The 65,511-nt window shown below is 44.9% G+C and overlaps 1 protein-coding gene and 1 long non-coding RNA gene across 2 annotated transcripts; one reads left to right on the forward strand and one right to left on the reverse strand.

The window, feature by feature from the left end:
• Positions 1–28,020: 28,020 nt before the first annotated feature.
• On the forward strand, positions 28,021–45,978 carry LOC124663582 (probable LRR receptor-like serine/threonine-protein kinase At1g67720). Its single transcript, XM_047201269.1, has 10 exons — positions 28,021–28,099; positions 34,992–35,526; positions 37,187–37,674; positions 37,776–37,943; positions 37,983–38,182; positions 38,262–38,388; positions 44,953–45,021; positions 45,109–45,295; positions 45,447–45,585; positions 45,676–45,978. Exons 1-10 carry the CDS (start codon positions 28,021–28,023, stop codon positions 45,976–45,978), a joined length of 2,295 nt encoding a protein of 764 aa, XP_047057225.1.
• Positions 39,171–40,373, reverse strand: LOC124666823. Its single transcript, XR_006991060.1, has 2 exons — positions 39,458–40,373; positions 39,171–39,380 (listed from the first exon to the last, which is right to left on the reverse strand). It is a non-coding gene; the product is annotated as an uncharacterized LOC124666823 (long non-coding RNA).
• Positions 45,979–65,511: the final 19,533 nt, after the last annotated feature.

A 65,511-nucleotide genomic window follows, 5' to 3' on the forward strand; every position in this document is an offset into this window, starting at 1 on the left:
TGGATATTAAAGTACTCCTTTTAATAAAATGGAGCAAAGCATTAACACTCAGTGAAAACATGTGTCCCTCACATCACACGCCAATCCCCTCCGGCATAATGTATCATCCATCGGATCCCGACAAACACAACACCGATTACATCGGATGGAATCTCAATCATGTAAGGCAGCTCATGAGATCATTACGCTGATACATAGGGGAACTACTCACGGAGCATGATGGAGGCGGTCGGCGTTTGATGGAGATGGCTTCCAGGGGCACCCGTCCGGCGAAGTGCGGGACGAGAGACTTGTCCCCGGAGTGGGTTCCCGCGATGGTGGCGGCGCCCCTGGAGTCTTTACGGAGTTTCGTCCGGTGGTACGGTGTTTTTAGGTCGAAAAGGGATTTTATGGCGGCGGCGCGGGGAGAGCCGCTCTGGAGGCGCCACACCACCCGAGCGCGCGCGGGCCCAGAGCCGAGGCGCGCCGCCTTATGGGTGTGGTGGCCCTCTGGCCCTCTGCAGGCTCTGCTTCGGGTGTTATGCGGACGCTTCCGGAAGGGAAAAATAGGAGGTTTGGTTAGTGAAGTGAGAAGCAAGTTTGTCGCACTCTCGAAACCCTAACCCCGTAAGGTGTCGAGAGAGAAACTTGTCCCCCTTCAATGCGAGTTTTTGTTAAAAAGCGCGAAATTTCCCGTAATTTACTATGCAATGCACATCCCTTTCTAAAATCTACCCCTCGATCGTCTCTAAACCCGGGACATTACGGTCTTTATAGAGCCCCTCTTTCTCTCCCTCGACGCACGTTCTCACCGGCTCACCGCAACCGCCTCTCCTCGTCCCATCATCTTCTCCACAACCGAAGAAAAACCCCGAAGAAAACCGCCGGCGATGGAGAAGAATGAGATGCCCATTGTCGGCACATCGCGCCGCCCCCGTCCGAGGCCCCCGTCGCTCGCTTCCATCGTAGCGGCCGGCGCATCGGCCGCCGCCCCGTCCGGGCCCCTGTCGCCGCTTCCAACGTAGCAGCCGGCGCATCGGCCGCCGCCCCGTCCGAGCCCCCGTCGGCTGCTTCCAACGTAGCGGCCGGCGCATCGGCCGCCGCCACCGTCCGGTCCCCGTCGATTGGGACCCGTACGAACCGGTGCGGTACGACGCGCCGGAGAACCCCTACGACACCACCATCGTCGACAACGAGCCGGAGGTAACCCTTTGTTCCCTTGTTCTTATCTCATTTCAATCATTTTGTGTTAGATCTACCATTATTACGGTTCGTCTGTTCCTAGTTCAATCCTTTTTTGTTAGATCTTGCGTTATTACTTGTTCGTCTGTTCCTAGTTCGATCCTTTTGTGTTAGATCTTGCGTTATTAGTGTTTGTGATTTGCTTTTGTTTAAGATTTGTGCCGATGATGATGAATATTTGGGCATAAATTGATTCGGGGTTTGGTCGGTAAACAATTGGTGTGTACAAATTTGTTGTGCATGATCTTTGGTTTGCCGACTCAAATCCTGGATATAAGTGTGTCCAATGTAACCGAGGCTACCTCTTTTTTTCGAGCCCATATTATCATGCATGATTTTTTGTTCACTCTCTGTTCCATCATCGTTGCAATTGACTCCGTGTTTTTTGCACGATCTTTGGTGCTACGTGACGAAGTGCGGAGCGGCGACGTCGACGCGGCGACGACGAGTCCTTCCACACCAAGACTCGTCACGTCCTCGGGAGGCTGCAGTCCGGCCATTACGATGGCCCTTTTGCTCGAGGCATTTACAAGTGCCCCTTCCGCAACACGAAGCTCCGCGCCACCGACTTCAACTCCCCGGTGAACCATGCTGAATCCATTGGCGGATGTGGCGCTAGAGTTGGAAGGACCGTGAACGTGCATGCGTACATGGCCAAACACAAAGCACTTGGGATTCACTGCGCAACCTCCAAGCGAGTCACACGCGCTACCCGGAGGCATTGAACGTGCCTCTCTGCACTCTCGTATGTGATCTGCTCTATCCGTAGAGCAGCTTAATTTCATGTAAAATGTAGCTTATGTTGGATCTATCGGTACTACTTTTGGATCTGTCCTGAATATATCTATGCTATGTTGGTTGTCGTATGCGGCTTATCCTATATTTTTTCTCCGGATTTGTGCCATAGATTTCCTACCGATTGGGTAAAAACGAAGGCATAAAGAAATGAATGGCGTTAAAAAACAGAAGGAGAAGCTGCTCTAGATTTGCTACCAATTTGGGCTATCAAATATGAATGAGATCGAGCGATAGAGAGGAAAAAGGTACATTGAAAGCTGCTAATCCGGGCGAAAGAGACGAAACCACTCGTGCCCCCGTCCCGGACCCACACGGCTCCACACGCTACGGCCCCACACGCTACGGCCACACAAACACGGCCTCGTCCTGTCCCACGCGGTCCCTTCCTACCAGCCCCACACGACGCGGTCCCACACGACGCGACCCCACAAACGACACGACCCCACTCGTCGGCACGGAACGGTCAACTTAACGGATTCCTTCCGTCCGAGCTCCTTCTGCGGTTCAGACAAGGGCTTGGGGAAAACTGAGGAAAAACTAAGGAGCTGGGGAAAACTGAGTACAACTAAGGACCTGAGGGCACGAAAATAGAAATCCCTAAATAATAAAGGTTGAAAATAAGTGAATTTTTATTTTGACAAACATTTTTATATTATATTTTTTATTTGATAGGGTTTATTTTTGTGAGCATTCTGATATCTTATTAGTATTTCTCTGAGTTAAAATGAATTTTACAAATTTTGGCGAAGTTTGATTTTACTGGATTTTGAAATAACTGGTAAATTTTAAATGTACCGGTTCATACCCTAACTAAAGAGACTGACCAGTGGATGCAAACCACGTCAGCTGCCACGTTGGCCGCTGATCGAGTCAAAATCCAATACGTGGCAATGAAGCTCTCCGCCGGCGACCTAGTCGTCGACGGCGGCGACGCTGTGGTGGTTCCCCAGACGAGCGGATAGGTTAGTTCCAATCCTTTCATCACCCTGAGTCGAACGGTACCATCGGCACCACCAAATGGTCACCGGAGCTAGCTCCGGCGAGCATCACTGCGGTGGTGCACTCCGGCGAGAATCCAATCAAAGGCTACGAGATGCGAAACTAGGAACCAGTAGGTGCAGGAGATGCGCATGCTCACCTTGGTGTCAAGAGACTACTCGATGGCGCTGATCGTTGACTGTGGTTCTTGATTGATCAAGAATTCCGAGGAGCGCCGGTGAAAGGGAACGAGTCAATGGCATTGATTGGGGGCTCCATCCTCCGATTCCTTGCTCGAGGATGATCAGCATGACTAGGCGCCTCTCCTCGACCAGAAATCATATGCCTGGGTGGCTCCAATTGAAGGTTCATTGATCAACTCCGGCGAGGTACTGCGGAGGATTGCGATTGATTGAGAGGAATGGAGAGGAAATAGATGGGCGGTTTCCAGGGGATGCTCCAGGCCTATTTATGGAGCTCGAGGTGGTCGGAATCATCGTTCTACCGGCGGTAGCATCTGAAATGCGATGGTGACGACGACGCATAGTTTCAGCACGAATCTTGGCGTGGAGAGATAAGACGGACGCGAGGAAGGTTGGGCGAGGCTCTAAGTTCGTCTGTGGCGTCCAAGGCATCCTTATCGCCGTCGAGGAGGTGGCAGGGGAGTGGCGTCGCGTTGTCGACCTGAGAGAGGAAGACGACGACTCCATCCCTCCTCTTTGTTTTATGCCAGCGATGAAACGGTAAGTGGCCAGGGTGGGCTGGTGCTAGGCTGTGTCCTTGGGCCATGGCTGGGCTCGGTTACTGGGCTGCGGTTCTGGGCTGCCACTGCCCAACAGGTAAGTCTCTTCCTTTTATTTTTCTATTTTTCTGTTATTGTTTTGTATTTTATTTCAATTTAGATTTTTAAGTGTTCTAGGTTTTACAGGTTTTGAAACAGTTAAATTCCACTAACTATCTCAAGTAATTATAATATTTTGGTGGCTTATTTAAGATACCTTGTTTGAATATTTATACTTAGTTATTAATATTATTGACAAGAAAATACCTTACATAGATATTATTTAATATTTAAATTTTAAAGTGTTCACATTATTTTTCAGAGGTTCCTTCATTTACCAAGTTATAGAATTGGTCCCATTGGTTTTTCCTGTTCAAAGAATTAATTTACCATGCTAATATTAATAGTTGGTTTCTTATTTAAGAATAGGATCTTATGAGCATGATTTCATGTGCTTATTTTTCTAAGGGCTTGGAATTTAGTTTAGGTTTATTCTAAGGTTATTAATATGGTTTTCTTAATACATTGATTTGAGACCCCTAATCAAATCATTTGATTCTCATAGGTCCCGCATTTTCCAAAATAAATACTTGAGTTAAGTAATACTTAAAAAATTCGGCCACTAAGATGGAAGTGTAGGGTTTAATATTAGTTTTACACTAATCACTAAATGGCATTCAGGCTTTAGGTATATATGGCTTGGTTTATACTTGTGATTCACAAGTTAGGGTGAGGCATAGGTTCTATGTGGGTAAGGTCTAGGGTTTTTCCTTATGCTTCTCAATTGATGCAATAAGGAAATAGGAATGTGGTCTAGGGTTTTAGTTGTGATCACCCAAGTGATTCATAAACTAGGATTGGATTATGGGCACAAGCTATGGATACCTTTTATTGGCTAGGGTTACTCTTTCTCACTTTGTTAGGATTCTTTTATCAAGACAAAACTAGGGTTGTCTCCAATGTTTGGTCAAGCAAGGTTTATGTTAATGCCATTACTCCTCCACTCAAGATATGATGAATAATATAGGGTTGACTACTAATGATCTACCTATCATTTCATGTGATGGATGGTATCTAATGATCACATAGGTTTTACTTATCATCTAAATCTACAAAGCATGGTCATGCATTGGACATGATCAACTTATTCCTTAATAATCTCTCTTTATTATTCCTATCATCACACTCATATTGATTCTTAGGGTATATGATCATTACCCAATTTGTAATGATCAAGGTATTATTTGAAAGCGCGAAAATTCCCTGGATTTTCTATGCATGAATGCAATGCACACTCTGGTGTTCTCTCATTTTGTAGCCTCTAAACCTGGGATACTACAAAACATATCTTTCCACTCGATACGTCTAGTCCTTTGTGTTCAACAAACCGGTGAGATTGACAATCTCACTGCAAGTTGGGGCAAAGTACTTTGGTTGTGTTGTGTGCAGGTTCCGCGTTGTTGCTAACGTCGGTAGTGCGCCCTGCCACTAGTCAGCTAACAACACCTTCAGAAGTCATGCCTTTCTCCTACTAGCGATTAAATCTTGGTTTCGTACTGAGGGAAAACTTGCTGTTGTGCTCATCACACCTTCCTCTTGGGGTTTCCCAACCGCTTCCACAACAACGCTCAACAAGATTGTCTAGCGCCATCACCGGAGCACGATCAGCCATGCCTGAACGAGATAGGTCCAGGGGTCTTGCTACGGTTGCCATGTCGAGGGTGTAGGGACCGATGATGGAGGCGCCGATGGTGCATCAGGTGGAGGCAATGCAGCATGACGAGGCTGCTAGGGCTGATACACCGGATTCTTGCCCCGATAACTGCGGCTCAGGCGCCAACCTGGAGGGAACATTGGTGGAGGCGTTGGTACAACACAGTGGATGCAGTGCAGGAAGCCTGGTGGTGGTGTGAAACACCTGAGGCGGGCCAGTGGCTTTGCGCGCTAGGTTCTGGGCCTCGAGTTGAAGAATTGAGCAGACCTCGACGAAGGAGGGTAGGGCCGCAAAATGAGGATGAAGGCCATTGATACGTCTCAAACGTATCTATAATTTCTGATGTTCCATGCTAGTTTTATGACAATACCTACATGTTTTGCTCACACTTTATAATGATTTTATGCATTTTCCGGAACTAACCTATTAACAAGATGCCGAAGTGCCGCTTCTCGTTTTTCGTTGTTTTTGGTTCCGGAAAGGCCGTTCGGGCAATATTCTCGGAATTCGACGAAACAAAGACCAAACATCTTATTTCACCGGGAAGGTTCCAGAAGTCCGAAGGGGAGACGAAGATGGGCCAGGGGGGCCCCACACCACACCTGGGCGCAGGCCCAGGCCTGGCCGCGCCACCAGGTGGGGAGGGCGCCCTGGCGCCCTTCCGACTCCGCCTCTTCACCTATTTAACCCCTCGTGACCTAAAAACTCTACACCAATTGACGAAACTCCAGAAAGACTCCAGGGACATCGCCGCCATCGCGAAACTCCGTTTCGGGGGACAGAAGTCTCTGTTCCGGCACGCCGCCGGGACGGGGAATTGCCCCCGGAGTCATCTCCATCGATACCACCGCCATCTTCATCGCCGTTGCTGACTCCCATGATGAGGAGGGAGTAGTTCTCCCCGAGGCTGAGGGCTCTACCGGTAGCTATGTGGTTCATCTCTCTCTCCCATGGTGTGATCTTTATGTGATCATGAGCTTTGTATCACTATTAATCTATGTGCTACTCTAGTGATGTTATTAAAGTAGTCTATTCCTCCTCCATGATGTAATGTTGACAAGTGTGTGCATCATGTAGTACTTGGTGTAGGTTATGATTGTAATCTCTTGTAGATTATGAAGTTAACTATTACTATGATAGTATTGATGCGATATATTCCCCCTTTCATAGCTATTGTTGATAGTGTGTATGCTATGTTAGTACTCGGTCTAAATTGCAACGGTCTATTATGCACTCTAGAGGTTACTTTAATATGAACTCCGGATGTTGTGGAGCTTGTTTACTCCGGCTTGAGGTGTGCTTTTGTAGCCCTACACAATGAATGGTATTTGTTATCCAACAAGAGAGTCTAGAAAGTAGCATTTATTTTTTCAGTTATGTGATCAATGTTGAGAGTGTCCACTAGTGAAAGTATGATCCCTAGGCCTTGTTTCTAAGCATTGAAACACCGTTTCCAACAAGTTCTGTTACATGTTTGCTTGTTGCCATCTTTATTTCAGATTGCAATTACTACTTACAATCATCCATATTACTTGTATTTCACTATCTCTTCGCTGAACTAGTGCACCTATACATCTGACAAGTGTATTAGGTGTGTTGGGGGCACAAGAGACTTCTTGTATCGTAATTGCAGTGGTTGCTTGAGAGGGATATCTTTGACCTCTACCTCCCCGAGTTTGATAAACCTTGGGTGATTCACTTAAGGGAAACTTGCTGCTGTTCTACAAACCTCTGCTCTTGGAGGCCCAACACTCTCTACAGGAATAGGAGCGTGCGTAGACATCAAGCTATTTTCTGGCGCCGTTGCCGGGGAGGTAAGGTAAAAGGTATTCACATCCTCCGACTACTAAGCTATTTCCTAGCGCTGTTGCCGGTGTGTGAGTGCTCGAAGTTATTTCCTTTAGATCCTGCAATTGCATCTTTTTGTTTCTTGTTTTTATTTCACTAGTTAGGCTTAATGGAAAACAACAAAAAAATAGAGATCTTTATGAAATTTATCTTGAGTTAGGACATGAGGTGTTTGAAGAGAAAATTAAAAAACCTATGGAACTTTATATGCATGCTAATGGCAATGTTATTAGTATGAACGCTTTGAACACCATTGTTGCTAATGCTATGGAAAATTCTAAGCTTGGGGAAGCTGGTTTTGATGAGCATGATATTTTTAGTCCCCCAAGCATGGAGGAGAAAATTTACTTTGATGATACTTTGCCTCCCATTTATGATGATTATAATGATAGTGGTATTTTGGTGCCACCTACTATGGAGGATAAAGTTTATTATGATTATACTATGCCTCCTATATTTGATGATTATGGTGATGAGAATAATAATGATAGCTACTTTGTTGAATTTGCTCCCACTACAATTAATAAGAATGACTATGCTTATGTTGGGAGTAGTAATTATTTTATGCATGAGACTCATGATAAGAATGCTTCATCTGATAGTTATATTGTTGAGTTTGTTCCTGATGCTAATGAAAGTTATTATGAGAGAGGGAAACATGGTTATATGCATCTTAATAATATTAAGTTTCCCCTCTTTATGTTGAGAATCTTGAAGTTGCGCTTGTGTTGCCTTTCTATGCTTATTACATTATGCTTACATGACTTGTTTATTTACAAGATTCCTTTTCATAGGAAGTGGGTTAGGCTTAAATTTGTTTCATACTTGCTTTTTGATGCTCTCTTTGCTTCAACTCTCATCCTTATGTGAGCATCATTAAAATTGCCTGAGCCCATCTTAATGGCTATAAAGAAAGCACTTCTTGGGAGATAACCCATGTTTTTATTTTGCTACTGTTTTGTTGTGTCTTGGAAGTTGTTACTACTGTAGAAACCTCTCCTTATCTTTATTTTATTGCATTGTTGTGCCAAGTAAAGTCTTTTATAGTAAGGTTGATACTAGATTTGGATTACTACGCAGAAACAGATTTCTCGCTGTCACGAAATTGAGCAGCCCCGTCTGTATGTAACTCAGAAAAATCTTCCAATTTACGTGCGTGATCCTCAGATATGTACGCAACTTTCATTCAATTTGAACTTTTTCATCTGAGCAAGTTAAGTGCCCCTGAAAAATTCGTCTTTACGGACTGTTCTGTTTTGGCAGATTCTGCCTTTTATTTTGCATTGCATGTTTTGCTATGTTGGATGGATTTCTTTGTCCCATTAACTTTCAGTAGCTTTGTGCAATGTCCAGAAGTGTTAAGAATGATTATGTCACCTCTAAATATGTGAATTTTTGATTATGCACTAATCCTCTAATGAGTTTGTTTTGAGTTTGGTGTGGAGGAAGTTTTCAAGGGTCAAGAGAGGAGGGTGATACAATATGATCAAGAAGAGTGAAAAGTCTAAGCTTGGGGATGCCCCCGTGGTTCATCCCTGCATATCTCAAGAAGACTCAATCATCTAAGCTTGGGGATGCCCAAGGCATCCCCTTCTTCATCGACAACTTATCAGATCACCTCTAGTGAAACTATATTTTTATTCCATCACATCTTATGTGCTTTACTTGGAGCGTCTGTGTGCTTTTATTTTCGTTTTGTTATTTTCATTGTCTGAATAAATTCATGCTTGTGTGGGAGAGAGACACGCTCCGCTTTTTCAAATGAACACTAGTGTTCTTCGCTTTTACTTTTAATGTTCATGGTGAAAGTTAAAAGCTGCTGCATTTATTGCTATTTGGTTGGAAACAGAAAATGCTTCATGTGGTAATTGGTATATGGTCTTGAATAATTTGATACTTGGCAATTGTTTTGCTCAAATAGATCATGTTTAAGCTCTTGCATCATGTACTTTGCACTTATTAATGAAGAACTACCATAGAGCTTGTTGAAATTTGGTTTGCATGATTGGTCTCTCTAAAGTCTAGATATTTTCTGGTAAAGTGTTTGAAAAACAAAGAAGACAGTGTAGAGTCTTATAATACTTGCAATATGTTCTTATGTAAGTTTTGATGTACCGGTTCATACTTGTGTTTGCTTCAAACAACCTTGCTATCCAAAGCCTTGTACTAAGAGGGAATTCTTCTCGTGCATCCAAATCCTTGAGCCAAAACTATGACATTTGTGTCCACCATACCTACCTACTACATGGTATTTCTCTGACATTCCAAAGTAAATTACTTGAGTGCTACCTTTAAAATTTCATTCCTTGTCTTTGCAATATATAGCTCATGGGAAAATAGCTTTAAAAACTATTGTGGTATTGAATATGTAGCTTATGTATCTTATTTCTTATAAGTTGCTTGTTGAGCGGTAACCATGTTTCTGGGGACGCCATCAACTATTACACCTTTGTTGAATATCATGTGAGTTGCTATGCATATTCGTCTTGTCTGAAGTAAGGGTGATTTATCATGATCAAATGGTTTGAGTATGCATATTGTTAGAGAAGAACATTGGGCTGCTAACTAAAGCCATGTATCATGGTGGAAGTTTCAGTTTGGACATTAATCCTCAATCTCTTATGAGAATATTATCTGTTGTTGAATGCTTATGCATTAAAGAGGAGTCCATTATCTGTTTTCTATGTTGTCCCGGTATGGATGTCCTTAGTTGAGATCTATCAAAAACGAGAAATCAAATGGGATCTATCTCCTTGGACCTTTGTACAGGCGGCATAGAGGTACCCCTTTGTGACACTTGGTTGAAACATATGTAATGCAATGATAATCCATGGAAATCCGAGCTAATTAGGACAAGGTGCGAGCACTATTGGTATTCGATGCATGAGGCTTCCTTTGTGTTGCTTTAAAACTTTCTACTAAGAATTTATTGCTTTATGAGTTAACTCCTATGCAAGTCTTATTGATGCTTGTCTTGAAAGTACTATTCATGAAAAGTCTTTGCTATATGATTCAGTTGTTTAGTCATTGTCTTTACCATTACTTTGAATCACTTCATTCATCTCGTATGCTTTACAATAATATTGATTAAGATTATGATAGTAGCATGTCACTTCAGAAATTATCCTTGTTATCATTTACCTACTCGAGGGCGAGTAGGAACTATGCTTGGGGATGCTTGATACGTCTCAAACGTATCTATAATTTCTGATGTTCCATGCTAGTTTTATGACAATACCTACATGTTTTGCTCACACTTTATAATGATTTTTTTGTATTTTCCGGAACTAACCTATTAACAAGATGCCGAAGTGCCAGTTCCTGTTTTATGTTGTTTTTGGTTCCAGAAAGGCTGTTCGGGCAATATTCTCGGAATTCGACGAAACAAAGACCAAACATCTTATTTCACCGGGAAGGTTCCAGAAGTCCGAAGGGGAGACGAAGATGGGCCAGGGGGCCCCACACCACACCTGGGCGCGGGCCCAGGCCTGGCCGCGCCACCAGGTGGGGAGGGCGCCCTGGTGCCCTTCCGACTCCGCCTCTTCGCCTATTTAACCCCTCGTGACCTAAAAACTCTACACCAATTGACGAAACTCCAGAAAGACTCCAGGGACGCCGCCGCCATCGCAAAACTCCGTTTCGGGGACAGAAGTCTCCGTTCGGCACGCCGCCGGACGGGAATTGCCCCCGGAGTCATCTCCATCGACACCACCGCCATCTTCATCGCCGTTGCTGACTCCCATGACGAGGAGGGAGTAGTTCTCCGCCGAGGCTGAGGGCTCTACCGGTAGCTATGTGGTTTATCTCTCTCTCCCATGGTGTGATCTTTATGTGATCATGAGCTTTGTATCACTATTAATCAATGTGCTACTCTAGTGATGTTATTAAAGTAGTCTATTCCTCCTCCATGATGTAATGTTGACAGTGTGTGCATCATGTAGTACTTGGTGTAGGTTATGATTGTAATCTCTTGTAGATTATGAAGTTAACTATTACTATGATAGTATTGATGCGATCTATTCCCCCTTTCATAGCTATTGTTGACAGTGTGTATGCTATGTTAGTACTCGTTCTAAATTGCAACGGTCTATTATGCAATCTAGAGGTTACTTTAATATGAACTCCGGATGTTGTGGAGCTTGTTTACTCCGGCTTGAGGTGTGCTTTTGTAGCCCTACACAATGAATGGTGTTTGTTATCCAACAAGAGAGTGTAGAAATTAGCATTTATTTATTCAGTTATGTGATCAATGTTGAGAGTGTCCACTAGTGAAAGTATGATCCCTAGGCCTTGTTTCTAAGCATTGAAACACCGTTTCCAACAAATTCTGTTACATGTTTGATTGCTGCCATCTTTATTTCAGATTGCAATTACTACTTACAATCATCCATATTACTTGTATTTCACTATCTCTTCGCCGAACTAGTGCACCTATACATCTGATAAGTGTATTAGGTGTGTTGGTGACATAGGCATCCCAAATGGGCCTGCCGAAGATAGTACCCGGGGTTTAATGAAGGCCCACTACCCGAAGAATAAAAAGATTCGGGAGCCCAAGATATATTAAGGAAAGTAGAGTTGTAATAGGAAGTGTTGTTTGTAATCTGGCGGGATGAGTTAGAAACCGTCCGGACTACGTAACTTGTACAAAACGAAACCCTCGGCTCCGCCTCTTATATAAAGGGGGAGTCGAGGACGAAGAGATCATCGAATCATTGTTCACAAACCCTAGTTTCCATAATCGTCGAGTACTTTTCGGCTGAAACCTTCGAGATCTACTTACCCTCTACTTCTAACTAAACCCTAGCCTATAACCGTAGGCATTGACAAGTTAATCCCTTGTCAATTGGCGCCGTCTGTGGGAATTAGAGGCGTAAGGATCCGATCTCGATGGCACGTTCAAGATCTTCGACATCGTCAACCGGAAGCAACACAATGGATCGAGGTAAACAGATCGCTGCTGGTCTTGTCGATTTTGTTCCTCACCCACCCTCCCGTTTGGATGCATATGCGTATCGGCGGAGCCCATGGAGATGACGTTCGGAAGGTTTCACTTTCGCGTCGAGAAGGAAGGATCGTATCGTGTCGAAATTCCGAACTCGTCGGGATCGTCGGCGGTCGATTCCGATTTTTCAAGCTATACATCATCAACTGAGTCAGGAGAGGAAGAAACTTCGGAAACACGCTACGTCAGCACCAGAGCAAGAGAGAAACTCGCCAAGATCTTCGGCGACGTATCGTTCGAGTCATCCGCGGACTCATATATAAGCGATGACTCAAGCAATCTCGACAGTTACAACTTCATCAACAAATCTATCACAGTGGGCAAGGTCTTCATCAATCTCAACAATGATGTCACCAAACCCAACATAGATCTGAGTACAAAATATCATCAGATTTATGCTATTGAAAATCAAGAGGAAACATCAGAGGCTTTCGACGATTTGGGTAATCCCTATGTCGATCCCTCAGATCTAAGGAGAGGTATGGGCACTAAATATGTCGGGCCCACACCAGGTGTCAGAGTTCAACTTCCACAAGCAGCACAGGATAGAGCTGCAAAAGCTTTAGATGGTTCGGAGCCAATGACGACAATGGCTACGGCTCAAGAACTGCAAGCTTATCAATATAGGCTCGCACGAGCCGCCAGAGAAATAGAAAAACAGACAGCTGAGTTGAACAGGAGAAAGGAGGCAGCTTCTGCATCCAGCAGGAGAAGGGCAGATCTAAGTCGACGATCTAGAGTTTCGGGTGATAGCCATAGGGAGGCTCGGAACGAGAGGAAGATCAAGGTTACAACACATACCCGACGGAAAGAGAGCACTTAGTTCAAAACCTCGACATGTCCTTTATGTCGATAGATACAAGAGGAAACATTATCCCTAAGACACCGGAAGTCTGGGTATATGGCGACACAAGCTTATATCCTCGCATCTAGGCCACCCCTGGGTGATCCAAGGGAAACATTATACAATATGGCGTTAGCGAGGGTTGGAGCTATGGGGACAGCGTTTGTATCAACGCCTCCCGAAGGAGCGGCAAGGCAAAATAGTCCACGACCTGCAGGCGGCAACGGCGGCGGTTCCTGAAGGACCAAGTGGAGCAAGAGACACAGGAGCACAAGCAAGGGTCGATAGAGCAAGGCAAAGCAGAAGGGATCATCGGCAATCACCGGAGCTTGACGACGAGGATATGTGCGGCTTACCATGCTTCATGAGGAGAGTCCGAAAAACTCGAGTCCCCTCAGGATTCAAGCTACCCGATCATTTCAAAAAATTCGACGGTCTGCAAGATCCAGAAGATTGGCTAGTTGATTACCTCGAGACGGTGAAGTTAACTGGAGGAACTAGGGCAACAGCCATGCAAAGTATTCAGGTGCACCTAAGTGGAGCCGCACGATCTTGGATCAAAAGCTTCCGCCGGGATCTATCGACAGCTGGGAAAGTTTCGAGGATGTATTCGTCAAGAACTTCAGGTCCACGTGCAAAAACCCGCATCGTTAGAAGAGCTGAGAGCATGTCGACAAAAGCCGAGATGAGTCAATGAGAAAATACATCCAAAGGTGGAACATCATAAAAAACTCGACAGAAAATATATCTGACGAGAGAGCAATAGATGCGTTTGTCGCAGGAATCAGGCGTGGAGATTTTGTCGAGGACTTGGGAAGGACCAATCCAAAAACAGTATCCGCGTTAATGGAGATAGCAAATAGATGGGCAGATGGAGAGGATGCTGTCCACAACAAACGGCACAGGTCACCAGAGGAGGACCGTGGTCGAAATTACCAATCGAGGCGACGATTTCCCGGCGTATCCGAATTATGACGCCCAGGGCAGATTTCGGCGAGGCTTTCGGGCAAACACAGGGGAAACAATAGAGATGATTATCGAGAAGCAAGCGAGCAGCGAGGCGAAAACGGGGATGACTCTCGCAACAGGCAAAATAGCGGGCCTAGGTTCCCAAGGCCTTTCGTGTCACCCGAAGAAATGATGAACGGACCGTGCCGGATGCATTTTTTCATCGACGACAACGGAAAAAGATAGTCGGGGCACCTGCGAAAAGACATCAAAATTTTCAGGCAATGTTACGATATGCAGAGAACGCTCATGCTCGAGCAGCACAGAGAAATCCTCGGGAGCCCAGGAGTGAAGTTCACCTGCCACCACCTCCCGCGATTACGGACGACAACCGACACCAGCTCAGAATAGCGGCAGCACCTCCACCACCACCTTATGTCGATCCTAACTCAAACGGAGCGGTGTCGATGATTCGAAGGGAAGGCCGTCCAACAGAACTCAAAAAGTGATCTCGAGACAGGTGTTCATGGCGGAGAAAATGCCTCCACCAACGAGTTGAGTACCTCAATTGGTCGGGGCAAGACATCGGCTTCACCATAGCGGATCATCCGCAGCAAGTTCCTCGACCAGGGCGGTCGGCACTTATTCGCCGGCAGTTATTGCGGGATTTGATGTTTCTCGAGTATTCATAGATGGTGGCAGCAGCTTAAACCTTATGTACGCAGATACATTGAGGAAGATGAACATATCCTTAGCAAACCTGAAGCCAACGGACACAAGGTTCCACGGAATCACACCGGAGAAACCAAGTTATCCATTGGGGAAGATAAATCTCGACGTTCAATTTGGAACTCGAGAGAATTATAGAATCGAGAAGTTGGAATTTGAAGTCGTGGATTTTCCGTCGCAATACCATGCTTTGTTGGGACGACCAGCATACGCTAGGTTTATGGCAGTACCACACTATACATATCTGTTGTGGAGATTGCCTGGACCAAAGGGACCAATCACAGTTAAAGGAAGCTTCGCCTTAGCCGACAAGTGCGACAAGGATTTTCATCGGTTATCAGAAACTTTCGGGATGCAAGCTGAGTATTTGGCATCCAAAAGTATGACTGATTACGACGTATTGCCAGACGTTGGAAGGCCAAATAAAGAATCAACTTTCAATACCGAGAAAAATTCAAAGGAGGTGCAGATTCACCCGACAGACCCGAAAAAGACGACATCTATCGCAAACAACATGGATATCGCATAGGAAAGCGCGCTCGTCGAGTTCCTCCGTGAGAGCTGGAAAATCTTCGCATGGTGTCCAGCTGACATGCCGGGAGTACCCGGGAACTTGCCGAGCACCACCTAAATTTGGATCCATTAGCGAGACCAATCAAACAACCTTTGCGGCATTTTTCGGAGTCAAACCGCAAAGCTATGCTGTCAGAAATCAATCGACTACAAGAAGCTGGTTTTATCAAAGAAATATTCACAGAAGCCACATGGGTAGCAAATCCTGTGATGGTGCCAAAGAAAAACACTACAGTCCTTCGCATGTGCGTCGACTTTACGTGTCTCAATAAACATTGTCCAAAGGATCACTTTCCCCTCCGAGGATCGATCAAATTATCGACTCCACGGCTGGATGCGAACGTCTTTCCTTCCTGGACGCGTATTCGGTTATAACCAGATCAGATTGAAAGAAGAAGATGAAGTAAAGACCGCGTTCATTACACCTTACGGCGTGTTTTGCTATAGAACAATGCCCTTTGGTCTAAAAAATGCGGGAGCAACATACCGAAGGATGATGCGAAGTGTTTGGCGACACGGATTGGAAAAAACGTGCAAGTATATATCGACGATGTCGTCATAACATCAAAAAAGGGGACAACACTGATCGAGGATCTCAAGGAAACTTTCGACAACCTTAACAAATTCTGCCTGAAGTTGAACCCAACGAAGTGTTCCTTTTGTGTCCCAGCAGGAGAACTCTTGGGATTTCTAGTCTCAGCGAGAGGGATTGAAGCAAATCCCGATAAAATACAAGCTATCGTAACAATGAGAAAGCTAACAAAGTTGAAAGAGATACAACAGCTAACTGGGCGAGTCGCAGCTTTGAGCAGATTCGTCGCCAGGCTGAGAGAAAAAGCGTTACCATTTTACGCTCTGATAAAGCAAGGAGACAAATTCCAGTGGAACGAGGAGGCCGACAGAGCTTTCGAAGATTTGAAGCGCAAAATCTCGACACCACCAATTTTGGTGGCGCCGAAGGACAAGGAACCTCTCCTGCTATATATCGCAGCCACGCCCCAAGTGGTGAGCACGGTGCTAGTTGTCGAAAGAGAAGAAGAAGGAAAACTCCACGGAGTACAGAGGCCAGTATACTTCGTCAGCGAAGTTTTATCGCCATCAAAACAAAGATACCCTCAGTACCAAAAGCTAGCATACGGAGTGTTCACAACAGCACGAAAATTGCGCCACTATTTTTCGGCACACCCGATCATAGTGGTCAATGTAGCTCCTTTGTCAAATATACTAAACAATCCAGAAGCTACGGGTCGTGTCTCCCTTTGGGGAATAGAACTTTCCCCTCGGGACATCACGTATGAAAAAAGAAAAGCAATCAAGTCGCAAGTTCAGCCGGACTTCATCGCAGAGTGGATGGAGCTGCAAAACACAGGACCCCCAGACTTGTCGAGAACCTGGACCATGAATTTCGACGGGTCCAAGAGAGTAGAAGGAGCTGGCGCAGGAGTAGTACTTATATCACCTGAAGGCGACAAATTGAAGTATATCCTTCGGATGACGTTCCCTAACGCATCTAACAACGAAGCAGAATACGAAGCCCTCATACACGGGATGAAGATGGCGAAAGCTTGCGGTGCAACTCGATTAAAAATCTTTGGCGACTCACAATTGGTAGCTCAGCAAGTTATGAACCAATGTGACGCGATCAATGATAGCATGGTAGCATACAAGGAGGTGTACAATGAACTCGAGAAGCTATTTGATGGATGCGAGGTAAATCACATCAGTAGATTAAGCAACGATGAAGTCGACGTCCTTGCAAATATCGGGTCGCGAGTGCCTCCCAATCCCGCCGGGAGTATTTTGGGAAGAAATAGCGGAAAGATCTACGAAGCCAAAACAGAGGGCAGAAAAAGCAAAAGAGAAAACTTCGACATCCCTCACGAAACCACGGAGGAGGAGGAGGAACAAGAGCTTGTGATGATGGTACAAGTTCCTTGGATGCAAGCATATGTATCATACATCCTCAGGAAAGAAACACCCGATGATCCGAGTTGAGGCAAGGCGAGTAATTCGACGCTCCAAAGCTTTCACGGTGATCAAAGGAGAATTGTACAAACGGAGTATTTCAGGCGTCCTGCAAAGGTGTGTCACACCCGAAGAAGGAAGAATAATTCTGAAGGATGTACACGAAGGAATATGCGGCCACCACGCGAGTAGTCGAGCCATCGCAGCCAAGGTTTTTCGGGCAGGATTCTACTGGTTGACAGCAATCGAAGACGCCAAAGAAATAGTAAGGACTTGCGATGCGTGTCAAAGGTTTGCCGCAAAACCTCACTCTCCGGCAGCAAAACTAACACCAATACCATTGTCGTGGCCCTTCGCACAATGGGGACTCGATATGGTGGCCAAATTACACAAATCGTGGCCAGGAGGAAAGGAATACATGCTAGTGGCTGTCGACAAATTTACAAAGTGGATAGAAGCGAAGCCGATAAATTCGCCAGACGGAGCATCCGCAGTAAAATTCATAAAAGGCCTCGTCTTCAGATTTGGAGTGCCCCACAGCATCGTCACGGACAATGGCAGTAACTTTACATCCCACGAATTCAAAGATTATTGCAAGGAAGTGGGTATCAAGTTGCACTTTGCGTCAGTTGCACATCCTCAAACCAATGGGCAAGTCGAGAAAGCCAATGGCATCATCTGCAATGGCATCAAGAAACGCATGTTGGGACCACTAGAAAAAGCTCGGCATACCTGGCCCGAAGAACTACCAAGTGTGTTGTGGAGCATCCGAACAACACCAAATACAGCGACACAGGAAACCCCGTTCTTTCTGGTCCATGGAGCAGAGGCAGTACTACCAATAGAGATAGAGCACGACTCCCCCAGAGTCACAGAGTATAATGAAGAAACTTCCAGGATAGCATTGGAAGACGACGTAGACGCACTCGACGAAGCTCGAGACGAAGTATTATCAAGGGTAACCAAGTACCAGCAGGACTTGAAGAATTACCACAGTCGACGTTTGCGGCCAAGATCTTTTCAGGTGGGAGACCTAGTTCTTCGGCTCACGCAAAAAAGTCATGAAAAACTCGAGTCACCATGGCTTGGCCCTTACATTGTCACGGAAGTAATCGGAGGAGGAGCATACAGGATAAAGGACAAGAAGACAGGGGTGGAGGAGCAAAACCCCTGGAATGTGGCGCAGCTCAGGCGGTTCTACGCCTAGAAGTCGAAATATAGTTCTTCTCTGCAAAAATACAATGTACTGAAACGCCCGCGAGTTTTCAGACGCACTCTTTTCCTTTTCGGGGCACCGAGTGGGGCCGGAAAGGTTTTTAATGAGGCGGGCTCGCGGTGCGGCAATATAATAAAGATAGTGGAGATATACTTCTTATTTTTCGACACACTCGGGGGCTCAACGCTTAAGTCTCAAAATACATACAATATAGATTCACTGAAATATTTCGCCTTGGTACATTAATACCTCGCCAGATATAAAAATCGGAAGCCAGCAATCATAAATATAGTGTACACGTCAAAATCTCAAGTGCTCTGGTCTAAGAACCTCGCAATAAAAATATAGAACGTCGACATCAAAGATACTCGAAGATTGGCAATCCATCAAGGGAAAAACAAGGATGTCTTATTACAACAGAAAGATAAACCTTCAAGGTGGAAAAAATAGTACAACCTTTGCCCAGTTAGGCTCGGGGCTTCAACAATATAGAGGACTTCGGCAATATACAATAAATTTCTTTGGAAATACAAAAAGAAATCAAAAAAGAGTGAGATACAAGGTTTCCAATATAGTACAAATCGGTTAAATCCCAAGATACTATCTACGGACAAGCCTCTCGGTTGTTTTATGTTCAGCATAAGAACCCTTGATAAAGAACTCGAGTCCATCCGAAGAAGCTCATCTATCATTGATTCGGCCACGGGAGCTACCATATCATCGATTGAGTCAATATCATTTTTCCGTCGCGTTTTCTTGGCCGGACAATCGGCAACAATCTTCGTCGGGTCTAACTTTGGATGACAGATGTTTATCATAATCATGGCGAATCTCGCTCCAGCAGAGAGTTGAGCACGCACAAAGTTATGAATGCGGGGAGCATCTCTGAATACCTCTAATAATTCAGGAAGAGTTTTGGGAACCTCATTTCGAGGAAATAAATTCCTATAGACAAGGGTTAATGTCGTCGTGCAAAAACTGAGAAATTCGCGCACTTGGCAAGCACGGTCTTGGAACCTAACAATTTGTTGGGTTCGTTCAGGAGTGGCCCAGAACAAACAGCCATGGTTAAGGGAGAGATTGACAAGAAGATTTGTTCTCTCGTTCACTCTTTGATCTTCGGCAGCAGCATCAAGAACCGAGCCTATTAAGCACCAAGGCAAAAAATTTGAAGAAAGGCACAGCAAAATAAAGAGAAGGCATCATGAGATCGCAAAAACGTACCTAACATATCTGTGCTAGCTTCCAGCATCAGCTCAAGCATACTATTTTCTCGGGTCGTGGCTCCCTTCGCTTCTAATACAGCGAGCATCCTTGGCAGCCATAGCTTCTTTGGTTTGTTGGAGAGCAAGTTTTTCTTGCTCAGATGCTTTCCGAGATTGTTCCATCATTGCCGTAGTTTGTTTCTTCATAGATTGAAGTTGTTGTCGAAGTTCTTGCAAATCTTCCGACAAATGTCTGCTTGACGAACCTTCGAGGGGATTATGGTCGACTAGTACTTTCTTCGAGAAGGAAGATGCAGGTGAAGCAGCGGCGAAGTAGGAGGGGTCGAGTAATTATCAAATATTAAGCTGGAAAAGAGAGTCCCAGGATCAATGATAAGAACGAAGAGGAATTTCATTACTTTCTAGAAAATTTACACGGACATTACAAAAGAAGTTCTACGGAGGGACTAACGAGTAAGCGTCGCCAAGGCTAAAATGGCGACAAGAGCAAAAGAAACAGAGAAAGAAAAAACAAGGAGGCATGCAACTAGACCTCCGGCCTCGATGAGCTAGGAGTCGAAGCTGGCTTGATCCCGAGATACGCCAAGATTTTCTTTGTGTTGGGTTTGGCTGCCTTAATCAGCGACCTCCATCTCGATCGCTCTATCTGCTCGGTGTCGCCAACTTTCGCCCGATCGATAGTTTGCTGGCTATCGGCAACCAAGGCAACAGTGTTTTCAACGGCGACCTTCATATTCTCATGACGCACCCTCAGACCAAGATCTTCTGATGGATTAAAGCACTTGGCCAAGTTAAGGAAAGTCACGGGTTCCTCCTTCTTTGGGAAGAAATAGGGAAAGAGCAGCGACAGCCCTGCTTTGGCATGATCAATGCCTTCGCGTGCCTCTGACCCATGAAACTCGAGGAATGAAAGGGCGTCAAGAAGGGCATCATTTTCGGGTTCTTCAAGTTCAAACTCTTGAGCTGTTCTATCTGTCAAGAAAGAAACTTATTGAGCAACAAATGAATGCAGAGAAGAAAATACAAAGGATATGAAGTGGTTCAGATACTTACTGAGGAAGCGGCGACTTTGCGTCCTTATACGCTTAAGGATCGCTTCCTCGCGAGCAGATTGTGCAGCTATGTGCTCGCTCAGCGAATTCTCGGCAGCGTGAAGTCTCTTTCTAAGATCTTCGACACCCAGCAGCTTCAGTCTTGGCCTTATCAGCCTCTGCTCTAGCTTGAACAGCGTCCAACTCGGCCTTCTTACGAGCCTCTTCACTTTGCTCTAATTTTTGAGCTAGTGCATTGGAACGCTCGTTGATAGCCGCCAATTTCTCTGCCAAGAAAGATAGAATTTTGTTAAAATATCGACAACAAAGGAGTAACAGAGTAATGGTAAAAAGAAAGCGACAAGGCATCACCTTTCAGTTTGGTGAGCATATTCACGATACCCAATGAATTGAGCACCGATGCGAATAAGCTCTTTGATCATGGGCTGTTAAGGAAAGAAAAAGACAAAGCAAGAAAAATTTCGGTATGAGAAAAATATAATGGCATTTAGAAGCAAACAGAGGAAGTACAGACAGTGACAAGAGTATGGAGAACTTACATCATCCAAGAGAGGGTTCGAAGAGCTACTCAATTGGAGACTTGGCTCCGGGATTGCTTCAGTCCTTGCCCTTTTCGGCGAAGGGACAAGGGGGCTCGAAGGAGGAGTAGATGTGCCGACATTTTGTTGAGGAGGCGACGATTCTTCTCCTTCAACGGGCTTCTCCGAAATAACTAAAGTATGTGACGTACTCGTTCGAGCAGCCACATCCAAAGTTGGTGTTTCTTCATCCTCATCACTGTGGAAAAAGGTGGCAGCATAAAAAGCAGTGCCAGTAAAATTCTTCGAATAGAAAAATAAAAAGAAACAAGGAAACTTACGAGCTGATGAGACTCTCGATATATGGATCATAAGCTGCCTTTCGCGGTGAAGGGGCAGCTTCTTCGGGTTTGGAAGTCCCGGAATCTTCGACATTGCTCCTTTTCCTTTTGTTCTTTGGAGAAACAGCAGGAGGAGGAGATTGTGCTGATGTAGTACCTTCAGAGGCAGCATCCTTTTCAATAGATCCCGCAGATTTTCGGGAATCTGCGGGTTCATTCACAAAAGAGGGGCTTCTTGGTTGTCATCGGCGACAACGGCCCTTTCCTCGACATCTCCACCCTCAGGAAGAGGAGGAAGAGAATCCATAGTAGGATGGTTCTGCAGAAAAATAACGACAAAAGAAAAAATTAGAGAGATATCAATGAGATGCAGGAAAAATTCGGAACAAGATAAAAACTCGAGAAGACAAAATACCTTGGGGAGAGGATTGGTGGAGCTGTATGGTTCCACGCGGCAAGAGGAAGGAATAGGATCCCTCTTGCTCGCGAGGAAATTCTTCGAATAAGCTTTTCCAAGTCCTTCACGGAAAGATCATTGGAGAGCCTATTGGCGTCATTGACACCAGACATATGTCCAAAGGGGATTTTTGCGAGCCTCGAAGAGGCTGCACTCTAATCCTAAGAAAGTAGGCAGTGATTTGGACACCAGACAGCTCTTTGCCTCGAGTATTTTGAAGCTGATGAATACGAGACATAAGTGCTTCTGTCGCCTTTTTCTCTTCTTCGGAAGCTTCAGCATCCCAGGAACGGCGGCGTTGAATTTTGGCACTTCCGTCAAAAGGGACTATGTTGTGCTCTACAGAGTTGGCACTTTCTTCGTGTATATAGAGCCACCTTTTGCGCCATCCTTGGACAGAATCAGGAAATTTGACGTCGAAATAATCAACGTCAGTTCGGACACAGATAACAACACCACCTATGTTATAAGTGGCGTTGTGGGAGCCATTGCGGCGGAGGCGAGAAAATGCGTTTCCAAAGAACCCAATTAGGAGTGATTCCAAGGAAGCATTCGCACGGTGTGATGAAAATAGAAATATGAAGGATGGAATTAGGGTCAGCTGGTGCAGCTGAATCCCATAGACAAAGAGAAGGCCGCGGAGGAAATCGTGAATTGGGGTAGAAAGGCCGCGGATGAGATGATCAACGAAACTAACCCGGTACTCCATTGGAGGGTTGGGGTAGCTTTCTTCGCTAGGAAAGCGGATGGCGTCTTCTTTCTTCATCAAGCCAAGCCTCTTCAGCATGTTGACATCTTGATTGGAGATTTTAGATCTCTCCCACTCAAGATCTTCAGCAGCCATCTTGGATTCTGGAGTACTGTGGCGAGTGAGTCGTGTGCGCGGTGGCATCAAAGGCACTCGGAAAAAGTAATGCTTGTGCGTGCGGAAGATCAAACAGAGTTGGGCGCAAGGGAAGATTTTGCAGAGGGGAACAATGCGCGGCGCAAGCGAAGGAGTAAACCGAGGTTGAAGAAAGGTTTATATAGGATTCGGGCGAAGCAGTGCACCGTTGGATGAAGAAATCCTGTGGTGAAAAAAGGATCTTGTAGATACAAGGGTTTTACTGCGATGGAATGGAACAGGCGTTACCGTACGTGCGCCAGGAAAAGCGGAGGACGTGTGTCCCCCACTTGCACGACGTGTCAACGAGGTGGAAATAATGGACCCACAAGGCAGCAAAGTCCTGACTATTAATAGAGATGAAGTGAATTTGACAAAGGAAAGTATGTCGACAAGAAAAAATAAAAGAAGAATGGCGACAGGAGAAGTTATTTGAATACTTCGGGAGCCTTTGGTCAAATACAAGTTTTTGCCCAAATGCTCGGGGGCTACTTCGATAAAAGTAAAATTTCGACTATGGCAATATAGAAATTGCGGGAGCCTACAACCAAGCACAAGTTCGTGGTTGTAGCCTCGGGGGCTACTCCCATCAGGAGCGCTGTTCGCGCACCCGAGGGATATATATAAAAATAAAATAAAAAAAAAGAGAGAGAGAATATAGCGACAAGGTGGATTAAAATGTTGAGCCTACAACCAAGCACAAGTTCTTGGCTGTAACCTCGGGGGCTACTCCCATCGGGAACGCTGTTCGCGTGCCCGATGAAATTAAAAAAGGAAAAGGAAGAAAGATAGAAAAGCAAGAGAGTATATTTCGAGTTATAATTAACTCTACATATACTCCCATCGGGAGATTAATATAAGTCATATTTGACTCGATAAAATGTGCCATTCCAACAGCCGGAAAAGCACTCGACAATATATTCTCAGAACGCCAAAGTTGCGATCAATTTCTGAATGCCGCAAATTTGCGAAGGTAAGACCCCAGATCCGTTCTGTTGGGCGTGGCATCGCCTAAGACTGCGCTCTGCTACTTTTATCCGTATCAACAGGTACGAAGAAAAATCCTAACGGACGCGTTAGGTACTCGATAAATTTGACTGGGACTCGACAGAATGGTAAGACCTTAAGCGGCACCTGTCGGAGTTTGTACCAGTATCCCGAGATCATGTCCAGGGACGTGATCTTGAAGTAGGTTTTTGCGGATTGCCACTAGAGCAGTTAACTAGTACCTGATCCGTCAGATGAACTAGCCCCAACTACCAGTATCCCTGTACAATATAGAAATTTATATGAAGAAATATAGAAAAGTTTAAGTTGTCAAATAAAAATAAACAGTGGAGATTTTCCCTGACTCTACGATTCAAGCAAAATCTCGGGGGCTACTGACATAGGCATCCCAAATGGGCCTGCCGAAGATAGTACCCGGGGTTTAATGAAGGCCCACTACCCGAAGAATAAAAAGATTCGGGAGCCCAAGATATATTAAGGAAAGTAGAGTTGTAATAGGAAGTGTTGTTTGTAATCTGGCGGGATGAGTTAGAAACCGTCCCGGACTCTGTAACTTGTACAAAACGAAACCCTCGGCTCCGCCTCTTATATAAAGGGGGAGTCGAGGGACGAAGAGATCATCGAATCATTGTTCACAAACCCTAGTTTCCATAATCGTCGAGTACTTTTCGGCTGAAACCTTCGAGATCTACTTACCCTCTACTTCTAACTAAACCCTAGCCTATAACCCGTAGGCATTGACAAGTTAATCCCTTGTCAGTTGGGGACACAAGAGACTTCTTGTATCGTAATTGCAGGGTTGCTTGAGAGGGATATCTTTGACCTCTAACTCCCTGAGTTCGATAAACCTTGGGTGATTCACTTAAGGGAAACTTGCCGCTGTTCTACAAACCTCTGCTCTTGGAGGCCCAACACTGTCTACAGGAATAGAAGCGTGCGTAGACATCAGCTATATGCTTCTCGAACTTCTCACCAAGTCCAAGAGAAGAGAGTTGATGAGAGCGCGATCTTCGACATGATCACCGAGCTCCCGGAGTTCGTCGCCGATCGCCTTGATGCGTTGACATAAAACGGTGATCGGAGAATTGTCTTGTCTGCTAGTGCGTAGCTCGATGTGAAGCGCACTGATATGCATGTCAGAGTTGTCCTAGAATAGTTGCTAAAGAGAGGCCCAAAGCTTAGCGGCGGTGGCATCATTGTTGGAGACAAGGTTGAAGAGCTCGGTGGAGATCCAAGTGTATATCCATTGGATGACCGTGAAGTCGTCCTTTACTCAACGAGGATCGGTAGGCCGTGGTGTAGAAGATGGGTGGATGTGGTGGCGGAGACTGCAACGGCCAAGTTGGACATGAAGAGATGGTGTCAATGGTAGAAGTTTTGGGCGGCGAGATCAAGCGAGATCGGAATAAATGGTGAGATATCTGCGGTTTTATCTGCTGGGGAAAGTTGATGTGGTTGGGGAATTTGGTGAGGAGTAATAGGATTTTGGGTAGAGGAGGAAGAGGAGAGAGGTGGAGCTCTAGCGGCGCGGAACTTACCCACGGTGAAGAGGGGCCGAGACGACGGCGGTGGAGGTGTTGGCGGCGGAGCTATGCCGAGGGCAAAAACCTAGGAATCGATACCATAATAATTGGAGAATAATAGTTGTACTGATTGATGCCTCGATGGGCTGTTTATATGGAGTACATGTCTCGGGGTCCAGGAATACTAGAGATAGATTACAACTCAAACTACCAAATAGAATATACTCTAATATTCCCAAAGAAGAAGCAAACTCCCTACTCAACGATGATCCGACTCATACAATACTCCTTGGATCCGAAAATAGAGCTAAACGAACGAGTCTTGGAGCTCTAGCTGCTTATATAGCTAGGGGTTCTTGACAAGTGATCAAATCTGCTCTTGGTGCTGTATGTGGGAACGGTACATGATAAGACTTGGCACACTAGCATAGTAGGGACTTTGAGGAGAGAAGGGTTAGTCCATGGTTCATGTGATGAGCTGCTCATCTATCCCTCCACCTAAGGAGTCTATTTCTTCATGGAATCTTGTCTTTTATTCATCCACCCTTCTCTCTTTTGTAGTAATTACCATGCTTGCCATGAACTTTTTGTCACTTTACTTTTCTTGACTCTTGCCCATGCTATGCCGTTTATGTTTAGGTGGGAGCACCATTAAATAAGTCCAACAACATAACTATATATTTTGGTTTTGCGTGTAACATTTTTGGTCTGGAACCTTTTTTTTTTGTTGAGAAATGCACTATAAATGCAAATGCGCACAAACACACATATACACATTCCTATAAATGCATTATCTACCACTACGAACATCTATCTTGAGATTCACAAAATCACCATAACCACCTTCGTAGCTAATAATATACACGTCGTCTCCCACCAAATTAAATAAATCCAGAAAAAGTATGATCACCCATGTCTAGATCTTGAGCCCGGTTTGATAGGTTTCACAGCAAGAAACCAAACCAACTGAGTTACGCAGTGGTCTGTAACATGTTTCCTAACATAAATAAACATTAAAAAAATGTATACGTAAAATTGAAGTGGTTTGGGTCACACCGACACATGTCACCGACTAAATAAGCAAATCAGTGGTAAAACGGCTACTGATAACGACATGCATGCTGCAGCCCCATGCAGAAAGAATAACTTAATCCATCTTTTGAATCATATAGTATATTATCTGGTAAGCGGTAACAAGTGGTTGACGTAAAAAAAGTTACATGGATGCCAAAACACACAACTTTTTCTATTTGCGCTTCGGCTCAAACAAAGTACGTACAATTAAAGGGAAAGCATCATATGTATTATTTCTAGGCCAGTTTACCTATTTATACCGAGCTTATCAGCTGCCACTGTCTCCCTCTGGTCTGGTCACATTCGGCTGAAAGATTGGGAATTGCTAGACGAACAGAACCGGCGTGGCGTACTCTTCTTTTTGCATGGCCGGTGTTGAAAGGGGGCTACTAATTCCCGAATTGTGACTTGCGTATTGCAAGCTGCCCCTGCCCTAAAAGCTCCTTTAAAGCTCGGAAGGGCAGTTTGAGTGGTAAGGAGTAGCATTCCAGCATCTAATTGGATTCCGCGAATAGCTTTGTGAAATGATCAGTTTGTAGAGCAAGTCCTTGAGCGAACAACAATGACATGATCATAATCCAGACATGCTTGGTGAGGCTCTTCTCTCTGCAACAATCAGCACCCAGTTGATGGTCCGGGTACTCAGGGAAGCGAGCTCTTCTTGAGGCTATCCAACTCGATCAGAGTAGACTCGCTCCATTTCCTTGTGCGCCGGGCCGTCTGGTCCGCCTGCCCACGTTCGGCAGCACATCTGTAAGCTTCTCGATCTTCTTGTTGCGTTTGTATGTTAGTAGATGGTGATTAACTGATTATTTCTCTATGCTTTCATCAAACCTCCAGATCAATCGCTTCCAAGTCCCGTTCGTCCATACCCTTTTCAACTCTGCTTGGTGGACGCCAGTCACGCCACCGCCTGAGTCGGGAACAAACCATTCTGTCCGTCGATCAGCAGCTCTGCTCTGGTGGATCGACACGGCCGGTCTCCTTCTTGTCCGGTCGCGGTCGACGTTCTTGCTGTGGCACTTTGAGTAGAGGAGGGTTAGTAATCTTTATTTAGTTGCTTGCTCCAGTTCGTGCTTATTCAGGCTTCGGCCTCTTTCGTTAAACGTTATTTTCTAGCTGCCCCAGTACACCTTGGATAAATCATGGCCGTGTACAAATCCAGTTTTTTTTTCTAATGACACTTGATCTTATTTGATATTTATCTCTCATATATGCTACTCTCACGCGAGCATGTATGCTTTGGATAGCTGATTTCACCAGTGCATGCAGGAGCGGCTTGAGGATGTCCAGACCGAGTGAGTGCATGTCGCCTGCCATGGCTTCGGCTGCAGCACTCGTCCTCAAGCTCACCTTCGTGTTACTGCTACTCTGGTTGCCGTCGGCGGCTCAACCAGGTACCAATACTTTATCTTCCTTTTTATCGATCGGGAGATTTTATATTGTACATTCTGCTACACATTTCGCATGTAGTGTAGTATATAGAAGATAGAAGGGTTAAAATTGATTTGTCCCAATTTCGGCCAAAGGACAACTTGGTAATTATGTTAAGGGATCCTTCCATAATAAGTTATTAATCCTAGTTAATTTGTCAACAAAAATCAGTGAAATCCCTACGTAGGCGGTAGGCCTCGCACTGAACTCCTAAATATACGGCTTCGGAGAGCTCAGTCGTGCAGCACCACCGGCAGGCGCTTGTAAAGAGTCAACTTAATGTAGCAACAAGAAAACTCCATAAGTCAGAACAGTTGCCATAGCCATGCTTGTAAAGAGTCGAGCACTACTTCGTTAATTGTACAGAGAAATTTGTTGCCTTTGTTGTATTTGACAAAAATCACACAAACAAGTTTGGAGCGTCATTCTGCTTTCATGTCAAAGCTTGACAACATGCTGAGATACAGAACCTGGGAACAGAACTTAAAGGTACTAAAACACATATACGTCTCACTTAAACAATTGACGAAATGTAGAAGAATTGCGCAAAATTTGTTTGGCTGGTATATTTTTTCATGAGCAGATAAAGAGTTCTTGAATGCAACGACAAAATGCTAAATGAAACTGTCAAACGTTTCATTATCCAAACCATCAGGTCAGCATAATATGTTATACATGTTACAACCGTAGTCTCAGACTCTACACTGGATCTCGTCCCGTCGTATCACCGTAAAGAAACAATTTAACTACTCCTGGGCAAAGCTGCCACAATCAGTTTGGCCTGTTTTCATGATGTTCATTTTTTCCTTCTGCCTCGGCGTTTGCAACTAGCAGGCATTGAAGTATACCATCATATTATGGGACAAATCTTTGGTACTTCTCACTCGTTTGCAACTGGTCTCTTCTCCAGCAGGACATAATTTCTTGAGAGGCGGAAGAACATGAGATGATTCGGCGAATATACTATCCGAAGGTCCCTTTGATGGGATAAAATATCTGAAACCTATTTTTTTCAATTCCAGCTATGGAAGTTCTTCATAAATAGAAGCGTAACTGATTGGTGCTGCAACGACAGAGATGAGAATGAGTACATGTTTTACGAGTTCTCACTTCTCAAGTTAAAGGTCCAAATTGGTTTCATCAGGCACACAGTAATGATATTCAGAAAAACACTATCATGTATGACTCCATTTAACAATAGAAGCGATGTCAACTTGTCCTATGATATTCAAGTACCATATAAACCCTCCGAATACCAAATACAGATTGTAAATAATAGCAGGTTAAGATAATGAACAACAAAGCCATACCACAAACTCACCAAGGTTCATCAGCTAGGGTATTTTTCTATTTGTGCTTGCTAATTTGCGACTCGTTTCGGGGATCAAAGATAACATTCCGTATGAACACATTATCTGGATCATCGACCATTAAATTAAAAAATGCAATAATCACTCTCTAAATCATTATTAAACAGGCCAGTAGAGAGTTACAGTAAATACAATCATAACTACTTCAATATAAACATGTTTGTTCAGATGAAATAGTAATCAAGTCACTTGTATTAGCCAATCCATCTAGATTGACTTCTTACATCAATTGTTCGCTCTAGTACAAAAAAAAAAGCATGCACATGAATTCTCAAATTTATGCGTGGCCATTTGCTCTAACCATGAATCAACTATCCCATCAGAATTCAGGAGCCGGATCAAACACCAAAATGGGATGCAATCAAATACCACAACGGAATCTAGAATGCATAGACATAAAATGTTAGTGAAAGGGGGGATTTTTACCGGTATGAGGTGGGCTTATCGGTGTCGGAGGACGAATCAGAAATGACATGTCAGGAGTTTTGGCCAAAAAACTAGCGGACGACACACAAAACAAGTAGCAGCAGCGGGTTAAGACTGGAACCTGGCCTTTCAGGAGGACTCGGAAATGTCCTCGCGGACCCACTTGAGCTCTTCCATCCGGTCGTCGGCCAGGAGCGCCCGTCGGTGCTCGGCGTGACGCGGGTGCCTGGGCTCCCCTGAAGCGAGCGAGTGCAGCCAGAGCTACTTCGAAATAGAGGGGAGAGTAGAGGTAAAAGGAGAAGTGCCTGCCTCTGCTGGCCCCGCGCGCTGCCGCCCCCGCGGGAAGCTCCGACCATGGCAAATGTGGCGGCGGGTTAAGGCTGAGTTGCAGAGTACGGCAAATGCTGCAAGACGAAGGCGCACGGCGAAACGCGGGGGATCGACGGAGTTGCGGGGTGCTTGGAGGATTAGACGGTGGCACCCGGCCGCGGCGACGGGTTGTAGTAGGCGGCGACCATGGCGTACGGGATGGGGGAAGAAAATGATCGCAAAATTCTTGTCCTTTTAGATCCTGACTTAAGATTTATATTATTTTTAAAATATTAAACTATGTCAAATTTAACCAAATTTGAACCAAAAAAATATTAACATGGAAAATACAAATTAATATTGTTAGATAAATAATGAAATGTATTTTTATATGGTATCTATTAAATACTCCCTCCGATCTATATTAATTGTCACTAATATAAATGTATCAAGACATATCTCACTTCTAGATACATCCATACTAGTGGCAAGTCATATGAATCAAAGGAAGTATCATATTTATTGATAGATTTTTTTTTAAATTTTGATCAAACTTTATTTGGTTTAACTTTTAACAAAATATAAGACTTAAGCTTGGAATGGAGGTAGTAAGGAATAAACAAAAGATTTTTTTTATGATGTACATCCCTAAGGCATACATTACTATTTGTATTCGTAAACATAACAATACAAAGTTGGTAAGCATATAAACAACATAAGGCAAAGACATCTAAAAAACATAAAGCAAGGAGGATACAAGAGTTGTACTTCTGCAATCTGCCATAGCCACAAATATCAAACACATATGTCCTTCACCGTCGTAGGAGAAGAAGAACATCAACAGGTGGTTAACTCTTCGACGCTGAAGAAAACTCCTATCCAGAAGATGTTAACAAGCCGCATAGCTACCAGCCCTGGAAGACTGAATCTAACCTGATAAGTAATCATAGCCGGAGGTGTTCTTTGAGCCTCTTCAACGCCGGAGCCACCTGTTCGCGCAGGCCCACCAAAGTTGCTTGGGTTAAAGACGTAAAGGTAGTTGTGGGCCCAACAACTTTTCATTCTTTTTTTTTTGGAAAATGTTGATATCTTGCTGTTGATTTAGAAATATGGAGGGTCTAGATCATGTAGCGCGTGGGTCCTTATTTTCTCATGTTTGCTCGATAGTTTTTGGGAAGAGAAAAACCAAGCGATGTCATATCCCAAGACATGTAGAACAAAGACTAATCCACGTATCTCTCTCTGGAGAAGTACGCTCACTAATATCAGAAACAAGTCCTTATTTAAGGAGCATGCAGAGTATACCTCGGCATGCTTGAGGCCCAACTGGACTTGGTATCAGGCAAAGAAAAATGTAACACGTAGTTACTTGATCTAGGCCCCACTCTGATAAGAAACCCAAAAGTCCGGCGAGGCGTGAGCGGGGGCTCTTCGTTAAACTGCCTAGTTGCACTACTCACACCCAACAAACTTGACTAAGCACCGTGGACATTTGATAACTATTTTTTTATTTTCACAAATATTACATGTTTTTGAATTTTTTAAAAATTATTACACTGTCGAGCCAGCCTAACCCGACTGGTCTAGCTAGACTCCGTGGATTCCTCCACGTGACAGACTGTTGGCCTCCTCCTTTCGGGTACCCAACAAGTCAACTTTAGAGCATCCAGCCGCGTCCCCCAAATCGTCCCCCAAACCGCGCCGGATTGAGCGTTTGGGGGACGTGTTTCGTTCGTGCCGCGTTTGGGGGACGTCGCTCCCGGCCGCGTCCCCCAAACAAAATTTCGCAAATTTTAAACTTAACTAGATTCGATTAGATTCGTCCAAACTTACATAGATTCGAACGAAATTTGACTAACTTTAAAACTAAACCTAATCTAGAACCACTTGCGGCGGCCGGAGGCGTCGTAGTACCGCCGGAAGTTGTACATCTCGTCGGTGACGACCTCCTCGCTTGACGCGCTCGTCGACGGGCTCGTCCACGGGCTCGTCCTTCACCAAGCCGCTTGGTCCTCGCCTCGCCGTCGTCGGTGAGGTCCACCGGCGGCTTGCCGGAGTCGCGGATGGACATGGCGATCGCCGCGTCCAGGTCGCCTCTCCAGGCGTCCTTGTCGTCCATGGACGCCAAGAACGCCGCCCGCAGCCCCGGGCGGTCCTCGGGGTCGTCGGCCGCCGGCGATGAGCCGCCGCCGCCGCTCGTACTCCGCCGCCGAGCGCCGCTCGCGACGCTTCCTCCGGCTCCTCCTTCACCTACGGCTTCGGGATGAGGAGGGCGCCGCCGCGCCTCCCTTGCTGCCGCCACGCCTCGTGTTGACGGGCGTCGCCGGCTCCTCCTTCACCTCCCGTTTGGGAACGGTGTACGGCGCCGATCGGTAAGACGAGGACGGCGTCGATCGCGCCGGTCCCGAGGAAGAAGAGTGCGAGGAGGACGAGTACATCGTCCTCTCGGCTGCCATTGAGGAGACGGCGGCGGCGACGACGGCATCTCCGGCCTTGGAGCGCCGTTGCGGATGCCGCGGATGACGTTGTCGAGGGTGCGCCCGGAACGCCCTGGAACGGGCGCGGCCATCCTTGTTCCAGCCTATTGGGGCCGCCGACGAGGTTGCTCGGTGCTGCGCATCTCGATGTCGTACTTCGCCTTGAAGTACGTCGTCCACCGAGCGTCGTTGTTGTCGATCGCCCACGTCGGATCCAACCGCTCCCGGGCGGTGAGTTGAGCCCGACGGGCCTTGACGGCGTCCCACCATTGCTCCGTGCGCGGCTCGGCGGCGGCGGAACGCCAATGCCGTTCACGGCCATCTTCCAGCCCGCCGCCTGTGGCAGCCGCATGTCCGGCGGGACCGGATACCGGCGTGGTACGGCGCCCACGCCTCCGCCACGGTGAGGCTGCCGCGGCCGAGCCGTTGCGCCGCGGCGATCTTGCGGGAGGACGAGCTCGACATTTTTTGAGCGGCGAGGAGAGGATCCGGGAAGGGGAGGCGGCGGCGACGAGAAGGATTATGATGAGCGGCGATAATCGGAGGGCGTCTTAAAACAGCGGCGGCAGCGGGTGGTTGCACGCAATAACTCCGGCGCGGACGGCCACACGGCCATGCACGACGAGACGCGTCCCTCGCGTCGCCCGGGAAAACAGGGACGCCATTAACGTCGCTTGACCAAAGGTAGGCGACGTGGTTTTAGCCTTCCGTGCCGCCGACGCGTCGGGCCCGCGTCGGTTGGCCTCGCTTTCGTTGTGTCCGGCGTCCCCGAGCGTCCCTGTGGGACGGGGACGGGCTCGGGGCGCCGGACACCGTATCGGGCCGCGCCGGACAAAAATGGGCTTTGGGGGACGCGGCTGGAACGCTTTTTTTTTTGTCCGGCGCGCCCCAAATCGCTTTGGGGGACGGTTTGGGGGACGCGACTGGAGATGCTCTTACTTTGGGGTTTCTCTGCCTCAACTAGTCCCTTTCGGGATTCCTTACCCTGGCGGTGTAATACTTTTTTAAAAATTCAAAAATATATGATATTTGTAGAATTAAAGAAGAAATATTTTTAGAAAACAATTCGCCCCATTTACTACAGCCTGACGAGTCGTTCGCAGTATTCCTTCCTCCCCTTTCCCCAATCCCTTTCTTTCTCTGTCACGTTGACGAGGCCGAGGCCGAGGCCGCCGCCGCATGTCTTCGTCGCCCGCCGGCCGCCGCTGCGGAGGCAAGGCGGGAGGCCAGCTCGTCACGGCCCGAGTTGCCGAAGCAGGCTTCCGGACCCGCGGGTCGGCATTCTGGGAGACGCGGACTCCCTCACACTCCCTAGTCCCGAGGTCCCACGGCATCCTCGTCGCGCCGCCGGCAGCTGCAGCAATCAGGCGGCAGGCCGAGATGCGCCCCCACCTGCAAACTGCCCTCGCCCCGGAGCGGCTCCAAATTGACGCGCATCCCGCACGCTCGCCTCCTCTGCAACTCCGCGTGCCCAACACCAGCTCCCTCCGGCCGCCTGCCTGCACAGTGCAGCTGGTCTGATCCTTGACCCTGCTGTCCTTCACGGGCAATCAGATCCTAGCCTGGATATGGGCTAACAGGCTGGTTCGGCCCAGCTAACCGTAGACTTCCAGCCCAGTAAAACAGCAGAGCTGCGTGCGGAACGTCAAAGGCCTCGCATTATATTGTTCAATTTCTTGGCGAGTACAAAGTCGTGTTACCAACACAAGTATGTGTCATAAGAACACTACTGACGCTCCATGGTTACCAACAATACCAATTCACGGAGACCCTTTTGTGCCTCACACCTAGTGCTATATCATATGCTAAAAAAAAACCTAGTGCTATATCCTACCCGAACGACATGCTCTATCATGTTTTCTCCCGTATCACACCGACTCGATCTTAAAAAGAGTGAAACTTATTTTACCTTGGGGCCTGCCGATCCACGTTGCCAACGGATTGTTGAGACATTGCCAATCCCAATGCAGCGGCCGCTCATCGCCACATTTCTGCCCCCGTCTCAACCGGCCCCGAGCAAAGTTTTTGGGTTAATATGATTATTTTCGATCTGGTCTACATTAGGATGTTGGTTAATACAAAGTTGATTTCATTTACCAATTACATCATATACACTCTCACATGTACTTATCTATGTATATGATGCTTGTGACTTCTCTAAACAGTACATAGTTGATTTTTTTTATAATTCTCAAACAACTTATCATTGTACAATTTTAAAACTACAAGTGATCCTAATTTGATTAACATATTGTATCCATTTCATGATGCAGGTTTCCTTAGTCTGGATTGTGGCGGGGAGACTGGGGAGTACATGGATGGAGTTGGAATCCACTGGACTTCCGACTCCAACTTTGTCTCCGGTGGCCAGACAGCGACCTTACCAGGCCATCAACTTCAGAAGCAGTACAGGACTGTACGATACTTCCCGCCGGACAAGAGGAAGTATTGCTATACTATTGATGCAAGGGAGCGGACAAGATACTTAGTGAGGGCTAGTTTTCTATATGGTGACTTCGATCACAGCCCTGTCTACCCTAAGTTCGATCTCTCCCTTGGGTCCACTCACTGGTCCACGGTTGTGATTTACGATGCGAGCTCCGTCGTAGTTGAAGAGGCTATTGTACTAGCTCCTACTCCCGAGTTGCGCATCTGCCTCTCAGAAGCTACCACGGGCCAACCTTTCATTTCTACGCTAGAGGTTCGAATGCTTGGTGGCTCAGCTTACTCCACACCATACGAGGCACAGTTTTTCCTGAGTCTATTTGCAAGAATCAACTTCGGGGCAGAAAACAATCAATCAATCAGGTACACATAATGTTCTTTCGTGTTGGTACCGCTTCTTTTAATGAATTATACTCGTGATACACTTATCATGAATGCTACTAGTTTAGGAACAATCTTCACATTGTTAAATACATAATTTAGGAAATTACCCATCGGTTATAATGATGAGTATGATAACTTGGCTGGTATACTAATGGCAACAAGACTTGTCACAACCGCTTGGTTTTTTTTTTTTTTTGAAACTTTCACCGGGGGGGAAAGACTCCCCACCTGAATATATTGCTTCAAAAGAGCATTATAAGACCAGGCTCTTGTCCACCCATAAGGGTTGACATTGGTCAGGATAGATAGTTTTTTACATTAGAAAAGAGGAGGAGGTAGACACGAACAGTACGTTCGTCGACTAAAAGAGGAGACAATATACAGACACAGTACAGAGAAGTGCTACCAAATGCAGTCTAGGGGTATCACAATACCGAGATCTTGCAAACGCCAGTCCACCTACACACAAGCGGTCATCCCCGGGTTGGCGGTCCGGAGCCGCTCTGGTCAACGAGTGTCGTCTGCTTTGTCGAAGGGCCATGCTCCGCCGAGACGACATTTCAGATGAGAAGTTAGCAATGCCTTCGAAGGGCATTGCAAGGCCGAGATTTCACCAGACTTCACGAACCTTGGCCAGTGGCTCTGCCATATGGACGACAAAGAGCACTTGGTTTGGTATGCTTCCATGTAGGATAAACATTTTTTTAGAACACCATTGAGCATAAACATTATAACTTGACTTGCCAATAGTTTTCATTGTTTATTTTTTACATTGCAAAAAAGAGTTTGGTTATAATGGCCTCATGTGGCAAATAAATATAGTTCGGATTGGTTTGCCAGGAAACAATATTTCTTTAATTTTATCCAGGAAACACTTTAGTTTGGTTATAATGGCCTCATGTGACAAGTTTGGAACGAGGAAAATATGATTTTATATGTATTTTTTTAGACAACTTGCCAAACTTTACCGATCATAAGGAGATGTTTGTAGAACAGGGAGTGCTTGTCAAGGTATCGGTTGCATAAAATAGGGCTTAACGCAGTACTAGGCCAGGCCACGACCAAACATGTGACAGAATATCATTTGGGTTCAGGCTTCAGTAAAGTCCACCACCAGCAAAACTAGACCTTTTTCCCAAACTTGAGAGGATATCAGCCCCAGAAGACCACACTGTTCGGTAGGAATCTATGGCCTTTCTAACTTGTGGACCTTGTTGTGATGTGCCATGTGTTGGGTTTCAGTGGGCTGAAACTGGTGGTGGTTTATTTGGCAGAGGGAGTTGTTGGCTTGAAGTGGTTAGGGGGGATTTGGCCTGATGAAATAATTTTGCTCAGTTTTAGGCTGGTTTTCAGCCCATTGCTAGCCTTATAGGCATGAGACGCGATTATAGTAGTACTAGCTCTGTTCATAAAAGAATGTCAAAAGTTTGTCTAAATTTAAATACACTCTTTAGTGTATAGATACGTCCAAATTTAGATAAATCTTTGACATCCTTTTATGAACGGAAGGAGTATTAAAATTTCTTGTTTCTGTGTGCGCTTTGTTACGGGCACATATCGTATTATCCCTTCCGTTGTTTGCCATCTCACCAAAATGTTGTCACCGCTGAACTGTGATCTCTCTTTTTTTAATTCTCAGGTATCCTGATGACCCATTTGATAGAATATGGGAATCTGATTTGGGGAGGAGTGATCTTTCTGATGTTGCTGGTGGGACGAAAAGAATATCTACTTCGAAGTCAATTTTTGTTGGTACTCAGGAAGAACCTCCTGAAAAGGTGATGCAAACTGCAGTAGTTGGTCAAAGGGGATATTTGTCCTATTGGCTTGCCATGGAGACATTCTCAGTAAATGCATGGGCAGCAACGTATTTTGCAGAAATCGAAGACCTAGCTCCAAACGAGACCAGAAACTTTACGTCACATATTTCAGGCTGGCCAGGATTCAATGATTTAGCCATTGACATAGCGGCGACTACACATGGAAAGTATCGGGTATATGAAGCAAGCTACAGCAACCTCTCTTCTCTGGTTTTCTCTTTTGAGTTAGAGAAGGCGAAGAATTCTTCAAGGGGACCCATCTTAAATGCCATCGAGATCTACAACTATATTCAAATTACTCAGGATGGTAAGAAATAGTCTCTTATTTTTATGTTACGTAATAATCTTGATCCAAAAAATGATGCAGAAAATGGAAAAATAAATTATCTTGTAACCGGTACTTCTTAGGGACAGGTGGCAGGCAGCCACGAAGGCGAGTAATAGTAATTGCTGCTTGTACCGTGGCTGGAGCTATTTTGCTACTTGGTGCTATTGGATGCTGCCTGTTCTTTACGCGGAAGAAGAAACCCTCAGATGGTGCGTGTCCATTACCGAGTATTTTGCAGCCACTTTTAGGTCATTTGACAATTGACATTGTTAATTTGTTATTTGCAGCGGAGCTAGGCTTGAACGGATCAGCTACAGCAAGATTTACCTTATCGGATATTGAAGATGCCACCAACAACTTTGAGAGAATACTAGGGTCTGGTGGGTCTGCCAAAGTGTACCATGGAAAGCTAAGAGATGGGCGAGAGATCGCAGCCAAAGTTCTGATAAGCAACTCCGATAAGAGCATCAAGGATTTTTTGAATGAGGTAAGCTTCTTGTATGCAGAATAATGATATGAATATTATGACCAGTTAATTAATTGATTGTCTTGCTTTGTTACTTCAGATAGCTTTGCTTTCCAGAATACATCACAGGCAATTAGTGAATTTCCTTGGTTACAGTCAGAAAAAGGGAAAGAGAATTCTTGTATACGAGTTCATGGAGAACGGGACGCTAGAACAGCATATTCGTGGTACGTCTCACAACTACAAGCATCTACAGTAGTTCATACTTCATAGAATCCATAGCATTCTGTTCTCATGCACAAATATCGATAATTATAAGCAACTGACACGAAATAAAATGTCACGCGTCTGTTCCCAGGAGGGACTGGATTGTTTTCTTTCTTGTTTTTGGGCCTTCGTAAATTAGGGGCTTGTTTGAACCTCGAATAGATCCCTGCTGTATTGCTCTTCCCTGAAGAAAGTACGGGATTTTTAGCCTTCTTTTTGTTAGTTATTGGACTGCTTGCCGCAAACCTTGACCTCCCTGACGACCATGAAACACCATCACTCCAGAAGTCTATGCGATGTTAACCCTTTTGTTCGAATTATTTGATTTTTTTAGTGACCTTAGACAAACATCACCCAGTAGCCACAAACAAATATCAGCCAACATAGCACCCAAGTTTCAGACTCCACTGCTCCTTGAAGCAACGGAAGAGCCTCTGCTGCATCATCTCAGAGACACGACAGTAGCAGGGGACCGATCCGGGGTTTTTTCCTGCTGCGTCATCTCAACAAGATAAGTTTCTGCCCAATCATGGCAAACAACATCGCCCCTTACCCTGCACCATAAAAGTACACCAGACATTCACCTAATCTTCAGTAGGCAGAAGTGCCATGATCTTCACCAATAGCTTCAAGCCCCAACAACGAAGTCAATCTGCAGCTCCCAAACCAAAGAAACAGCGACACATTTTTGTTTTGTTTTGCTTTTGTTTTTAGAAAAAGCAGCAGCGCCTGTTTCATTATATCGAGAAGAAGATAACATGAATTATCGAAAGGAAAGAAGAGGATAACAACATTTCGCCATAGTTTCCACGAGAAAAACATGAATACGGCGCCACTTCTTAGGGTATTCACAGTCAGGGCCTCGTTGTAATTTCTTCTTTCATTCAGGTCCTTCTTGTAATTGTTCACCCACCGCCGATGAAATGGAAGCTCCAGGCCTTCGTGCCCTTATCTGTTCAAAAAAAAAAAAAAACAGTCATTCTGTGTATACACTGTCAACCCCATGACCTCTTTAACAGCAGTAGATACCAAGTCTTGCATGTGGTTCAGCTTGTGCAGAGTGTTGGACCAGATTTGTGTTGCGAAACTCCATCCAGCCAGGGGTCCTAGTACTTTGATCACTCCAGGAGCATCTAGGACGGCTATATTTTCTCCCACAAGGCCTGATTTTAACCAACTCTCGGTAAAAAAAAAACTAACTCAACAGATTCAATCAGAAATTTTGGCGCTGCACAACTAACTCAGTTGCATAGGATTTTCCCCTGCACACATGGAAAGAAATTAGGTATCTAAATAACTAAGACTAGATAATCTTGGGCGTTCTCTAACTTGACAGAATCCACTAGATTTCCAATCTGTAAAGATGTCAGGCAAATTCGGATCTTCTTTAACTTCTGTAGTAGATGAACATTCTCTTGAATTGATTTACTGACAACATATGTGAATGACATTCCATATAATAAATGGCTAGGTGAATGAGAACATTTTGACAACTGCACTTTTACTTGGCTCAGTTACAATATATATTATGCATATCATTCTCAATCTAGCAACTACGCTACCAGCTTCATGATGTGGCACAGATTTGCATCAAAGCTACCAGTAAAGACTAGTAAAAAGCGGAGTGAATGCATACTTCACAAGAAGAAAAGCCAGATACACTGCAATTAGCTTCAATAGACCATGGGGTCAGCAAATCAGGGAACTGATTAGTTGGTACAGCAATTTACGCCAGCAGACGGGGAGGTAGGGAGGGATGAGAGGTTCAGTGTCTTGAGGCAGCAATCCAAGCACTTAGATTTCTGCACTTTTATGTCGTTGCCTCTTACAACATTTGCGAAGAAAAGAACAAACATTGACAAAGAGAGGCGCGACGGCAGGGTTGTAGAACGCACCGAACAACGAAGCCTGTCTTGCCAGACATGCCGCCCCTATGGTGGCCGTCGTCGTCGAGGCGGAGGTTGACGCCATGGCGCGGAGCGCGCTGAGGATGCCCATAATTTCGTGCAGTTCTTCAAGCGTGGGCGTGTATGGGCAGCCCCGCCAGGAACTTGTGCCCGTCGGAGGAGGGCACGGCGCGGAGGCGCGGGGTCACCATCTGCGGCGCGGAATCAGTCAGGAACCTGGAGTGGACGAGCACCAAGAGGACAGCAGGGGCAGCGGCTGGGAGCCATGAATCGGGGGATTGAGCGAGGCGGCACGGTGGGATTAACGAGTTTTTTTTTTTTGTGAACTACTAGAGTGGAGTTAGGGCAGCCGATCTTAGCGCAGCCGGTGCCCGGTGACCCGGTGTGCTGGCCTGGTGGGTGTGGGCGTCTACGGACTCGGCTTCAGTGACTTGTGAATCTAAAAGCCTCTCCAGCCCGTTTGGATTCCCCGTGCCCGAAATCCGGCGCTATACAATTTAGCCTGCGGAAGCCCATATTTCCAGCGACGAATCTAAAATGGATGTAAAATTTAAATAAATATAGACGAATTCAGAAAAAATCAGACGAAATACGTTAAAACATAGACGAAATTTAGAGATATTTAACATATATATGCGAGTTCGCATATATATAGGCCGAATTCGTAGTACATTTAAATTCTGCGAGAGGGAATATAAACTAATTAAAAGGACGGCGATCTACATGCTAAAATGGCGGTAGAACACCGTGTAGTCGCCGCCGCCGTCGTCGTCGTCATCGCTGGAGTGGCCGGCGTCCTCGGGCGGTGGCGCCTGCTGGCTGCTCTGGCCGGCGTCTCCGTGCCAACGGCTGGAACCCTGGCCAGGGTCGCCGTGTGGCGGCGTCGGCCGATACCACTCATCGTCGATGCTCTCCTCCAGCTTGATGAGCGACACAGGTACGGTGGGTGTGGCGCGGCGCCGCGCGGCCGCCAGGTCCAGCAGACGCCTCTGCTGCTCCGCCTCCTGCCTCTCCCAGTCCTACATGGACCAGGCGAGCGCCGCGTCCATCGGGAGGGCGTTGTCGGCGAGGACGAGGTCGGTCAGCGACCTCGCAATGGCCTTGCGGATCGCCGCGTCCTCGGCCCGCTTGGCCTCCTCTTCGGCGAGCTGGGACGCAGCTGCGGCCACTACAGCCTCCTTCTTAGATGTCTTCCTCTTGCGGCCGCGCGATGGAGACGACCGGAGCCCCCCCCCCTCGCGGATGACGAGGGCGCCGCTGCTACGCCCTCTGGTCGGCGGTGGCGATGCCGACTCCTTCTTGACGGCCCTCGGCGTCGCTGGTGGAGGAGCCGACCCGCCCGACCTCGATGCCGACCTCGACGCCGATCCAGACAACGACGACGATGGCTCCATCCGCCACGGCGTCCACGAGCTCCCGTGCCGGCGCGACAAGGAAGGCGCCACCGGCGGCAGCATCCCCAGTACGGGGTAGTTGCCGACCTCGATGTGCGCGAGCACGTTCTCGAGGGTGCGGTCTGGCCCGCTCCACCAGCGGCGGCCGCTGGCGACGTTGTTGCGCGCAGGAGGAGGAGGGCCGTCATAGGCGGCGAGTTCATGCTCGTACCTTTGCCGGAAGAAGTCAGTCCATGCCTCGTAGTTGTCGGGTAGAAGCGCGGCTCGGCTCGCTGCTCGTCGCTGAGGGTGACGAGCACCACGTCGATCTCCGCCTCGAGGGTGGCGCGTCCTATTGGCGGCAGCGGGATCGGGACGCCCCCCCGCGCTCAGGCGCCAGCCTTCGGGCGCGCGGAAGTCCGGCGGCGCCGGGTAGCCCGCCGCGTGCAGCAGCCTCCCCTCCCATTGGTGGAGAGAACGCCGGCCGAAGCCGTTGTTCGCCGCGCCGTCGCCGAAGTCCGCCATTGCTCGGTCGAGGAGATTGGGGAGAGAAGTTTGGAGGTGAACAGGGAGACAAGGGCGGTGAATGCGGCCAGACGCGGTAGTTCCGCGATAAATAGAGGGAGCCGCGCGTGAATTCGAGGCGACGACATTAACTCGCCGTGTGGAAGCTACCCATTCGGCGAAGACTGACCGGCGGCAGGCTTTTGCAGCGCGCGGAAGACGATGCGATGAGGACGACGATCGGCTTTTCTCGCCGACAAGTCGGGGCCACTAGCCGTGCAGGAAGTTTTCTCGATGTTTCCCGCGCTTTCGTTTCCTCCGGACTCCCCGAGCGCTTCCCGGAGAACCGGGGATGACCTGGACTCATCGGATGGATGAAAGCCCAAATCCAAACGAAAATGAGGATCCAGAAACGCGACTGGGTCGTTTTCGTCCATCCGGATGAAAAACAGGGCTCTGGGGCCTTTCCAGGAACATGCCTGGAGATGCTCTAAGTCGCTGAAGTTAGAAACGTGATTGATCCCTCGTGAATTTTTTTTTTTTAATGGACCAAAAAAAAATTCTTGCACAACACTTTTTTTAAAGTTGACCTGATAGGCGCTTGATTCTACCGTTGGGTCAATCTGATTCATTGGACCGAAACTGAAAGGCTGAGATGGGTGACTTAGCCTCGTTGCTTAGGTTCACCAAGTCAATGAAGCTAAATCCTTCACATAGATATGTCAGAACTTCTGGAAGGTCCGCGCCACATTATTATTATTATTATTATGTAAGCCCACATCAACCAAGCAGGCCGACGCAAAAATATCTAACATACTACGTAGTATATCTGCGTTTCCTATTCATCGCCCGTTGGGCCGCTACAGCTCAGTGTTGAACGAAATCCAAGCAAGATCCGAAGAATTTTCTCTTGTACGTTTTGGTCACGAGAAGAGGGCGTCAAATGTAGAAGCTCATAGCCTAGCAAAGAACTCTGCATACTTATCACCAGGTCGTCATGTCTGGCTGATCAATTCACCAGACCATTTTTGTATTCCTATGACCATGTCTAATGAATAAAGGACGGCTGGTTATGCTCAAAAAAAAAAAAAAAACGTATATGGGTTTGCTGTCATTGATGAAAATCACCGAGTCCTCTATATTTTACCATTTTTTATGGTTTTTCCCTGATTAGTTTTTTTTTGCGAAACACGGTACAAACATAGACGCTCACACATACGCACATACACTCATCCCTATGAACGCACGCACACCCTACCTCTATGAGCACCTCCGAGAGACTGGGTCCAAGAAACTTCATCCAACGGGTCTTGAGACTGACGAAGTCACCACGTGCATCTCGCTGTCGATGAGAACATCGTCTCCCACTGAATAATATTCCGACTTTAACGAGACACCAAAGTATCAAACCTGGGGTTTGAACTCTGGTGGGATGAGGGTGCCACTGCCCTCCTATTCTCTGTTTTCGACAAGGAGTTTTCTCTCCATGTTGGCTGGCTTCTTTTCTTCCTTATTTCCTTTTCCTTTTCCTTTTCTATTTTTTAATTATTTTTTACTTTTTTGTTCTCCTTTGACACATGTTTTATATACTAGGATTTTTCATGTTTCATAGGAATATATTTCTGTTTCGTATGAACATTTTTTACTTTTCTATATAAGCATCGTTAAGATATTATAAGCACTTGTATACATGTATAAATATTTTTATCATACGTAGAGACAATTTCCCAGTTTATGAACATTTATACAAGCACATACGCATATCTATCTTTCTGAGATGGGAACGTTTATTTTTTACAGTCCATGTTTTTTAGTATGAAATAGAATAATGTAAAATAAAAATAACTTCCACGGTTCTACACAAAAATAAGACTTGCTCTAAATGGGCCGCATTTGGCGGGGGACATTTATGAGCTCCTTTAGGCTAGCCATAGTGCTAGTATCATAGGTAGTATCATGCATATTAGGCCCACAAAAATGATGATGTGGCATGCAATTAAGGAGGAGAGATAGGATTAGAGTAACATAGGTGGATACTGTATCATAGCGCACGTTACGAGAAAAGTAAATGCCAAATTGATCTTGTACATGGATTTACATTGGGATTCTAGAAAACAATAAATTTAGAAGTTTATGATACTACTCTATAATACCACCCACTATAGAGATAGTATCATAGACAAGTATCATATGCATGATACTAGTATATGATACTATGCACTATGACCAGCCTTAGGCCATGGAGTTATGGAGCTTGGCTAAAAGAAATATATAGGAGCTCCCCATTTGCACCGCTAAAAGGGTGAATTATAACATCTTAAATAGCATTCATATATTTTTAAATTATGCAATTGTGTTTACAATATTTTTATTGTAAGGAATGGAACCATCGTTAGTAGGGTGAGGTCAAACTCGTAGACCCATACATGGCATCTTCTTAAGGATATATCATCATTTCTCCTATGCTTACATCTGTACCATTAAATCAAGACCCATATGGTCTTCTTTTAAGCATATATGATCACATGTTCTATGCTTAAATACGTTTTGACTATTAGATACAAAATTGATGTTCTCCATTGAGAAATTTTTGTACTATGCAAAGAGTGAGGTCTAGTTGTTCTTTCCTAATTTCCTTTAGATCATTGTCTATTTTAATATATTAAACCTTATGGTATACAAAATATTAGGCAAATGCAATCATTGTAAATGTACATAAAACCCTTCCTGATATCTGTAGGTGGACCTGATGATGTGAAAATAACTAGTTGGTTACAACGTCTCCAGATAGCAGAAGATGTTGCAAAAGGTAACTCCCTCTATTATTTCATCCCAATTTTTCAATAGCATGGAGTCAAAACATTCTTACTTTTTTCTTGGATGTTTTAAATTTTAGGTATAGAGTATCTCCATACAGGATGTATCCCAGCCATCATTCACAGAGATATCAAGACAAGTAACATTCTCCTCGACAATAGCATGAGAGGAAAAATTTCAGATTTTGGCATATCAAAGGCTATGATTGATGGAGCTCCTAAGTCGGGACGCGGAGCTCCTGGGACAGTTGGCTATGTCGATCCAGAGTAAGGCCCTTCTCACCATCTCCTAATATTTCATATGTATTCTTTGCTTGTTTATGAGACAAAAATAGCTAGAGTGTCTCTTACCTAGTAGATTTTTGTTTTTTTTTGCAAAAAGTTTTTTGTTGTTGTTTAATGTGTTGATGATTTGTAGGTACGCTAGTTATGGGAAGCCAAATGAAAAGATCGACATCTATAGTTTTGGCGTCGTTATACTCGAGCTTATCTCAGGCGAAAAGCCAATCCCCGGTGAAAACTCGAGGCTCAGTGGTCATGGTAACATAGTCTTGTGGGTACGTCCTTGAGATGCATTGCTTGTACTTGAGACACATTTCATATTATTCTTTGCCATTTTCAACGACTAATAAACTTGAACGGTGTAGGCAAGATCACATATGCAGAGCGGAACCATTGATTTAATCATAGATGGATCTTTAGATATTGGGTATAACCCACAATCACTGCAAAAGATGGCCAACCTGGCTATGAGGAGCGTGGAGCCAGAGGGCGCGCAGAGGCCATCCATATGTGAGGTACTCAGGGAGATCCAAGATGCGATTCGGCTCGAGGTGCAGTTAGAGGCGCCCAACATGGAGGCAGTTGACACAGAAATTGTGGAGTTGGAGCATGTCCCTGATAATTGCCAAATTTTCAAGGACATGATCAACCCTGCGAATCGCAGATAAGTATGTATGCTTCTAACTTGTAGCCGCTATGTAGTGTTGCAAATTAGTTGGAAATTAGTTAGGTGGTACATATCACAAGTTTAGGATTATCATTAGCGTGCAAGCGTTTGAAGTAATATGGTTGCTTATGATATGTAGAAATGATCTGATTTTTAATGGTAAGAAATCTTCTCTTTCCAGGTCATTTACCGGTGTACCAATTTGTTTCATTCACGATCGCCTCTACAGGGTATGGATAACAAAGACATGTTTATGGATGTGTGTACATGGTTAAAGGAGATGGTGAGGAATATTTTTTTCTCACATGTATGACATTCTACCTATGCAAAGGGCGGGATGTAAGCTCCTAGGAATTATATCAGTGTGATGCCAACTTATAAAGCGCTTTTTATCACAGAGAGAAAACAAGTATGTGTCATGCTTGCGCCGTGATGTGGAATTATACACAGACCATATGTATCTGTTCAAACCAAGCTTTATGTTTCGACACTATTAGTAGTATGATTTTGCCTGCTCATATATACTTTGTTGGGTTACATGGATGGACAACATATTCGTACTTCTTCATCTATTGCAGTTCACTAACCTGCTGCTTATGCATTTGCCATAGTATTGGGCCATATCCACAAGCAGCTCAATGCAGCGGGATCCAGCGAACTGCCCGCGTGAGCAACCTTGTTGCTGTGTAATTGGTAGCGATCTTTGATGATCTCTGTCATGTTAGATAATGTAGACCATATGTAGAGTTTTCCAGATAAAAAACATGAAGAGAGTCCAGTACATTCCATAGAGGGGGATGGTGCACTGCAGGCTGCAGCTGCAAGTCGCCAGCGCAGAACTGTCGGCTCAACACATCCCGGTGAGGCTCCAAATCGCACATTGGATTGAAGACCAGCTTGTTCTTGCCCTGCAAGCTCCAGTGGTTGGATCAAAACGACTTGAGATTCTCTCACGATAGGATTCCATACGGCACTAGGGCTTAGCCGCATCGGCGTCGTCCTAATCACGACCCTGCCGCTCTTCCCGCTCAACCGTGCCATCACAACCGACTCCTCAATCCTCGTGGTTCGAGGGGAATCAGCCGCGACGGAGGGGAGATCCAGCGCCGCTGGGGCCGGGCTGTCCCACCTCGAGCTCCATCCGCTGGAGGAGGCGCCCAAATCGAAGATGTGGTTGAGTGCCGTGCTCCCAGACGCCACGCCGTCCTGTCGCAGAGGGACGAGCTCTCTGAGAGATGCAAGTGGGCCGGGCTAGGGATGAACCGCTCCACCGTAGCCACCAGATTCCGGAGAGGCGGCTCCCGATCCGCTCCTTCGGCACGGCGCTGGGGGAGGGGAGCTTGGCTGGAGGATGGTGTTGCGCAGAGAAGAAGGGGAAAAGAAGGCTCGTCGAGATGGGTGACAGACAGGGCAAAGGGAAGTGCGGGTTTGTTTGGCTCACAGGGTTCACCTCTCCAACGTAGAATTTGGCTGCGAGGAGGATATGGTAGGTTCAAGAAAACATGAAAATTATACCCTATATAAAAGTTAATCAATTTAGGTCATCTCATATTGATTTGGATACTGTAGAAGTGCTATTTATCCTCTTATCCTCTAATAGTTACGTGACGCGTGTTTTCTTTCAGTTGATTTCAGTCACTCGATTGTTTTTCGTTGCATCTTTTTTTTTACTGGGACAACCGACTACCGGTTGGTAGTCTTTCCTCTCTCTATTTTGCAATTTGCTTCCAGTCACCATGTTTTCTTTGCTTCCTTCACGTGTTGGATTTTCTTTGGTTAAAGCGGTGCTAGGCCCCGCCAAGAGCAGTCTTTAATTAGCTTCCTGCACTGATGCGTGCATATTCCCATGCTCTGGACTCTTCTTCCCCACGACCTCCTCTCTATTGTCCATCTCCAATGGCCTCAACCTGTGAGCTTCTTTCTAGCCAAGATTTTACCCTATGGCCAACTCAACACCGCACCTATGATTGCTGTCCATGGCCACAGCATCAGAGATCCGCGCGAGGGGGCCGTCGTGTGGGGGATTAGCAGGGATGCAGAGGGCGACCGAGGCTTGACGTCACCGTCTTCGACGTCGTTGGTGTTCTTGCTCCGGGGCTTAAAGAAGGTGGAGACAGCGGGGAGCCGCGGCTTTGGGCCACGAATCTTCTCTCCTCCAACTTTTGTTAATGTGCTAGGGCTTCCTCTCGCCGACCACCGCACAGCCGTCGCTGCCGCCGATGAACGGCAGTCAGGGCCTCCCTTTCCTTCACCGGCCGCCGGCGCCGCCACGGGGGAACACCATACGGCGGGCCGCTCTGTGCTACAACAGACCCAGCGCGGTGCGTCTTAGTGAGACCGCGCCGCCGCCGAGGAAGACCCAACGGCAGGCCGCCCTTTACTCCATTGGATGCTGGCGCCACTGCTGAGGAAGACCATACGGCAGGCCATTCTTCTCTCCAGCGGGCGTCAGCACCGCTCCGTCTCTGTGCGCCAAGGTGTTCTCGCTTCCCCTCTGTATTCACCGCATCTGCCTCTTTCTCTCTGTTCTCACCTCTTTGGTTCTGCATAAAAAAAAAGAACTGTGTCGCTGCCTGATGATGACTGTTGGCTGGGTCAGAGGATGAGCTGAAGGCCGGATTTATTGGTATAGTCAATATACAAGTTAATTTTATGAAGTTTGGGCATCACAAACTTTTCTAACCCAACTACATAATAGAAAACTGATCTGTGTGAGTACATTGTAGTGTAGACTCTAAAGACTGTTTGGATTTTTCCTTCAGTTATTTTCTCCTGATCTTGCTTTCTCCGGATCTAAAACTGTAGTTACTGTTTGCCAATTGCAGGTTTGCAATCTGACTTATTAGCTGTTTCCCATGAATTATTTCATAGCCCATAGGCCTTCGAAAAGAAGGAAAGATGGTGTTTATGACAGTGATAGGGTAATTGATTTGCGATATGTGAGCCTTAAAAATCACCAACCAAACAGAAAAAGTTTGGAGGCATACAAGACTGTACGTGCCCCAACTCCCTTCTACCTATAGTCATGTGAGATTTAGAGATATCTACTCTTGGTTATTGTGTGAATATAATTTAGTTATGCAAGTTGCCGTATTGTGTGCAGAATTATTTCCCAAATGTAAATAGTTGCTATTAGCTTCTAAAGATTGAATGTTTTTTTGTTTGAATAAACCAGTTGCTTATTGTTAATTTCCCATAAGTCGAAGTGCCACTGATATATTGTAGCATGCTATGCATGGAAGGGGATGATTTCGAGGTAGAAGCACTGCCAACGGTAAATCCCTCTCGATTCGTTCATATCCCTCTTCATTCCTTCATATCCCTCCACTTCCCTGGTCCTCACCTATATTACCTGCCTTACGCTGTCGTCATGCCGCTTTGCCCATGACACTTCGATCCTATAGAGCGAGTTTCCGGTTAAGGTTATCCATGCCCTTGGCAGCTAGGCTGCTGGTGGTGGAGCTGTAGCCCAGGCGGCGAAGGATGTGCGCGTGTGTCGGGATGAAATTGCAAGGGCACTACCAGGACTCCCAGACCAAGTTGCCGAGATGAGCTCTGCATACGCATTATGTACATGCTGCTATGACACCCTTCTTTTCTGGCAATTGTCTTCTTGAGGTGATAGATTCCTAGGAATCCTGGGAAATTTTATGTTTGAACATAATGATTACACGTGCCCTTGGATAATAAATAATATTACTTTGGTGCATAGATTGGATTTCTAAATTGCTGATAATATTACTAGGATTAGATGATAATTCGTTGTGTTCTTATTTTTCATGCTTAAGAGTCCTCTCTCAGGTGTCAGTGAAAAAAAAATGTATTCTTGATCACATTCGTGTGGCTCTCTTACTAGATTTGAACGTCCTTTATTGAGGTTGTGTCTGCCATATTTAAGATTCCCCAATTAGGTGGTATCTCTACGGTAGACTGGATGTACAATGTTTATTTTTCTGGTGAATATCCAACAAGAGGTTCCATTGAATGAATAATGAACTCAGATCCCAGGAACAATAATTTTTTTGAAATAAGCATGAGTGATCAAATGAATTTCATTCCTCTTTCATGAACTGTTTGTTTGCAATGTCATCTTCAGATGGTACTGAGCTCTGATTAGTTCAAGCTGCAGCCTAGCAATTAAACAAATTTTACCCTTATATCACTCCTTCTGGAACCGTACAACCATACCAATCTAATATGTTGCTCCTTTTGAATTTCTTCATTACGTTGTACATTGTTTCCATTTGCAATACATGCTCTCACCTATAGTGTTCATGTGCAGGATTTCGATCTGGTCATTTGACCAAGCTACGGTGTAGCTGATCCTTTTGGTACGATCATATCCTCATCCTTAGTTTGTGTGGTTTCAATTCTATCAGTCAGATTCTTTCTCAGCTACATGTTCTATGTTGTTGCTCTCTTGCGGAAATCTCAAAGGGTGTACATTTCCTTCGAGTTTCAGGTGTCATGCTTCTCAACTTATAATACTCAACAGCTGGACACACATATGGAATTTTCAGTTACCAGTGTTGTCATGAATAGTATGTTGTACATTATACTAAGCATTTTTATGGTTGATTTACATGGGGCACAATGTTTGTCTGAGACTAGCGCTCGGAGGCATGAGATTTGGCTTGGAAAGCGGCCTGTTGTTGATGGCTCCGATGGTTTTGTTGGTGAGGATTCTTCTGTTTTTCAGCAGCTTTTTGTTCCATGGCTCCTTTGTATGCTATCATAAGTGCTCGAGATTGTATATATGGGTGCTATTTTTTCTTCTAATTTGGATTTCTGCTTCGGTAACAAGCCATCATAGATTGGACGGGATCAGTGGGTCTTTATGCAAGACAACGAAGCTTCTACTTATTGTTGGTTTTCACTGAAGTATTTTGTAACTACACGTGCTATGTTTGTAACTACACGGGTTGTGGAAGGTATGGCTGGCAGCGTTCTGGCTGCCGGGGTGAAGCTGGCGGCGGTCATCTCCCTAGTGTCAAGTGCTAGCCTCTGTGGGTGGCATCTCCTGCTGTTGGTGTCCGATTACTTGGTGGAATTTGGGGTTGATGGAACGGCCGGGAGAAATTATGTGCTTTCGCAGGACGACGGCGACGCCCGCGGGCATCGTCACCTTCTTGAAGGCGTCGTCTAGGCCTTTCCATCATGGCCCCTCCCGAGCAACGGGGGAAACCCTAGATCCATCTTATTGGCTCAGATAGTGGCGGCGCTACGGCGTCGTTCCCTCGTTGGAGGCGCTATCCGGTTTGCTCGTGGAGTCCAAAGTTGATAATCGGGGTCACGGCTGGCCGCCACTCAGAGCGTGCGTCTAGGGCGCTATGTACACTGGCGCCGACATCCCCTTTGCGTCGCTGATCTCAGGAACGGCCATGTCCTGCCGTCCACTTGCTACTTCTCGGCGCTTTGGGTGGACTGTACGTCGACGGGTGCCTTCCTGGAGCTAGGGTCTGCTTGGAGGTGGTTTGCTTCAGTTGTGACGCAGTCTCGGCGCTCTGTGTCCCAACCATTGCGCCTCTTTGGCTGGTGGTTGGGCTAGGTGTGTGAGCTTGTCGTGTTTCGGGTGTGGTTCGCCGTTTAGTTTTCATGTGTAAGGGTTTTGGGTCCGGTTTACCTCATAAACTGGATCGGTTTTTCTCTCTTTAAGCTTAATACAATGACGCGCAGCTCTCCTGCGGGTTCTCAAAAAAAAAGATGTTTGGAATTCAGTATTCCAGCTTGAGCATGGCAGGTTGTTTCATTTAAGTAGTGCTTGCTACTGAATTTATCATATCAACAAGCATGTAGTGGTCCTTCTGGATTCTAGCTTCCCTGTGTCGCACTTCCAAGTAATCTAGAGCAACTTCTTGCACAACTATTTGGAGCCCTACATCACCTCTGACAACTCTACACACCTTGCTCTGACGACGGACTTCTCCACACCGTCCACGGACTAGGAACAACAACGCTGGCAGATTTGTTCTTGCCCTTCAAGAGTTCCAAAGAGGAAAACAAATATAGTCCTCTCTTCTGACGAGGAGGACAATGATGATAGGCATTGACAGGTTGCGGAGCTGGAGAGCAGCTACATCAACTACCTTATGTTATTTGTAGTGTTAATAAAAAAATTAAATGAACTTCCCCTTTTAATCTAGATTCATATAATATATAATCCAATAGACATCTGCTTCGTCTTGCTTGCCATCAGTTCTGCTATTGCTATAGGCTAAGTTTTTGTGTCCTACCAATGTATCAGCTTCATTAATTTTTTTACTTCTACTATTTGCTTATCTCTGCCATTGACCTAGATCATACAAAATATGTATATCAGAAAGGTACACGGGCGCGGCGTGCCGTCGCGCCATTGCTTTCTAGTCATAAGATAGAGGAGAACCAAAGGAAAGACCAGGCTCAAAATGTTTTAGTAAAATTTTGAGATGAGCGGGAAAAAGTTTTTCAGTGGCCGAAGACAACACTAAAATAAAAGGTTTATTTTTGGGCTGTTACAACCCCGTAGCAACGGGTAGGTGGAGCATGCTAATGCAGAGGTACTCCGTGGATTGAAGATGAAGACCTTTGACCGGTTAAAGGATCTGGTAGGAATTGGATTGAGGAGCTCCCGACAGTGATGTGGTCTTTGCGCACCACGGCCAGCGGGCTACGAAAGAAACTCATTGTTTCCCATGTATATGGAGCGGAAGCAGTGCTGCTCTTGGAGCTCAAATATGGATCCCTCGGCTGCCGGTTTTCAGCGATGAGCCATAAGATCAAAGAAGAATTGACAACGTCAATTTCCTGGAGGAGGTTCGCTGCCGCGCAGTGACACTATCATAGCAGGCAGGTGCGCCCCCGGGAGCTCCAGGCGGGAGACATTCTCCTACGCCATATCCAAGATGCCATAGGATACAGCAAGTTGTCTCCAAAATGGGAAGGGCCGTTCAAGGTGACTCAAGTCTTCAGGCCTGCCGCGGTCCACCCGGAGAGAGAGGATGGGAAAGAGGTTCCCATTCTTGGAACAGAGAGCATCTCAAAAAGTACCACCTCCAGAAGTTCTACCCCAGAGCGATTCCTATCGACTGTATCCGGGTCGACCCCGTGTGTAAAGCGCTGCTTGAGGAAGGCCAGAGATGTCGCTAAAACTATCAAGTGTAACCGGGATAGCCCCATGTGTAAAGCACTATGTGAGAAATGCCGGAGACGCCGTTAAAACTATGGAAGCTGAATTAAGTGAACCCTTGTGTTAGTAACTATATCGGTTGAATTCACACCTGAGAAGTGGAAACGGAAAATGCAACACTCAGACGCGAGTGGAGCCTTTAAGCACCAAGCAGGGCATGCCAAAAAAAAGCGAGTTGCTCGCGTCTAATCCTACCATTCGTGTTTGTACCGAGGGGAACCAAAGTAGGGAAAACCTTTGCGCGATCACAACCTTCTTGTGCACCTCTTGGGTTGAGCAGCCATCCCCGACATGCCACACTCGAGGAAGACTTGTAAGGTAAGTTCCTGCGCTATGAGAGCCGGTTCTTCTCCTTCTGCAAGTTGGGATATCCTTGGCACGCAACACAAGCACAACTTCCCATCTCGAGCGCAGCATGGAGGTGCTGAAAGGCAGTGAAGTTCTCGTAAGTTCCCATGGCTTAGTTGGGAACTTGCGCGTGGAGCAAGCTATCCTGACGGCAGAGAGCCTTGTAGCCCACCGTGCTTCCCTGGACACGAGTTGATAGCACGGTGACCAGATCAAGTGCTCTCAGACACACCATGACTAAAGAGACGCGGATGGGAAGAACTTGCAGTGCCAAGGGGAAACCAAAAAGGAGAGAAAAAAGAAGTAAAAAAGAGAGAAGAAGGGAAAAGAATGGAAAAAGAGAGAAATATGTTGCAGGTGGTACTAGGGGACATGCAGGGACGCGCTACCCCGGGCAGCGGCACCACCCCGTACCTGGGAGCGCAACCACGGAGACAACATGAGAACTCAGGACGGCAACAGTACCAAGTTCTTACTAAGAAAAAGTAGTACTTGCTTACATAATATTTCCTCCCCTGTCTTTGTGCCCAAAGCTAGAGATTAGAAAGGCTATGGAGGCTACGAGGAAGAGTTAGCATCGAGGCCACCTCGGTGAGGGTAGCGCCTGGATCTTCAGGCGCCAGAAGTCTGGTGGTCATGTCCCTCGTCGGTCACCTCGGGGTTGTCATACAACACCCGATAGTGGCTGATGCTGAACACCTTGATGGTGAGGAGGCCGTGGCCGTCGAAGGATCAAATGAGGAGGTCCCTTAAGCACAGACGGTCATGAAAGAACTTCTCCCATCCGCGAGCTAGCCATAGATCCCCGGCTTCATCGTAGAAGATACACATGACGAAGTCGTCTTTGCAGCAATCCGCCACCCGCATTCTCATGCGTCGAGGGCGGCATCTGATACGTCCAAAATGTATCTACTTTCCCGAACACTTTTGCTGTTGTTTTCCCTCTAATTTGTGTGTTTTGAATGCAACTAACACGGACTAACATTTTTTTCAGGAGAATTGCTCCGGTGCCTCGTTTTTGTGCCGAAATCCAACTTTCAGGAAAATTCCCGGAAAATATCGCAAAGTTCATATTTCACCCGAAGACTCATGGAGCCAGAAGACGAGACAGAGGGGGCCACGAGGGGCCCACACCTACCCTAGGCGAGGGCCAGGCTTGGCCACGCCTAGGGGTGGTCTGGCCGCCTCGGCCACCCCCTCGGCCTCTCCTCCCGACTATATTAAGCCTCATGACCTGAAAACAGAGGGGGGTTCGACGTTTTTCCAGAAAGAGTTCCACTGCTCTGCCACCACCAGAAACCCCAATCCGGGACCAGAAACTTCGTTCTGGCACCCTGCCGGGACGGGGAATTGGAGGAGATCATCGCCATCGCCATCACCATCACCGACGCCTCTCCATCAACCATGCATCCATGATTCCCCCATCCATGTGTGAGTACTTCCCCGCTATAGGCTGTAGGGGATGGTAGGGATTGTATGAGATTGTTCATGTAATAGCTATAAGATTGTTATGGGCATAGTGCCTAGTATCCGTTGTTAGTATTTTTGACATTGTTGCAACTTGTTATGCTTAATGCTTGTCACTTTGGGTCCGAGTGCCATGATCTCAGATCTGAACATGTTATTGATTCATGAGAATAATTATTGTTTTTGATCATACCTGCAAGTTGTATACACATATTGTTGTCCGGAACACGAGGCCCCAAAGTGACAGAAATTGGGATAACCAGAGGGGATGGCTATGATGTGAGGATCACGTGTGTTCACGGAGTGTTAATGCTTTGCTCCGGTACTCTATTAAAAGAAGTGCCTTAATTACCAGTAGTTTCCCTTGAGGCCCCGCTGCAACGGGCTGGTAGGACAAAAGATGTCATGCAAGTTTCTCATTACGAGCACACACGACTAAATAGGAACACACGCCTATGGTTATTTTATACTAGGATGCTTATATCATTATTACTTTTTCTACGGTGCCCGTGTCTTGCTTATTATATGAACTATCTCATTCATGCAGCGCCCGTTCATCCATCCCTGTGCCTACAATATTTTAATCATGTTGTCTACTGCAATCATCGTTACTGCTGTTTTTATTTCATTACTTCTGTTACTTTACCACTACCACTACCATAAAACTGTTACTACTGATAAACTATTGCGAGCAAGTCTATTTGCAGGTGCAGGTGAATCGACAACTCATCTGTTAAAGCTTACAAATATTTTTTGGCTCCCCTTGTGTCGAATCAATAAATTTGGGTTTTACTTCCCTCGAAGACTGTTGAGATCCCCTATACTTGTGGATCATCAAGACTATTTTCTAGCGCCGTTGCCGGGGAGATAGCTTTATTTACAAGCCCACTTGAAGGTGATATTGTTCGCTGCAATTTATTTATTATGGGGAAAGCTCCTGAATCAAAGTTCCCTATATTGCCATCCACTACAAGAAGAGGTACAACTCTGAACACCTCTGTTGCTCTTGATTCGCCATCTGTTATGAGTAAGCTTCTTACTCCACCACATGATGCTACTTCTACTGAATTTGATAATGCTCCTGATGATTTTGATGATGCTTCTACTGTGCTTGGTAAGAGTGGTTCGTTAGGTCCTTTCCTAGATACTACAATTGGTAAAGCTAAACAAACTGAAAATGCGGAAAATACTATTACACATGTTAGTTCACCTGAAACTAGAGGGGATCCTAGTTATGATCTTGATGAAACTTATATTGCACTTGATGATGACTTCATTGAAGAATATCATGCTATTAGATATGCAAGTGATATTAAAAGTCTTCTTGCAAGACGAGTTGTTAGATATAAATTGTCTCCTGATTCTAAGTTTTCCACATCTCCCATAAATATTAGAGATAAAAATTATAATTTCTCTCTGGATTTATCTTACATATCTATTGTCGAGAAAGAACCTTTCTGTGGTACTGAAAATGAAAGTGCTATGAAACATATGAATGAACTCTCTACTTTGAGCAATTTCTTCTCCGATGATATTAAGATACTTTGTCACTAAAATTTTCCCTCTCTCTCCGAAAGGAGCAGCTAAAATTTGGTATGATAATTTGTCTCCTGGATCTATTGATAGTCCTATTGGTTTGGTTAATGCCTTTTTTCAGAAATACTTCCCTGCTAGTGCTCAACATGCTGCTTTGCAGAAAATCTTTGACTTTGTGTAGGTGGAAGGAGAGAAATTGCCTGAATCTTGGGAAAGATTTTGTTCTTTAATTAGAGCACTACCTAAACATCAAGTAGCTAAAAATGAACTCCTTGATATATTCTATAATGTACTAAATGTTGAATCTAGGACATACCTAGATAGTTGTGATGGTTGTGTTTTCAGGAAAAGAACTCCTGCTGAAGCCGAGGAATTATTGGCCAAAATAAGCAAAAATTATGACGATTGGACTACACCTGAGCCAACACCATAACCGAAGAAAAGGGGAATGATTGAATTAAATGATGAAGTAATGAGAGAAGCCAAGAAATCTCTTAAGGAGAAGGGTATTAAATCTGAAGATGTGAAGAATCTACCACCTATAGAAGAATTATGTAAGCCAATCTCTCGTGCTTCCACGATTGAGGTACACTCTCTCCAATGCTTTGATAGTAGAGATATTCCCTACTCCAAACCTCCCGATCAATGCTTATATGAATTTGATAATTATATTGTTAAGCAAGATAATTTTAATAAGAGAGTGGAAAATCATCTAATGGAAAATTCTAGAGCTATCAATAATTTGCATGATATTGTGGAAAGAACCTCTAATGATGTTGAAATGCTTGTTAAACATTTCCATATGGTTCAAACTCAAATTGATCAGCTCAGTAAAGTGCAAAAAGATTTGCTAGTTAATGCTTCAAGGGAAAAACATGCTTATGAAATAAGAACTGGAAGTGGTGTTTCTACTCAGGATCCTTTATATCCTGAAGGACATACAAAGATAATTGAACAAGATTCTCAACAAGTTGATGATACTAGGACTAAGTCTATGAAAAATAAGAAGAAACATAAAATTGTAGAATCCTCTGAACCTGCTAAAGATCCTAATAGTATATCTATCTCTGATGCTGAAACTGAAAGTGGTAATGATAAAAATGATGCTTCCGATAAAGAAGAAATTGAAGAGGAACCTGAAAAGCATACTAAGAATACAAAAAACACTAAGGAAGATTTCATTGCTAATAAACATGGAAGTGAAAGAGAACCTTGGGTGCAAGAACCAATGCCTTTTCCTGATAAGAAACATAAATCGAAGGAGGAAGAACACTATAACAAGTTATGTGAATGGATGAAGCCTTTGTTCTCGCAAATTCCTTTAACTGATGCTATTAAATTGCCTCCTTATTCAAATTATATGAAAGATGTTGTCTCTAATAAAAGGAAGATTCCAAATGAGGAAATATCCACTATGCTCGCTAATTATTCTTTTAATGGTAAGGTTCCAAAGAAGCTTGGTGATCCTGGCATACCCACTATTCCATGCTCCATCAAAAATAATTATGTTAGAACTGCTTTATGTGATTTGGGAGCAGGAGTTAGTGTTATGCCTTTTCTCTCTCTATAAGAGACTTGATCTAGAGAAATTAATACCAACTGATATATCTTTGCAAATGGCTGATAAATCTACTACTATTCATGTTGGTATATGTGACGATGTTCTTGTTCAAGTTGCTCATAATTGTATGATATTAACTGACTTTGTTGTGCTTGAAATGCCTGAAGATGATAATATGTCTATTATTCTTGGAAGACCTTTTATTAACACTGCAGGGGCTGTTATTGACTGCAACCAAGGAAAAGTAACTTTCAATGTTGATGATAAAGAGCACACGGTTTATTTTCCCAACAACATTGATAGGAAATATGGTCTAAATTCAATTATTAATATTGATACCATCCAAATTGGAAAATTTCATTTGCCTTTGCCAATGCCAAAGAAAGAGAATATTGCCATGATTGGGACTATGCCTGTCAAGGAGGTAACATAATCATAAAGTGAAATGCAAAGTTTTGTTTCATATAAATTGTTTTTCTAACAAGACTTGATCAACCTTGTTAACAAAGTAATTTTGCATGAAGGAAAATATGTTTTCACCTCTATACCATTGATTGACTTTATATTAGAATGTATTAGAGTTGCTGTCGATTTGGTTTTGAATTTGTTTTTCATCATTCCATAATTGTTTTCCTGTGTTAGAATCATTATTCAAACTCTGAAAATTGCACAAAAATAAAGTTTCTCCAAAAATTCCAGAAAAATCTACAAAAAATTTACGCATGAAAAGGGGCAGGGAGGCACCTGGGCAGCCCAGCGGGACCCACTGGCCGGCCACACCATGTGGTGGCGCGGGGCACACCCAGACCGCGCCAAGACCTCTGATGCGTGTAGTTGACACGTCCGTTGGGAACCCCAAGAGGAAGGTGTGATGCGCACAGCGACAAGTTTCCCTCAGTAAGAAACCAAGGTTTAATCGAACCAGTAGGAGTCAAGAAGCACGTTGAAGGTTGATGGCGGCGGGATGTAGTGCGGCGCAACACCAGAGATTCCGGCGCCAACGTGGAACCTCGCACAACACAACCAAAGTACTTTGCCCCAACGAAACAAGTGAGGTTGTCAATCTCACCGGCTTGCTCGTAACAAAGGATTAACCGTATTGTGTGGAAGATGATTGTTTGCAGAGAAAATAGTAAAACAAGTATTGCAAGCAGATTTGTATTTCAGTATTAAAAGAATGGACCGGGGTCCACAGCTCACTAGAGGTGTCTCTCCCATAAGATAAAAGCATGTTGGGTGAACAAATTACAGTCGGGCAATTGACAAATAGAGAGGGCATAACAATGCACATACATGACATGATAAGTATAGTGAGATTTAATTGGGCATTACGACAAAGTACATAGACCGCCATCCAACTGCATCTATGCCTAAAAAGTCCACCTTCAGGTTATCGTCCGAACCCCTTCCAGTATTAAGTTGCAAAGCAACAGACAATTGCATTAAGTATGGTGAGTAATGTAATCGACAACTACATCCTCGGACATAGCGCCAATGTTTTATCCCTAGTGGCAACAACACAACACAACCTTAGAACTTTCTGTCACTGTCCCAGGTGTCAACGCAGGCATGAACCCACTATCGAGCATAAATACTCCCTCTTGGAGTTAAGAGTAAAAACTTGGCCAGAGCCTCTACTAGTAACGGAGAGAATGCAAGATCATAAACAACACATGTATAATAACTTGATAATTAACATGACATGGTATTCTCTATCCATCGGATCCCGACAAACACAACATATAGAATTACAGATAGATGATCTTGATCATGTTAGGCAGCTCACAAGATCCAACAATGAAGCACAATGAGGATAAGACAACCATCTAGCTACCGCTACGGACCCATAGTCCAGGGGTGAACTACTCACTCATCACTCCGGAGGCGACCATGGCGGTGTAGAGTCCTCCGGGAGATGAATCCCTCTCCGGCAGGGTGCCGGAGGAGATCTCCGTAATCCCCGAGATGGGATCGGCGGCGGCGGCGTCTCAGTAAGGTTTTCCGTATCGTGGTTTTTCGCATCGGGGGTTTCGCGACGGAGGCTTTAAGTAGGCGGAAGGGCAGAGTCGGGGCCCGACGAGGGGCCACACCATAGGGCGGCGCGGCCCCCTTGGCCGCGCCGCCTTGTGGTGTCGCCACCTCGTGGCCCCACTTCGTATGTTCTTCGGTCTTCCGGAAGCTCCGTGGAAAAATAGGCCCCCGGGTCTTCGTTTTGTCCAATTCCGAGAATATTTCGTTACTAGGATTTCGAAACCAAAAACAGCAGAAAACATGAACCGCCACTTCGGCATCTTGTTAATAGGTTAGTTCCGTAAAATGCACGAATATGACATAAAGTGTGCATAAAACATGTAGGTATCATCAATAATATGGCATAGAACATAAGAAATTATCGATACATCGGAGACGTATCAAGCATCCCCAAGCTTAGTTCTCGCTCGTCCCGAGCAGGTAAAACGATAACAAAGATAATTTCGAAGTGATATGCCATCATAACCTTGATCATACTATTTGTAAACATATGTAGTGGATGCAGCGATCAAAACAATGGTAATGACATGAGTAAACAGGTGAATCATAAAGCAAAGACTTTTCATGAATAGTACTTCAAGACAAGTATTAATAAGTCTTGCATAAGAGTTAACTCATAAAGCAATAAATCAAAGTAAAGGTATTGAAGCAACACAAAGGAAGATTAAGTTTCAGCGGTTGCTTTCAACTTGTAACATGTATATCTCATGGATAATTGTCAACATAGAGTAATATAACAAGTATAATATGCAAGTATGTAGGAATCAATGCACAGTTCACACAAGTGTTTGCTTCTTGAGGTGGAGAGAAATAGGTGAACCGACTCAACATAAAAGTAAAGAGAATGGTCCTTCAAAGAGGAAAGCATCGATTGCTATATTTGTGCTAGAGCTTTTATTTTGAAAACATGAAACAATTTTGTCAACGGTAGTAATAAAGCATATGATTTATGTACATTATATCTTACAAGTTGCAAGTCTCATGCATAGTATACTAATAGTGCCCGCACCTTGTCCTAATTAACTTGGACTACCGGATCTTTGCAATGCATATGTTTTGACCAAGTGTCACAATGGGGTACCTCCATGTCGCCCGTACAAAGGTCTAAGGAGAAAGCTCGCATTTTGGATTTCTCGCTTTTGATTATTCTCAACTTAGACATCCATACCGGGACAACATGGACAACAGATAATGGACTCCTCTTTAATGCATAAGCATGTGGCAACAATTATTATTCTCATATGAGATTGAGGATATATGTCCAAACCGAAACTTCCACCATGAATCATGGCTTTAGTTAGCGGCCCAAAGTTCTTCTCTAACAATATGCATGCTCCAACCATGAAGGTGGTAGATCTCTCTTGCTTCGTACAAGACGGACATGCATAGCAACTCACATGATATCCAACAAAGAATAGTTGATGGCGTCCCCGAAACATGGTTATCGCACAACGAGCAACTTAATAAGAGATAAAGTGCATAAGTACATATTCAATACCACAATAGTTTTTAAGCTATTTGTCCCATGAGCTATATATTGCAAAGGTGAATGATGGAATTTTAAAGGTAGCACTCAAGCAATTTACTTTGGAATGGCGGATAAATACCATGTAGTAGGTAGGTATGGTGGACACAAATGGCATAGTGGTTGGCTCAAGTATTTTGGATGCATGAGAAGTATTCCTTCTCGATACAAGGTTTAGGCTAGCAAGGTTATTTGAAACAAACACAAGGATGAACGGTACAGCAAAACTCACATAAAAGACATATGGTAAACATTATAAGACTCCATACCGTCTTCCTTGTTGTTCAAAACTCAATACTAGATGTTATCTAGACTCTAGAGAAACCAAATATGCAAACCAAATTAGCAAGCTCTAAGTATTTCTTCATTAATGGGTGCAAAGTATATGATGCAAGAGCTTAAACATGAGCACAACAATTGCCAAGTATCAAATTGTCCAAGACATTTTAGAGTTAGTACATGTAGCATTTTCCAATTCCAACCATATAACAATTTAACGAAGAAGAACTTCGCCATGAATACTATGAGTAGAGCCTAAGGACATATTTGTCCATATGCTACAGCGGAGCGTGTCTCTCTCCCATAAAGTGAATGCTAGGATCCATTTTATTCAAACAAAACAAAAAAAACAAAAAAAACAAACCGACGCTCCAAGCAAAGTACATAAGATGTGACGGAATAAAAATATAGTTTCAGGGGAGGAACCTGATAATGTTGTCGATGAAGAAGGGGATGCCTTGGGCATCCCCAAGCTTAGACGCTTGAGTCTTCTTAGAATATGCAGGGGTGAATCACCGGGGCATCCCCAAGCTTAGAGCTTTCACTCTCCTTGATCATATTGCATCATACTCCTCTCTTGATCCTTGAAAACTTCCTCCACACCAAACTCGAAACAACTCATTAGAGGGTTAGTGCATAATAAAAATTCACATGTTCAGAGGTGACACAATCATTCTTAACACTTCTGGACATTGCATAAAGCTACTGGACATTAGTGGATCAAAGGAATTCATCCAACATAGCAAAAGAGGCAATGCGAAATAAAAGACAGAATCTGTCAAAACAGAACGAGTCCGTAAAGATGGATTTTATTAGGCCACCGGACTTGCTCAAACGAAAATGCTCAAATTGAATGAAAGTTGCGTACATATCTGAGGATCATGCTCGTAAATTGGCTTAATTTTCTGAGCTACCTACAGGGAGATAGACCCAGATTCGTGACAGCAAAGAAATCTGGAACTTGCGCAGTAATCCAAATCTAGTACTTACTTTTCTATCAAAGACTTTACTTGGCACAACAAAACATAAAACTAAGATAAGGAGAGGTTGCTACAGTAGTAAACAACTTCCAAGACATAAATATAAAACAAAAATACTGTATTAAAAATATGGGTTGTCTCCCATAAGCGCTTTTCTTTAACGCCTTTCAGCTAGGCGCAGAAAGTGTAACTCAAGTAACATCGAGAGATGAAGCATCAACATCATAATTTGTTCTAATAATAGAATCATAAGGTAACTTCATTCTCTTTCTAGGGAAGTGTTCCATACCTTTCTTGAGAGGAAATTGATATTTAATATTACCTTCCTTCATATCAATAGTAGCACCAACGGTTTGAAGAAAAGGTCTTCCCAATATAATGGGGCAAGATGCATTGCATTCAATATCCAAGACAACAAAATCAACGGGGACAAGGTTATTGTTAACCATAATATGAACATTATCAACTTTCCCCAAAGGTTTCTTTTTAGCATTATCAGCGAGATTAACATCCAAATAACAATTCTTCAATGGTGGCAAGTCAAGCATATCATAGACTTTTTTAGGCATAACGAAATACTTGCACCAAGATCACATAAGGCATTACAATCAAAATCTTTGACTCTCATTTTAATGATGGGCTCCCAACCATCTTCTAGCTTTCTAGGAATAGAAGTTTCAAGTTTTAGTTTCTCTTCTCTAGCTTTTATGAGAGCATTTGTAATATGTTTTGTGAAAGTCAAATTTATAGCACTAGCATTGGGACTTTTAGCAAGTTTTTGTAAGAACTTTATAACTTCAGAGATATGGCAATCATCAAAATCTAAATCATTACAATCTAAAGCAATGGGATTATCATCCCCAAGGTTGGAAAAAATTTCAGCTAGCTTTATCACAAGCAGTTTCAGCAGTTTTAGCGAGTTCAGGTAATTTTGCGCGCTTTGCACTAGGAGTAGAAGCATTTCCAACACCAATTATTTTACCATTGATAGTAGGAGGTGCAGCAACATATGAATCATTAGCATTGCTAGTGGTGGTAATAGTCCAAACTTTAGCTACATTTTCCTTTTTAGCTAGTTTTTCATTTTCTTCTCTATCCCACCTAGCACGCAGTTCAGCCATTAATCTTATATTCTCATTAATTCTAACTTGGATGGCATTTGCTGTAGTAACAATTTTATTTTCAATATCCCTATTAGGCATAACTTTCGATTTCAAAAGATTAACATCAGAGGCAAGCCTATCAACTCTAGAAACAAGAATATCAATTTTATTGAGCTTTTCCTCAACAGATTTATTAAAGGCAGTTTGTGTACTAATAAATTCTTTAAGCATGGCTTCAAGTCCAGGGGGTGTATTCCTATTATTGTTGTAAGAATTCCCATAAGAATTAGCATAACCGTTACCATTATTATAAGGATATGGCCTATAGTTATTACTAGAATTGTTCCGATAAGCATTGTTGTTGAAATTATTATTTTTAATGAAGTTTACATCAACATGTTCTTATTGGGCAACCAATGAAGCTAATGGAACATTATTAGGATCAACATTAGTCCTATCATTCGCAAGCATAGACATAATAGCATCAACCTTATCATTCAAGGAAGAGGATTCTTCAACAGAATTTACCTTCTTACCTTGTGGAGCTCTTTCCATATGCCATTCAGAGTAATTAACCATCATATTATCAAGAAGCTTTGTTGCTTCACCAAGAGTGATGGACATAAAGGTACCTCCAGCAGCTGAATCCAATAAATTCCGCGAAGAAAAATTTAGTCCCGCATAGAAGGTTTGGATGATCATCCAAGTAGTCGCTCCATGGGTTGGGCAATTTTTAACCAGAGATTTCATTCTTTCCCAAGCTTGAGCAACATGTTCATTATCTAATTGTTTAAAATTCATTATGCTACTCCTCAAAGATATAATTTTAGCAGGGGGATAATATCTACCAATAAAAGCATCCTTGCATTTAGTCCAGGAATCAATACTATTCTTAGGCAGAGATAGCAACCAATCTTTAGCTCTTCCTCTTAATGAGAAAGGGAACAATTTTAATTTTATAATGTCACCATCTACATCTTTATACTTTTGCATTTCACATAGTTCAACAAAATTATTGAGATGGGCAGCAGCTGTTGACGTCAGAAACCCCCTGGCGGGCAGAGACGGGCAACACCGTAGAGCCGGGAACAACTAGGGCTGCGGCTGGCCCCAGTCCCTCAGAGCGACGGCCCGCAAAGCCTCCTGGTCGCGCGCGCCGATGCCAACTGCAAGGGCGTGCCACCTGACCTATACCCGGTCGGGAAGGTGTGGATGATGCCTCGCTTAGTTTCCGCAGGGCACACACGTAAACGTTAAATACGAGCCTCGATCGGCTCTCGGGTTATCCCGTGAATCGGCTCAAAGAGCCGATCCACCCATGATTCAGACGAGGTGTCCGAATATATGGTGGTCCTGCTTGATCAAGGTAAAGCTAATGAGATCTACGACGATTTAGGGTTTTCACCGCATAATCGGATCATCCTACTCACGATTGGGCCTCGCGCTCGCGCACGTTGACCGTAAGCCGATCCTAGACAGGGCCTAAAAACCAACACGAGGTTGATCCCCGGAACATCCTTTCTAGGGCTAGCAAACGCC

This window comes from Lolium rigidum, chromosome 6 (assembly GCF_022539505.1).
Source record: "Lolium rigidum isolate FL_2022 chromosome 6, APGP_CSIRO_Lrig_0.1, whole genome shotgun sequence".
Taxonomy (NCBI): domain Eukaryota; kingdom Viridiplantae; phylum Streptophyta; class Magnoliopsida; order Poales; family Poaceae; genus Lolium; species Lolium rigidum.

Excerpts from the sequence above, each read along its gene's own strand:
- LOC124663582 (XM_047201269.1), top strand. The coding sequence starts at position 28,021 with ATGGCTTCGGCTGCAGCACTCGTCCTCAAGCTCACCTTCGTGTTACTG. Across the intron at positions 28,100-34,991 it reads GCCGTCGGCGGCTCAACCAG|GTTTCCTTAGTCTGGATTGT; the intron begins GTACCAATACTT and ends TTCATGATGCAG. Across the intron at positions 38,183-38,261 it reads TCAAGGATTTTTTGAATGAG|ATAGCTTTGCTTTCCAGAAT; the intron begins GTAAGCTTCTTG and ends TTGTTACTTCAG.